The 61,178-nt window shown below is 35.0% G+C and overlaps 5 protein-coding genes and 1 non-coding gene across 12 annotated transcripts; 5 read left to right on the top strand and 1 right to left on the bottom strand.

Annotated features, from left to right (window-relative positions):
* Nucleotides 1-14,460: 14,460 nt before the first annotated feature.
* Nucleotides 14,461-15,374, top strand: LOC147564433 (auxin-responsive protein SAUR32-like). Its single transcript, XM_086665879.1, has one exon. It carries the CDS (start codon nt 14,532-14,534, stop codon nt 15,069-15,071), a length of 540 nt encoding a protein of 179 aa, XP_086522005.1. The 5' UTR covers nt 14,461-14,531; the 3' UTR covers nt 15,072-15,374.
* Nucleotides 15,375-20,665: 5,291 nt separating this feature from the next.
* TRNAT-UGU (transfer RNA threonine (anticodon UGU)) lies at nt 20,666-20,737 on the top strand. Its single transcript has one exon. It is a non-coding gene; the product is annotated as a tRNA-Thr (tRNA).
* A 7,408-nt stretch (nt 20,738-28,145) lies between these two features.
* On the top strand, nt 28,146-29,065 carry LOC147564435 (uncharacterized). The gene has a single exon (XM_086665889.1). The coding sequence runs from the start codon at nt 28,220-28,222 to the stop codon at nt 28,709-28,711; it is 492 nt and encodes a 163-aa protein (XP_086522015.1). The 5' UTR covers nt 28,146-28,219; the 3' UTR covers nt 28,712-29,065.
* Nucleotides 29,066-36,599: 7,534 nt separating this feature from the next.
* On the top strand, nt 36,600-45,986 carry ISA1 (isoamylase 1). Its single transcript, XM_086646263.1, has 18 exons — nt 36,600-38,397; nt 39,111-39,293; nt 39,505-39,597; nt 39,886-40,038; nt 41,361-41,452; nt 41,992-42,133; nt 42,209-42,316; nt 42,574-42,659; nt 42,871-42,942; nt 43,082-43,208; nt 43,289-43,375; nt 43,500-43,592; nt 43,856-44,014; nt 44,236-44,319; nt 44,569-44,649; nt 44,751-44,833; nt 44,934-45,051; nt 45,464-45,986. Exons 1-18 carry the CDS (start codon nt 38,002-38,004, stop codon nt 45,725-45,727), a joined length of 2,421 nt encoding a protein of 806 aa, XP_086502389.1. The 5' UTR covers nt 36,600-38,001; the 3' UTR covers nt 45,728-45,986.
* A 531-nt stretch (nt 45,987-46,517) lies between these two features.
* Nucleotides 46,518-51,589, top strand: LOC147564437 (AIG2-like (avirulence induced gene) family protein). The gene is made up of 5 exons (XM_086646319.1): nt 46,518-47,461; nt 48,795-48,867; nt 50,250-50,342; nt 50,785-50,868; nt 51,231-51,589. The coding sequence occupies exons 1-5, from the start codon at nt 47,331-47,333 to the stop codon at nt 51,369-51,371; spliced, it is 522 nt and encodes a 173-aa protein (XP_086502445.1). The 5' UTR covers nt 46,518-47,330; the 3' UTR covers nt 51,372-51,589.
* An 85-nt stretch (nt 51,590-51,674) lies between these two features.
* Nucleotides 51,675-59,137, bottom strand: LOC147564438 (auxin response factor 19-like). 7 transcript variants are annotated; one of them, XR_015227328.1, is made up of 16 exons: nt 58,320-59,137; nt 57,859-57,938; nt 57,643-57,755; nt 56,658-56,756; nt 56,501-56,557; nt 56,215-56,370; nt 56,039-56,123; nt 55,803-55,893; nt 55,515-55,679; nt 55,185-55,307; nt 54,908-54,983; nt 54,678-54,819; nt 52,721-54,534; nt 52,428-52,618; nt 51,977-52,331; nt 51,675-51,934 (listed from the first exon to the last, which is right to left on the bottom strand). XR_015227328.1 is itself a non-coding variant. In XM_086646285.1 (15 exons), exons 2-15 carry the CDS (start codon nt 57,911-57,913, stop codon nt 52,136-52,138), a joined length of 3,363 nt encoding a protein of 1,120 aa, XP_086502411.1. In that variant the 5' UTR covers nt 57,914-57,938; nt 58,320-59,122; the 3' UTR covers nt 51,675-52,135. The 7 variants fall into 7 exon arrangements, 4 of the variants coding, with proteins under 4 accessions (XP_086502411.1, XP_086502400.1, XP_086502428.1 ...); XR_015227327.1 differs by having other exon boundaries at nt 57,859-58,207; nt 58,320-58,810; XR_015227340.1 differs by having other exon boundaries at nt 55,803-55,888; nt 57,859-59,045.
* Nucleotides 59,138-61,178: the final 2,041 nt, after the last annotated feature.

Below are 61,178 nucleotides of genomic sequence, written 5' to 3' on the forward strand. Positions count from 1 at the left end.
ATACTTTCGAAGAAGAAGTACCTTTAAGGCTAACTTACGGGGAGTCATAGGATGAATAATTTTAATGATACAAAGATAATTTTAAAAGAAAATGTTATAGGTTCTTAGAATTTATTACTTAGCGGATGACATGTTGATTAATTCATCTGGGTAAAGAACGATCTATATCGTAGGCAAACTTTGAAATTTTTTGTCTTTTAGTGAAAGTGAGTCAGCATGTCATCCTCTAAGTAATTGTAGGATCTCTAAATTTTAAGTATTATGAATTTGCCTTGAATTTTAAAAAAGAAACTGAAATGTTTGTCCCACAACTGACATGTGTAGTAAAGCAAGTATTCACGCTAGAATTTCTCCTCCAAAACTAGTCATGTGAATCGATTTTTCATTCGTTTCATTTTAACTTCTGATCATTCATGTCTAATGTAAAATTCTTGATGTGTCCTTATTAAATTCACGATTATATAATAATCGGGGATATGATAAAGTCACGATTAATGTATAATCGAACAAATAAACATAAAATGAATGACACAGTATTTAACGTGGTTCGGTTGGATACTCAAGACCTACATCCTCGGAGAAATAACTTCATTATTAATAATCACCACATACAATTGTATGTGGGGTTGATTTATTACATAACTCGATGATTTAATCCCTAGAACTCTATCCTATTTATAGATAACTAGGGTTTAGGGTTTCCTAGTTTCTCCTAACCAAACTAGGAAATAATATACTCCGTAAAATCTATCTAATATTACCATTAAATAGTTACGAGAGATATTCCGAATATAAGAAACTAAATATTATGGATCTTCACATATCTTCATATATCTTGGAATATTCTGAATTCTTCTTGATCGTCGGATCTTGTTTTCTCGATCCGTCACGTACATACACGTGTTACACGCGTATCTCTTTGCTTGGACACATCTTCATCGTCGGATCTCTTCATCTCGATCCGTCTTATATCACGTATCCTATTAGTCCTTAATTTAATATACATTCATACTACTTTATACTATATAATGTATTTTTGTCCTTTTCTTTTTTTTTTTTGTTAGTTATTGTGTTTCTAATTTTTTTTTTTTTTCGGTGTATATCTATGCTCCCCTTGAGTTCAATTCCTTGACTCGCCCCTGCATAAGAATCAACTAATAAATGGGTATACAAAAATTATTGGTCAAATTGATACATAAACTTGCAAAGTATTTTACAACAGATTAGTTCATAATTTAGCTGCAAGTGTAGATAATTCAAATCTTGGTCCTTCTCATACTACTATCCCATTCATTCATTGAGAGAAAAACTCCTTGTTGTTTAAGTTTCATGAGAGTAGTAGTGTCATGTGAGAAAAAAGAAATGAGGTTGAGTACTAGTACTTCACATCAGCCTCACATAGGGGTGGGATTTTGGCCCGGAAACCCGGAACCCGCCCACGACCGTCCGAGTCCGAAGGGTCCGTGACCGTCCGATGCCCGAATCGGTCCGTACCCGCCCGACCGAAAGATCTTAAGCGGACGGACGCGGGCATAGATCTTTACCCGGTGGTCCGACCGAGTCCGCCCGCTTATATCGTCCGCCCGACCGAACCCGTCCACACCCGTCCGTTTATCCTACCCGTTATACCCGCCCGCCTATATGATTGATTTTAAGCCTTTAGATTTGTAGAGTTAGCTACAACCATTAGATTTCAAGAGTAATAAATAACCCTAGAAATCACTTTTCTTAATTTTGTCTTCGTCGTTCTACTTCTCTAGTCTCTATCTCCTCCAAAATCTCAGTATCTCATCAATAACCCGAGAATCCATAATAAACCGGTCGTAATCCATGAGAAGAAGCATAGAAACCGATCATAATCCATGAGAAATCTCAATGCTTATCTTGCGATTTTGAATTCATTTACTTTTTAGAATTGTAAAGTGGGAGTTTTAGAAAGTTGTATTTAGCGACTAAACATTTTAAATTTCGAATAAAAGTTTCTTTATTTGTTCATTAGTGACCGGTGTCCGCCCGACCGATACCCGGTTTGCCCGACTATGAAAACGGTCACGGACGGGCACTTTGTTGGAGAAAAAACTGAAATGTCCGCCCGTTTTGTCCGGATATCCAAGTGGACACTTAGGACTCGTGTCCGTTCCGCCCGGACCGGTTGAGTTAGTGTCCGTTTCCCGCCCGTCCGGACCGATTCCCACCCCTAGCCTCACATGAGTCATGACTAATCTTGTAACCTAGCTAGTTTCCTAAGTAGTATTAAATATCATTAATTAATTAATGACCTTCCAAATTAACATTATTGTTAATTACTAAAAGATTAAACAATTTACTTAATCAGCAACCTAATTTCAACTGCTACCTGTCTATAAAATCATCATAACTACTGTACGGATGTCGTTTACTTGTCATTTCTATTTTAATTTGCTTAATTTTGATTAACTAACATGATTACATTTAATTGCTAAGTATTAGATAATTCCTACATTTTTAACCTGGATACAATTTTAAAGACTTTCTTCCTGTACTCATAGAGTAACCCTTTTTTTATAACATGGACTAATCTATGGGACCCTGAAAAGGCAAAATTGAAGAAACTAATACACCAACAACTAATATCAACTTAATTTAATCGATTAATTAAATAATTTTCTTAACTTTCTTTAATCTATGTTGGTCAAGTTGATGTTCACATTTCATTTTCTTTCTTCGAGATTGTGCTCCTTATAAGTGGTACAGGCGTTTCCTTCACTCACAAATTCTGTCTCTCAAATTTTTTTTTAAGGAAGGTGCCTTTAAACACTATATGGGTGTTTTTAAACTCCCCTTACACTAGTTCATGAGAATCGAGTAAGGGAAATTTTATAGGACCCCCTCATTTTTGTTAAAAGGTCTCCCTTCAGTGATAATTTAGCAAGTAAAATGATTCATGGGAAGACCTTTTAACAAAATTGGGGAGGCCTTATAAAACTTTCCATCGAGTAATTTAAAACACAAGAAGGTTAAAACAATTTATTCCACATGATTTGAAGTGATTAATTCTAAGTGAATATCCAAAGTTTTATCTGGTATGGAATAAAAAAAAAAAAAAATTAAAATTTGACTGAGGGTTTGGGTCGTGTCGATAATATGGACACTTCCTAAATTATCAAATGCCTAAAATTTAAAGTCTATCACATGTCATGTTCTGCCAAACCCTAATTTCCTATGGCTCCTATAAATCAATTTTTAATCATATGAGATAACATCTTAAAGATACCCAACATTTAGCAAATTAAAAAAAGAAAATAACTAACTCACTTATTTAAATATTTTCTAAACAAAACAAAAGGGAATAAATCCATTAGATCTTAAGTTTTAAAATTAAGTTTATTTGGGGATATTTAAAGCTTATAAACTTCCAAATGATAATTTGTTATTAAATGAAATTCCTCTTAATTCAGTTTTGCTTTTTAATTTCTCAATTCCTTTCCCACTGTCTAACTTTTTCTAGTACAATAAACTAAATTCATATTTTGATTATCAGCTTCAATTAGCCACCTAATTAAACTTTTAATTATTTTTTTATTTTTTTTATTAAGCAAATATCACCAATAATTTTATAACAACCACATCTGATCCTCAATAAATCCATATACATGTAGTTGTTTGGAAAATCAGAAAAATATTATTGGATATGGTTTTTCAATATTATTTCTTATCTGGCAATGGGTAGTAGGGGATCACCTTGTACTTACCATCAACCTCTTCACACCTAGCAACTAATCATAGAGCATTTCAACAAAAAAAAAAAAAAACTAATCATAGAGCTTTTACTCAAATAATTTATTTTAAATAATAGATTCATATATTATATATCTTATAATAATTTTTATACGTAACGATTTCTTTCGGCACAAATGCTAGATTTTGTAAAGAGATTCTTAGGAAAGAGACAAAGTAGTGTCCTTTTTTTGTAAGTTCGAGTGGAAGCTATTATAATTGATAAGAGAAATACACACTTTAGCAGTGTGACCACTATCATTAAGAGGGTAGAAGAGACAAGAGAGAAGGGAGAGGGAGGAGAGAATAAAAAGAAACAGACGGAGAGGGTGGTCAGAGATTGTGACCAAAGAGGTGAAATATATTACGTTTTCCGGAAAAAATTCAACATCTTGAACATAGTTAGGCCTTTTATTGTATAAGTCGATAATTTTAGTTTGAAATATCTATATAATAAAACAGAAGGGAAAACGATGACTGGGACAAACATCATTTTTTAATAAAAGATATTGTCTAGAAGCCCTTCTCAAAATTTAAAATATAGTCCTTCGTAGAAATAAAGTTACCTATTTAAAAAAAATAATCTTTTCCTTCTTAGAAATAAAATAACTAATTTAAGAAATAAAGAAACAAAATAAATTTCAAGGGTTAAAAAAAGAAATTGAAATCTCTCTCTCTCTCTCTCTCTCTCTCTCTCTCTCTCTCTCTCTCTCTCTCTCTCTCTCTCTCTCTCTCTCAATAGAATAATAACTAATTTAAGAGAAAGGAAACAAAAAAGTAATACAAAAAAATAATAACTAATAAAATCTCTCTCTCGATAAAATATAACGATAAATTTCGTAACATTTGATTGATACAAGTGGTTGTGCCCTAGGGCACGGGATATACATTAGTTATCTGTAAATACTAGAGGTCTGGAAGACCCTAAATAACAATGCTTACGAAAAAATGAATATTCTCGACGCCATTTTTATCGTCGCAATGAGTGTGGAGTACCGAATACGTGTGGCTTTTAAGCCTATCACGTGGGCCCTAGTTCTGATATCGTGTTAAGTTTGGGGGCATCCAACTGAAAACCAATTGACAATGAGTGGAGAGGACCTAGACATTATATTCTTGATTGTTAGATTGCCTTTCTCCCATGTGAGACTATCTCACGACTTTCAACTTTTAGCATATCCTGAAAACTCCAATGGAAACCATAAGAAAAATCGGATTACCTATATGAAATATTAAACTCATCTTATTTGGACGGAAGTTACAAAAGGTACAGGAATTGGGCTCATTTTGCATGGTCAGCGCTTTGGGAAAAGCTAAATAGTTTCTAGGGTGTGAAATTTCAAAGGAAATATGCAAAATTTTTTAAAGGGAATATACAAAATTTTGAAAATTTTCTGGAAAAACATATTTTATGGGAAATATTTTTTACCTCTCTCTCTCCCCACCTCACCTCTCTCTCTCTCCCCACCTCACCTCTCTCTCTCCCCACCATCTCTCTGTCTTCTCCGACCAGGTCCCCGGCCAAAAAAAATTTTGGTCGGCGAGCTAATCAGAGAAGACAGAAAGAGTGGTGGGGAGAGAGAGGTGAGGTGGGGAGAGAGAGAAGTAAAAAATATTCCCCATAAAATAAAATTGTCAAACAAAATTGACTAATTTTTTACCAAGTCTTCACACCCTTGAAACTATTTACTTTCGCTAAAGCGTTGGTTTTTTGCATGACTACGACTCCAAGTTATTCAACAAGTCCAATCTCGAACATCAGTCATCTTGTAATCAAAGGAGATAACCAAAGCCTCATGAAGAATCTTGAAGGCAAGAAAGTAGATATCAATTGGCAGTCTAAAAAACACTGCCGGAGAAATTCATAGCCTCCGACAAATGTTCACCTCTGTACATCGTCTGCTTCTTAAACGTAGTTGTAATAAACCAGCAGACATATTAGTCAAGTGGGGTAGAAAGACTCGTGGAGATCGGATAATGGATCTCGGTTCTAGATCCGATTGATCATCTCTAGTATAATCAGTTTATTTCGCATATATATATATATTTTTTAGTTCTTTTAACAAAAAAAAATCTCAAAATGGAACAAAGAGATGACACACTAATTTATGGTTAAAGCTTGAGGGTCAGTAAGTTGAAATATAGTAACAGATATTATTTTTGTTTCGCGTAAAACTCATAACTTTTGGTCAAATAACAATGACACCAACCGACTTTTCATCACTTCGATGTGTTTGCTAATTATAATACAGATTAATAAGAGAAAATCAGACTTTAAACTTTGACTGTTAAGGTAGTTTAAGTCATTGTTTACAGAAAAACAAAGACACTAATATAAGACATTAAAAATCTTGAATAACAGTATGGAAATATAGAGATCCTACCCCCCTGGAGAGAGGGTTGACTCTCACCATTCATAAACCAGTGGACTATTTAGTAAGAAGTAAATAAGGTTGCAATTTTGGCTGGGGCATAAGGATTGATTTTGTGATATGATCAAGGTATTAAATTTCAAAATATTTCGATCGAAATAGTCCAAATATTTTCATTTCCATACTTAGTAAAATTTCTATCGAAACCGAACTTTCATTTCTTGGAAAGAATACATTGCTCTCACATCATTTGTGTGGAGTATTTCATGAAAACATAAAAAGTGATCTTTGGGTGATAGTAGGTCGGAAAAGGGGTGATGGACGGCGGAAGTGGTATCTTGCAACCAAACATATAATGTAGGAAAATGCTAAAATCACAAAAAAAAAAAAAAAAAAAATTGACAAAAGAAGTTACCCAGCTGATGTGGAGGTTGATTTTTGAAAGTTTGATTATATCTGGACCGTTGAGAGATGAATATCACAACCGCCACGTTGTCTTTTTTTTTTAAATTGTTTAGCGTGTGCCTCGAACCCTTGATCTCTAGGTGGAAGATTATACCTATTTCCAGTCCAACCAAGGATTGTTGGCTTCTCCACTCATTGTCAATTGATTTTGAGTTGGATGACCACAAACTTAACATGATATCAGAGCTAGACTCACATGTGATTGATCTGAAGAAAAACACGTGTTAGGCTAAGCACACGCCACACGTGAGGAGGCGTGTGAGAATTATTCCACATAGAGAAAATAGTATCTAGCAACCAAACATATAGTGTTGGAATTTTTCAAAATTTAAATGTTGGGAGGAGCCAACAGTACAACGAATAGGTATGATGCCTTTTGTTGTTTTTTGGATTAATTCAAACTTCCTGTGGGCACATCCCTTGTGAATGGATAACATATCCATTAGATGGTATCTCTTGATGCCATATAAATCAATTGCTCACCATTCCACACAGAATATAATCCAACGTAATACTTTCTCTCTCTATCTCTCTGTTTTGGTTTTCTCTTAATAAACAAAACAGTAAGGTGTATGTTATTGGGTGTGTTAGTTATACAAAATTCTTAAACCAAAACAGTAAGGTGTATGTTATTGGGTGTGTTAGTTATACAAAATTCTTTGGTAAACTCGAAGTCGTTTCTTTGGCATTATCAATTATATTTCAGAGTGTTCTCGATTTTGGTCAAGGCGTGCATACTTTGAACCAAGATAGTTGTTAAGACTTCATCGTATCCTGAAGGCAAAATTCCATACCCGTTGTGTACTCGTGGTTTTACCAGAAGGGGGCGAATTTCTGTCTAAAAGAATCGATATAATCGAGCTTTGAAGTTTAGTGTACAACATCATTTTTCTTTTCTGTTTTCCATTTCAAATTATTAGCAATTTTCCAACAATTTTTAGACAGTAAATTCAATTGGTTTGAAATGGAAGCATCAACGACAATGACTCAATCTTTACGTGTTAGGAATCAAGACTACACACGTCTTGAAAGTTTTAATGGAGAAAATTTTACAAGGTGGCAAGAAAAGTTGCGGTTCTTTCTGACTTCTATTAAATTATTCTATATAATAGAAGGGGTACTTGACAAAATTCCTGATGAGACTCCTGAAGACTCTTCTGAATTACGGGAAAAACGAAGGAAGCGAAAGGAAGACGATTTTCTTTGTCGTGGTCATATTCTGAATGCCTTGTCTACTTCTATCTACAATGCTCATCGTTCAATTGATTCTGCCAAAGCATTATGGGAAGCACTGGACAACAAATACCGCATTGAAGAGGCAAGTAATCAAAAAATTTTAATTGGTAATTTTATGGACTTTAAGATGGTTAACAATAAGTCTGTTATGCTTCAAGTTAATGAATTTTTACTTATCGTTAGCAATCTTAAAAATGCTGGAATTTCTCTTATGGATGCTTTTCTGGTGGGGGTTATCATTTCTAGACTACCCCCATCTTGGAGCGACTATAAGAAAAAACTCAAGCATGACGAAGAAAATTATTCGTTAGATTCTCTACAACGTCACCTTCGTATTGAAGAAGATTCTCGTATTCGAGAATTAAAAGAGACCCAAACTGATTATCAACCTAAGGCTAATGTGGTTGAAGAAGGGAAATCTGAGAAAGATTCTCTAAAGCCTAGGAAGGATAAAAAGTTTAAGAAACAAACTCCAAAGGACAAGAAGAAGGTAATTTGTTACTATTGTAACAAACCCGGCCATTATGCTCGTGATTGTCGCTCAAGAAAGAAAAATCTTAAAGGGCAAGCAAACATGGTCGAAGAAAAATTTATAGCCACAGTTTCTGAAGCCAATACAATAGATGCCGACAGTGGTTGGTGGTACGACACAGGAGCTACTATCCATGTCTGTAATGACCGTAATCTTTTCTAGACTTACGAAGTTGGCAGTGACGGAACCGATATTAAAGGAGCCAATAATATCCGTTCTAAAGTCATGGGATTAGGAACTGTGGAACTCTTCTTTACTTCTGGAAAGACTCTAACTCTTCAAAATGTTCATCATGTGCCCGATGTGACTAAAAATCTTGTATCGGGAGACCGTCTTAATAAAAAGGGGTTTAAGATGGTGTATGAGTCTGATAAATTTGTATTGTCCAAAAGGGGCACGTTTGTTGGTCAAGGGTACTCTTGTAACGGAATGATTAAGTTGAATCTAATAAATAATAATTCTTCGGTTTACATTGTTGATTCCGTTAATTTATGGCATGGTAGATTAGGTCATGTTAATTATGGTTCTCTTAGAAATATGGAAAAATTAGGTTTAATTTCTAATTGTGATTTTAATTCTACTAGTAAATGCCATGTTTGTGTTCAAGCTAAAATATTTCGAAAATCTCATAAATCTATTGTTAGGAATTCTAATTTGCTTGACATCATTCATAGTGATGTGGGTGATTTAAAAAATCACATAACTAGAGGTGGCAATAAATATTATGTAACTTTCATTGACGATTGTTCTAGATATACTTATGTATATCTAATGAAAAGTAAAGATGAGGTCTTTGAAAAATTCATAATATTTAAAGCGGAAGTTGAAAATCAACTTGGTCTTAAGATTAAAATTTTAAGATCTGACAGAAGTGGTGAATACTATCCAAATGAATTTATTAAATTCTGCCAAACACATGGAATTGTTCACCAAGTCACTGCACCTTACACTCCTCAGCAAAATGGTATTGCAGAGAGGAAAAATAGGACTATGATTGAGATGGTCAATGCAATGTTAATTAGTTCTGACTTACCGTTATCTTTATGGGGTGAAGCATTATTATCAGCATGTTATATTTTGAATAGGATTCCCTTAAAGAATAAAAATGTGACTCCCTTTGAACTCTGGTTTAAAAGAAAACCTAATTTTAGTAGATTAAAAGTTTGGGGCTGTCTTGCATATGTTAGGAAACCAGATCCTAAGAGACCAAAATTAGGTGTTAGAGCCTACAAGTGTGCTTTTATAGGTTATTCGCATAATAGTGTGACATATCGATTCTTAAACCTAGACACTCTTGAAATTATAAAATCTGTAGACGTAGAATTTTTTGAGAACTTGACGAGATCTAGTGCTAATAATCATAATTTAGTAGATCCTATAAATTTGTCTAATTCTGAATCTGTAATTAGTGGGAATAATATGGATGAAAATCCAAAATCTCGTGAACCTCCTGAATTAGAACCAAGGAGAGGTAAGAGGGCTAGAACTGAACGTTCATTTGGTCCTGACTTCATCACTTATCTCATAGAAGGTGATAGAAGTGAAGTAACAGACATTACAAAGTTTGATTTGAATATTGATAATGATCCGATTAGCTTTTCTGAAGCTATGAATTCTAGAGATTCTAGTTTCTGGAAAGAAGCTATAAATGATGAAATGAATTCTATCTTATCAAACCAAACTTGGGTATTGTCTGATTTACCTCCTGGGGCTAAACCTATAGGATGTCGATGGATATTCAAGAAGAAGTTAAATCCTGATGGTTCCATAAATAAGTTTAAAGCAAGATTAGTTGCTAAAGGCTTTAAACAGAGGCATGGTATTGATTAATTTGATACTTACGCACCAGTGGCACGTATCTCTTCAATTCGTGTGTTGATTGCCCTTGCCTCAGTTCACCATTTAGTTATTCATCAAATGGATGTGAAAACAGCATTTTTAAATGGTGACTTAGAGGAGGAAGTTTATATGGAACAACCTGAAGGATTTATTTCTCCAGGCCAAGAAAAGAAAGTTTGCAAGTTGGTAAAATCTCTTTATGGTCTGAAGCAAGCGCCTAAGCAGTGGCATGAAAAGTTTGATCATATTGTCCGATCAAATGGGTTTGTCGTTAATGATGCAGATAAATGTATTTACTGTAAAGTAAATAAGTCTAGTTGTGTACTTATCTGTTTGTATGTTGACGATATGCTCATTTTTGGATCTGATCTATCTTCTGTCGAAGAAACAAAGAAATTTTTATCATCAAAGTTTGATATGAAGGATCTTGGGGTGGCTGATGTTATCTTAGGAATTAAAATTCTAAGAAAGGATAATGTATTGGCTTTAAGTCAAACACATTACATCGAGAAAATTCTGAAAAGGTATGATCACTTCGATCATAAACCAGCTCTAACTCCAATTGACCCCAGTATTAAATTACTGAAGAATACTGGTCGTGCCCAAGCTCAACTTGAGTATGCTAGTGTTATAGGTAGTCTTATGTATGTGATGCACTGCACTAGACCTGACATAGCCTACGCTGTCAGTGTACTGTGTCGATTCACGAGTAATCCAGGACCAGAGCATTGGAAAGCTATTTCTAGAGTGCTAAGTTACCTGAAGGGAACCATGGATTATGGTTTACATTTTAAAGGAGACCCCGCTGTATTAGAAGGATATAGTGATGCCAGCTGGAATAGTATTGAGACAAAGTCAAAATCTACCACTGGATGGATTTTCACTTTAGGTGGTGCTGCTATGTCTTGGGGATCCAAGAAGCAAACCATAATTTCTGATTCAACTATGTTGTCAGAATTAATTGCATTAGCAGATGCAAGCAAGGAAGCGGAATGGCTTAGAAATCTGCTAGAAGAAATCCCTATATGGAAGAAGCCATCTCCGTCGGTCATGATAAATTGTGACAATCAGGCGACACTTTATAATGTTGCAAATAAGACCTACAATGGCAAGTCGAGACACGTGAGTCTTAGACATCAATTTGTGAGACAATTACTCAAGACAGGAGTAATTACAGTCGACTATGTAGAAACAAAGAAAAACTTAGCAGACCCATTGACTAAAGGACTTCCTAAAGTAATGGTCTCGGTTAAGAATAAAGAAATGGGACTCAGGTCTGTGAATGAAGGTTGATCGCCTTTAACGGAAACCCAACTTATGTCTTGAAATAGATAGGCAAAGTTCAACGGGTACCAACAAGTTAAAGCTTTCGCGATTATGGAATACTAGCAATTTATATTCTCCCATTTCTGAGCTAGTATTGGTTTTCTGCAAGACAAAGGATGGATGATATATCCTTAATAAGTCCTAATTTTTAAGTGGTGCCTCGCGGAAACACCTCAAGTGGACTTACCTAAGTGAGTGTGGAGATCAGGCCGTCTCCTAAGAAAATAAGACCGTTTTCCGAAGAAGACTCATGAAAGGGATATTGCACATGGCCATTAATGTGCGGAGTATGAACACTTTGATTCACCGAAACAAGTATGTGCGATGGCTCCGGTTTCATCACTAAAGGATTCTTGGTTCAAGATACGTTCACCATAGCATTCTGATAAAGCTTTGAGTTGTTTGCACTAAGTGAAGGTTCAAATCCATAAGATACCTATCATGTATGTACAAGTTTCTACGATAATGCCAAAATTATCTGTTTTGTTTAATTTTGTCTTTTATGTATTGTTTTCGTTGAGTTATCTTGTAATATTTCAATTCTTGAAAATGGTGGGGGAATGTTGGAATTTTTCAAAATTTAAATGTTGGGAGGAGCCAACAGTACAACGAATAGGTATGATGCCTTTTGTTGTTTTTTGGATTAATTCAAACTTCCTGTGGGCACATCCCTTGTGAATGGATAACATATCCATTAGATGGTATCTCTTGATGCCATATAAATCAATTGCTCACCATTCCACACAGAATATAATCCAACGTAATACTTTCTCTCTCTATCTCTCTGTTTTGGTTTTCTCTTAATAAACAAAACAGTAAGGTGTATGTTATTGGGTGTGTTAGTTATACAAAATTCTTAAACCAAAACAGTAAGGTGTATGTTATTGGGTGTGTTAGTTATACAAAATTCTTTGGTAAACTCGAAGTCGTTTCTTTGGCATTATCAATTATATTTCAGAGTGTTCTCGATTTTGGTCAAGGCGTGCATACTTTGAACCAAGATAGTTGTTAAGACTTCATCGTATCCTGAAGGCAAAATTCCATACCCGTTGTGTACTCGTGGTTTTACCAGAAGGGGGCGAATTTCTGTCTAAAAGAATCGATATAATCGAGCTTTGAAGTTTAGTGTACAACATCATTTTTCTTTTCTGTTTTCCATTTCAAATTATTAGCAATTTTCCAACATATAGTGTCTAGATTCTCTCCACTCATTGCCAATTTTGAGTTGGATGACCACAAATTTAGGAGAAGTCATAATATTTCACAACTAACTATGTCTCCAGGTATCGTTTGATGGACAACTAAAACATGAATAATGAACAAGTTTTTCTAGTTCCTAGGTATGCCATTATTACTTTGTAATGGTCAGGATCTCTCCTTAAGGTGTTTGTTCTTTCTATGGCATAGGGATCTATGTGATTATTGTCATCCTTTTTTGTTGAAAGAACGATATACATTTATAGTACCACTCTCACAAGTCCGATTTTTTTGAGTGTAACGCATTTTTTTTTCGGGTGAGAGAACGTAGCTTTTAAACCTATAACGTGTGCATTTAGATTTGATATCATGTTAAATTTGTGGTCATCTAAGTCAAAACCAATTGACACTGAATAGAGATCGATCTAGACGTTATATTCTTGGTCACTTAATTCGTCGTCTTCCATGTGAGACTATTATCGCATATACAAGACGAAAACACCCTCAACTTCTTCATAAGTTAGCACCAAAAACTTAGAAACCATTAAAGTCCACCTTACATGTTTATGTGTTTTTTTTTTGTACTGAGGAGATCCGAGTTCGAATAACATTTCTAAGTAAAGTGATGAGAATTTCATCAAAAAAAAAAGTAAAATGATGAGAAACTTTAAAATAGTGGTAAAAGAAGTCTTTTCTTTTAGGGTTATTTCCCTAATGGCCCCAAACTTTGTGACCAGCTTCCCGCCTGGCCCCCTACTTTACGAGAAATATCCATATGGCCCCTTCCGTTATAACACCGTTACTCTCTCTCCTCTATCTCATTTTCTCTCTCTGCCACATCATCTCACCTCGCCCCATCATCGTCTTCTCCGGCAAGGTCGTCGGCCGGCCAAATTTCCGGCCGGCAACTCCTGCCGGAGAAGATGATGATGTGGCGAGGTGAGATGATGTGGCAGAGAGAGAAAATTAAATAGAGGAGAGAGAGTAACGGTGTTATAACGGAAGGGGGCCATATGGGTATTTCTCGTAAAGTAGGGGGTCAGGCGGGAAGCTGGTCACAAAGTTAGGGGCCATTAGGGAAATAACCCTTTCTTTTAAATGAAAGGAAAACCATTAGCCTTACACTATATTTATAACAAAAGTAGTAAGAAAAGTTAGAAGTTTAAATCAGTACAAATCTAGCATGAAATTAGGGTAAGATAAAATTATAAATAAACCAAACATAATGACTACAAGAAAGTACTTATAACTTAACTTAGAAGTTAGAACCTTATTGCATTAAACAAATGGCAGAAACCAAAGGGAAAGTAACTACTCTGAGGATCTCAGTTCAGTCAACTTGAACTTTAAATACAACAAGAACTTTGAACTTATGATTCATGTAGTAGTTATACCATTCTGATTCATTAAATTAAATAAAAGAAGAGAGAGAAAAAATATATCATGAGAAAACCAAAAATCCCAACTATATACAATCTGGAACATACTCACTTATTAATTTAATGAAAAAACTTAAACAAATTTAAAAACCCTAGCTTTTAATGGGTTGAACTTTTAAGGCAGATAGACTAGCAACTAGCTAGTTGTAAATTAGTTAATTAGTTGAATATTGTAAAGAGAAAAAAAGTACAAATATTATAGACAAAAAAAAAGTTATAAAATATAGAAATTCAGACCCACTTAAGAATCTTTCAACTACTATAAATACCAATACCCATTTGAGATTTACACCAAGACAAGCATTTCAAGAAAGCAAAAAGAAAAAAAGTAAAAAGTTTTCAAAGAATCTTTCAATTCCAACATCATCAATGGATTCCAAGAAGTCTAACAAGATTAGTGAGATAGTTAGACTCCAACAGATCTTAAAAAAATGGAGAAAAATTGCAAATGCACCAAAACCCACCACCTCCACCACTCCCACCACCACCACCAGCCCTAACTCCACCACCACCACCACAAAAAAGTTTCTCAAGAAGACACTATCTTTCAAAGATGTTCCGGCAGCGGGGGCAACCGACGTTGTGCCGAAGGGATTTCTTGCAGTTTGTGTAGGAAAAGAGATGAAAAGGTTTTTAATAAAAACAGAATATTTAGGTCATAGAGCATTTGAGATGTTACTAAGAGAAGCTGAAGAAGAATTTGGATTTCAAAATGAAGGAATATTAAGGATTCCTTGTGAAGTATCTATTTTCGAAAGGATCTTAAAAATGGTGGAAGAGAAAAAAGAAGTTTTCTTTATAAATGAATATGGGTTTAATGGATCAGATCAAAAGGAAATGAATATTGGTTGTTGTTCATCAGAAGCTGAGTTAACTCACTCACTTCACCCTCACCCCATGTGTAGATAGATGATGATCAATTGCCACACTAGTTACCACTTTTTCTTTCTTCTTCTACTTCTATTTTTATTTTCTTTCTTTTTCTTAGTTAATTTCTTTCTTTTTTTTGTGAATTAAGGGTATGTCTTATGAGGGTGACCCACAAAACAAAAATTGTATGAGAGAGAAAAGGAATAAGGTAGGGTTCATAAGAAAGACAGAGAGAGAATTAGAGTGATAGTTTGGAAATTCATAAAATGATCCAAATGTTCTTATTGTATCCTCCATTTCTCATTTTGCAAGTTATTAGAAGATTTTAGTTTTAATTTGTAATGACTTAATTATTATTTCCTTTTTATGTTATCAAGATTTTGTTACTTGAATCTAATACACTAATCTAGACCAAAGCTAACTTAATATAAGTTATCTTCCTCTCAAAATAAAGTCAATTGTTTCAAATTCAAATGAAGCAACAAAAAAAAGTAGATATATAAAACATCGAGTGTAAGGTACAAAACTATATACGCGAGCTTTTAGAGCTAGTAAGTTATTATTTACCTCATTGAATGCATGATTCATTATCGCCCGACTCTAATTTAACCTTGCTTAGAGCAATATATTTCATGTGTGGAGCTATTTTGATTTTTGATATGATTTGGAAGGGAATGTTTTTTAAAGCAGTACCATGAATTTCTACTCTAGCTTCTATAATTTGATAGTCAAAAGAATCACACATGAATTCTTCCTTAAATGGAAGACTATTCTACCTTTGTATCAAGATAATATTGCATATGACGGGAAATCAAGAAATATTTTTTTTTCATAAAATAAGACTTAAGGAGTCTTGATCTCTATAGTTGAGAGATAAATATGTTACTACTGGACCAGAGTAGACATTCTGGTTCGCAAAATTTTCTTTTAGGGTTGGGTCTCCTCCATGCACTTCTTAAAAAAAATGCAAGTAAGTCCTACCTCTATAGCTTAAGGCTACACTAAAACAAAGTAATTTTACATTATAATATCATGTAAAAAAAATAAATTGTTGGGATTTAATAGACATGAAGAACTTGGAATTTGTTTGCATGGTTGAACTTTTATTAGACCAACTGTCAAAATAGATAATGATATACAAGGTAACAAAAACAATTAGATTGTTGTATAATATACATATGGAGTATATGGGAAACCTAAAATTGTAGAGTTCTAAACTTTCTAATTTTAGTGGATAACATTATATATGCAAGTACTATTTATGAGAGAGTATTTTGAGACATAAACCATGCTTTTGCTGTAAGTTTCAAGAACTAATCGACAATATCGATATACATATTAAGAACATTAGATGGTTAACTAATCATATAAAATAAGATTAATTTGAAATTAACATATAAAACAATGTCGTATATTATTTTTAGTCATTCCAAGATCTTGGAAATTATCCAGCTAGAGTCTTTTAGCTGTACTAATCTTCAAGATACGGAATTTGTCCTATCATCAAAACTCTACGGAACTAAATAATTTGCTCAATCTCTTAATTGTTTCGATTAGTATTCTAAGGATTTTTAGAGTCTTGAAGATCGAAAAACGATTAATTTGGACATAAAATAAACTATTTTGTTATTTTACTAACAATTTTTAATTATTAAAATAATGTAATTAGTGATGACAATATAATGAATTTATACATTGTAATATTAATTACACATCTTTCCAATAAAGCATCCAATGTGCTTGCATGTGAGAAACCGAAAAAAAAAAATTATAATATAAAATTTTCGAAAAATATAAGAAAATAAAATAAAATCAGACAATGTCATCTAAACTTTAGCAACCATTTTAGTAAATGGCACATGAAATTTTAATAAAAATTAAGTTATACAGATTCAAATATTGTAATTTCACATGCAAGTCATCTTGGGGTTTAAGAATTATTTTAACATATAATAGTCAAACCTAATTAAACTTACACCTTGTTGGGTTTCCGTCCTCTTTTGTTTACACCTTCATGTTGATGTGGTAACAAAGATTGGTCAAAGTCAAAACAAAGACCCCATTGAGCCTATCGAAGACTACCACATGGCATTTATGTGCTACTTTGTGTTAACTCTAGCAGATCTAGTTAAGCCATGAAAGAAGCTGAAGAAAATGTAATGAAAATTTTAGAATATATACTTTACAATAACTTTCCAAGAAGATAATATTGGAAAAGATTAAAAACACATGAAAGTCAAAAAGTGTCCGTACTAGTGACGATTACAATTGCGTGTTATTTTTGTTCGATTTGATCCAAAATTAGTATTGTTTATTGATTGTTCATAATGTTAAGTTAAATCTGAACTAATATTACATAGTTTATGAAGCTACTACAAGAAACTCATTTTCTTTCATGACTTCGATTTTAAAGAAATTATCGATACTGGCAGCTAGGAAGTAATTAACCGAAATCTCATGGTGGGTCGCAGTGGTGGTAATGGTCACATGCGGGAGGTACGCAAGCGGTCCCGACTTTTTTTAGGTTCGAAGCAAACTTAGTAACCCCGTATTTTTTAGTATAGGAGTATAATTTTCCAACACTCCTATGCTACTTTTTTCCGAGAAAGAACCTATCAATTTTTCAAAAGGAATTTATTAACATGTAAGTATATTCTGAATCCTATCATCTCTCCATTCCAAGCAGCTTATGTCCCAGGGCGCCAAATCTCGGACAACATCATTATGGGCCAGGAGCTTATCCACTCCTATAAACAAATGAAAGGAGCTTCTGGTTACTTTGGACTCAAATTAGACATGTCCAAGGCTTTTGACAGAATCGAATGGCAGTTCCTAATCGATACCATGAGAGCGTTGGGTTTCTCGGAACACTGGCTCAACATGATTTACGCTTGCATCTCCACTTCTTCTACGTCTTTTCTGGTGAATGGTCGCCCGGGCCCCATTTTTCATCCCTCGAGAGGCATCAGACAAGAAGACCCCCTCTTACCCTTCCTCTTCACATTAGCTATGGAAAGTCTCAGCTGTCTCCTGATCTCCGATACCAGTCAGGGCAAGTTCTTGGGATTCCCTACCAATAATCCCGATCTGACTATCTCTCATCTCTTGTTTGCAGACGACTGCATTATCTTCGGGAAAAATTCGATAGATAATATTCATATCCTCAAAAACTTGCTCCACACTTTTTGCTCAGCGTCCGGTCAACTTATAAACTACACTAAATCCAACATCTTCTACTCCAAAAATTCTCACCTTAAATTTAAACGTCTCATCATGCGCACGCTTAAAGTTAATACGCGTCCACCTCGGAGAAATATCTTGGGGCTCAATTTCATCGGATCCCTGAAAACCAAGATATTCAAAGACATCCTCGCCCAAATTAAATCCAAACTTTCCAAATGGAACAACTCTTTCCTTTCTCAAACTGGTCGTTCTGTGGTCGTCTCGGCAATCGCTGCAGCCGTTCCCCGATACCAGATGCAATGTTTCGCTATTCCAAAAGGAATATGCAAAAGCATAGCGACCTTGCAAAAGTCGTTCTGGTGATGAAAGGCCAAATGTATATGCACCAAATCATGGTCATCTATCTGCTGCCCTAAAAAAGTAGGTGGACTGGGCATCCACGTCCCTCAGCTCGATAATACTACCCTCTTAAACAAGCTTGCCTAGAGACTCAACTCTGAACCTCAGACCATTTGGGTCCAATTTTTGAAGGCTAAATACTATCCCCAATCCACCCTCCCTGGCCCAGCCAAAGGTCATAATTCTTGGAACTGGAAAGTGATAAGAAAACATTTCGATCAAATCACTGGTATGATTATATGGGAAGTCCACACAAGTGAGCACATTAACATTTGGTGTGACAACTGGATCCCAGGTCAGTCTGGTCCACCTCCTAATATCTATAACTCAGATTTGGTTAAAGTCTCTCAACTCATTACCCACCAGACCTGGAACGATATTATCCTAACAGCTACCTTTGCAGCTCCCGTGATTAATCTCATTAAAACCATTCCGCTCAATAACCTCAATAGCAACGGCATAGATTAGATGAAATGGGCACTTACTGAATCTGGCCTCTTTACTGTTAAATCAATGTAATATCATCTGAACTGCAACAATCATCCTGAGCCTACTACTGAGATCAATTGGAACTTTATTTGGATTCTCCTACCGTCCCTCACATTAAATTATTTATCTGGAAGATCTATACTAAATCTCTCCCAGTCCGGGAGAGAATAGGTAAGTATATTGGTAATATTCAGGTCTGCCCGAATTGCACTGAAATTGAATCTATCGAACATGCTCTGTTACACTGTCCTTTAGCGAAAAACATATAGTTTCATTTTAATATTAACTCTACTAACATTACTTCATTATCAGAATGGATCTTCTCGTGGCAAGATACGAATCAAACATGTTATACATCGAACAATATACACTTTCTTACTATCCTATGGTGCATATGGAAAACCAGGTGTGACAATTGCTTCCAATACTCCATCACTTCTACGAGCACTGTAATTAACACGATAATGTCATTCCCAAAAAACATTTTACCTAGGGAACGAACAACTCCAATATGTATGGAAAAATGGAAACCTCTTCTTATCCATACTTAAAAATTAATGTAGATGCATCTTTTACTACCATAACGACTAACATTGAAACTAGTCTAATAGTTCACAATACAGAATCAAAATTTATAGTAGTAAAAGTGTCTTCAGCTAGAGCACGTAACAGTGAAGAAAGCGAAGCAATAGTAGTTCTCAATGGTCTCTATTGGGCGTACGAGACCAATCAAAGTTGTATTATACTTGAAAGCGACAACATCAATATTATCAAACACCTGAACAACAAGCCACATCAAATCCAGTAGCAATCAAAGATCCATATTAGCAGAATCCAAGACATGAAGGCTAAGTTTGATAGTGTCAAGTTCATCCACACAAAAAGGCATCTCAATCCACAGGCAGACAAATATAGCGAAGTGGGGTCGGAAGAAGGATCAATCTAAGACATGGAAAAATGTAACTTATTTTCTAGCGTCAATGTATTGTAATAATACTTTTGTTAATCAATGATATGCATCAGTTCATAAAAAAGAAAATGTAAGTTTGCTCAGGTTTTGCATATACAAAAGATTGTGAAATCTCTCTCACACATATTATGCAAGATCTAAATAAATGTTAATTTGCACAAGTTCAAAAATAGTTGCGTGAGTTTGCACCAAGAGTTGAAGCCTGATAAATATTCACATCTATTTTCAACCGAGGCGAACAAAATTTTTGACCTAATTTCTTATATACATTTAACATGCGTACGTATATAATATTAAAATCATAAATATGTAAAGTAAATCCATTTACTTGCATCACGAAATTCTTACATAATCTTTTGAACCGAGATATCTTTCAAACTTAAATTAATCATACTCCATTCTCTACAAAAAGTACTTGAAGGTTCGTATTCTTCATTGATGGAAGTTTTATTCGATTGTCAAATTGGTGCGATTTAGGTTGCAAAAGGTGAAACTTGTAGATACAACTAACCGAAGTTAGGGTTAATTGTGAAGGCAGAGTGGTGTACAAGTAAAACAATGTTACAGGAACCATTCTTCCTTTCCAACAAAAGCCCTTATAGCTCAGTGGTAGAGCGCCAGTCTTGTAAACTGGAGGTCCGTAGTTCGATCCTGCGTGAGGGCAAATTCAAGTGATAATTTTTATTTTAGTATAGAAGTATAATTTTCCACCACTCCTACGCTATTTTTTTCGGAAACTAATCTACCAAATCTCCAAAACGAAATTATTAATATGTAAGGTTGCACAAGTTCTACATATAGCAAAGTCTGTGAAATCTCACACATATTATGCAAGATTTAAGCACATGTTAATTTTCACAAGTTCAAAAATAGTTGCATATGTTTGCACAAAGATCAAATTATTTCAAACAGAAATAAGGTTTCTTGGCCATACCATCAAAGAAGGGACTATTTTCCCTATTGATAGAGCTATTACTTTTGCGGATAAATTTCCAGATGAAATCAAAGAAAAAACTCAATTGCAAAGGTTTTTAGGAAGTCTTAATTATATTTCTGACTTCTACAAGAACTTAGCAATTGATGCTAAGCCTTTATTTGACAGGCTTAAGAAAAATCCTCCTGATTGGACTAATGTTCATACAGAAGCAGTCCAAAAGATAAAATTAAAGATTAAGGAAATCCCTTGTCTTGCCATTGCTAATCCAGAAGCTTTTAAAATTGTTGAAACTGATGCTTCTGAATTAGGCTAAGGAAATCCCTTGTCTTGCCATTGCTAATTAAGACTTCCTAAAAACCTTTGCAATTAAGTTTTTTCTTTGATTTCATCTGGAAATTTATCCGCAAAAGTAATAGCTCTATCAATAGGGAAAATAGTCCCTTCTTTGATGGTATGGCCAAGAAACCTTATTTCTGTTTGAAATAATTTGATCTTTTTTGCTGACACAACTAAACCAGCATGTTTGATAGCATTAATAAATGCTTGAAGATGTTTAAAGTGTTTTTCTATATTTTCAGAAAACACTAGAACATCATCGATATAAACAATACAGAATGACGTATAAGGACTGAAAATGTCATTCATTATATTTTGAAATTCTGAGGGGGCATTCTTAAGCCCAAAAGGCATCACGTTCCACTCATAGTGGCCAAATGGAACTGTGAATGCAGTTTTGTATCTATCCTTTTCATCGATCTGAATTTGCCAAAACCCAGATTTCATATCAAATTTTGACATAACTTTGGCTGAAAATAGCCGATTTAATAAGTCCCTTTTATTTTTTCGCTCAGGATAAGACTAATTTGCTATTGCAAACATTTTTTTTTTGTAGCTTTCTTTTCGTCTGAGTGAAGACCAAACTGATAAGCTTCTGCTACTATCAACCTTATTATCATATATGTCATTGTCATCTTCGAAAGGTTGTTTATAGAAATTTTGTATGTGCAGACTGTTCATTAGAAGCTATGTTGATGGACCCAATGCAAACTGGCTCTAGGATGTACAAACGGCCCACAGTCACCGTTAAGCCACCTCTCGTATCAGAGATATGTTATAAATTGGCTTACCATTTGTACATATTGACTCAATGGTTGGGTATAAAATTTAAATATTTAAAGTCTGGTCAAGCAAATTTTTCAAAGAAAATGGAAGTGCTTATAAGCTTTCTGCTGGGCCCATTAGTTTCCACATGGGCCAGGCTTGATTCATTGTTCAATCCTACTAACTGCCAGATGCCCACCCTTCAAGGATTCTATATCTTTTCTATGAAAGTGATGAATTTACAGTTTTACTGAAAAAGTTCAACAGAAAACTAGACTGACCAAATGATAGGGGGCTAGGGTTCACACCCCAAAATCATTGAAAATGGAGTCTGTCCCCCTCTAAAACATGTCTAGAGACTAATCTAACTATCTTTTTTTTGGTTAAGATAGACTAATCTAACTAAACTCCTCTACAACAAAATTTCCTTTTTTGATTAAAGCCAGAGGACCAATTTTTAGTTTTTCACAAGTCTTCCTCATTTGATCTCCAAGAGGTGCTTGGTGACCTTACACAGTTGTTATTAAACTCAACCAATATTGGTTGCGCATCGTTCTAAAATAATTGAGAGGTTTTAAGTTCGAGTGTTTGAAATTGCAGATAACCTAAAGCGTTTTTTCAAATATTTTGCAAGTGTAAATGAAGTAAAGTTTGATTTCCATGGCCTTCCGATTTCCATGGCCTTCCAGGGTCTTTAATAGCCTCAACATCTATGTTTTGCACGTAGTAGAAGAATTGTTTGGTTTACCTGACAATATGTTTTATAGAGATGTAACTGATGATTCAAGAGGAAAGAGAATCACAAACTCACCGACCCCAGAATTTTGTTCCTCCTTGAGGAGAAATAATATCTTCTTGGGGTGCGAGGGTGTGTATTCGTCTGACCAAATTTTTTTTTTTCTGTTGTGCCGATTCAGAAAGCATTCAATACAATAAAATAAAACATGATGTAATTAGTTGTTGTTTGATTTATGTATATGATATATTGGTTCTTTATGATTAATAAGTGCGCCCACAAAAAAGAAGTCTAGCATTTCCGTCTCTGAAAGAAATAACTTACCACTAAATTAACCCACGTTAACTTACAAAATGATCAATTCCCACGTTCACTCTTGGCAAAATATAGGGGTTAAATTGGCTAGTTAATGAGAAATTGGGGGTTTAATTTTAATTAAAATTCCCAAGAGTAACCAACTCGGACTTCCTCATACATAACTGATAACTCACAAGATAACTTGAAATTCCTGGAAAATAGTAATTCAGAGATTCTCCTGCTGTGGAAAATATTCTTTAAACAATCTCTAAATTTTAAACCATGAAGAATAAATCAAGATATATTTATTTTTTAGGAAAATACTTCTTAATTGATTAATTCTAATATTATAACTTTCTTTTCAATTTCTCACTGTGACTTCTTTTTCACTTTTTGGTTTTTACCCTGACTTTAAGTAAACGATACTTGTGTAGAGAGGAATCAAGAGAATTTTTACAAAAATAATACTGTGAATGGTTTAGAAAGTGACAAATAATTAGGCAAAATCATGATTACAAATCTTTGATTAAAGTCTAAACCACATCATCAAAATAATTGAGCTAGTTAGATTACCTAAACCCCCTGCCTTTTTTCATACTGATCCAGTAAGCTATTTAGCTTTATTTTCCAAATGGAATTGAATTCAATTACCCTATCAATAATAGATTATTGAGTAAGCATGCAGCATATTTAGACATATCCTGAATTCTATAAAAATACAATTTTTTATTTTGGGAAATCATATCAATCTTGTTAAACACAATGTTGCTAAAGGTAATCTCACTAATAACATATTTTGGTAAGAGACAATGGCCATTTGAGTTTAACCTAAAGGCACACTTGGTGCCGTTAGGTCGTCGTTGACCGGCAATCTCCAGTCAGTGACCTAAATTCTCTTTTTTTTTTCTTTCTTCTTCCTTCATTTTCTTCAACACGAAAAAAGATTTAATGCCTGATTGAAAGCAATAAGATTTCAATGCTGATTGGTTATGTTTAAGTTCTCACTTACTTATTCTATGGTAATCATATGGGTTAGTTCCATTTTGCTCCCACCAACTCAAAGTTTTGGCCCAAAAATGTGCGACAGTTTGTTGGCCTCCAAGAACCCAAAAAATATTTTTTTTTACAGAAATACCCTTGGGACGAAAATGAAATCAACCTCAGAAAATGTCAAACATTAAGTCCACATCATCTCATTTTCTTTCCACTTCATCTCATCTCTTTTCCACTTAATCTCTCCCTCTCACCACACTTTACCAAGAAGGCCGCTAGTCGGCAACATTTTAGGCGACCCTATACAAATTTTTTTTTTATTTCATCTTCTTCTATTTTCTGCTTCCTTTTCTTAATTCTTTTTCATCATCTTGTTCTTTCTTCTCTCTCGTCTTCTTCTTCTACTTTTTGTTGTTCTTCTCTCTATTCTTTCTCTTCATTCCTATTTCGTCAGAGTAAGGGGGTGGATCAATGGTTTGAAATCTTTGATCCAGATAAAAAATCCCTTCATTTGAAAATTTAGACGAAGAAGAAGGAGAGATGAGGTGGAAATAGTTGTTTTAAAATATTTTATAGGTTTAGTTCTATTTTGGCCTTTAGGGTTTTTTTCAGAAAAAATAAAATTTTTGTCCTTGTGGGCCAAATCGAACTGCTGGACACTTATAGAGTCAAAACAGTGAGTTAGTCACAAATTGGAGTCAAAATAGATTAATCCTACTCATACTGTGATTATGTTATTTCAGTTTCACTTAGTATAATATTCTTAATTGCCAATCACAATGTAGTTAATAAAAAATTTGTAACAACTTTAAACATAATAATAAAATTTGTTGTAAATTTTATTAATCCGATCTTCATTTCTTATCCAAAAAAAAAAATCTTATAAAAACAACTGGGTTTTCACGTGAAGCGTAACCTCCTAATTAGTGGTAAAAATGGTTTAATAGCAAATCAAAAAGAAAACAAATAAATCCCTATTACCCAACGGGTGACCGCTCTTTTTATTCGCTATGAACAACCATAATATTTAAATAGGTTCCAATTCTGGCTAGTGAGATACTTGTAGCAGAGTCAACCCGTTAACACTCCTAATTAGTATCAATAGGGAGTATTAATTATGTTTAATCAACTAGATTTAGTTTAGTTTGTATGTTTTAAGATTAATGATCGTAAGATTAGACGTTCAACCCAATTTGTTTCCATTCTTGTTATTTATAAAATAAGAAAGTCTAAGTGATTATTTTTTTTTATGAAAGTAAGTTTTGTCTAATTTTATCAATCAGAATTAATCAAAGAAATGGTTGACCTATCAGTATCCAACTGACTTACAATGCATTGAGGAACAACCACCATTTCACTTGGAGTATTAAGATTGTTCTGACGACGTGAATGAGCTAATAAATGTGCAACTTTATTCACATTTCGTGGACAAAAAGAGAAGTACCACTTGGTCAGATTTCTCATGCTAGTCTTTATGTCAATGATCGTTGATCGAATCATCCACGGGATATCATCTTCAGAGCTCGAGGAAGCTTTCACAACGTTCACTGAATCTCCTTCTATAATGCAATAGTATTGATGCAAATCAGTTGCAATTTCCATAGCTAGTAGTGAGGCCTTTGCCTCTACTTCTAGTGTCGACGTTGTCGATGTTGAATGAACCAAAGCCATTATGAACTCACCTTTGGAGTTCCTGCAAACTGCTGCTATATCTGCTCTTCCATTTATATACCCAGCGTCGAAGTTGATCTTTAGCTCGTCAAAACCAGGAAGATTCCAACTTGTCCTTTCTCTTGGTGAGCTATTATCTGGTATACTTTGTACTTCGAAATCATCATTTAACTTCATTGCAGCATTTATAATTTGTCAACTTTCATGGGGTTGTTCTCCAAAGATCAATTTGTTCCGAACTTTCCAGAAGTACCATAGTACACAAATACGTAATGCAATTACCTTGTCATTCTCTTCACTGCCAACTAATTACATAAAATATCATAAAGTTTTCTTTCTCGCTCCAGCCTCAACTCTAATCCTCAACTCTAATGGTAAGCAAATCCGTGTTTCACGTGGCATATGACAAATTAGATTAATCCTAATCATACTGTGATTATGTTATTTGAGTTTCACTTAGTATAATATTCTTAATTGTCAATCACAATGTAGTCAATAAAAAAAATTGTTATAACTTTAAACATAATAATAAAATTTGTTGTAAATTTTATTAATCTGATCTCCATTTCTTATTAAAAAAAAATCTTATAAAAATAACTGGGTTTTCACGTGAAGCATAACCTCCTAATTAGTGGTAAAGATGGTTTAATAACAAATAAAAAAGAAAACAAATAACTGTCTATTACGCAACGGGTGGCCGCTCTTTTTATTCGCTAGGAACAACCGTAATACTTAAATAGGTTCCAATTCTGGATAGTGAGATACTTGTTGCAGAGTCAATCCGTTAACACTCCTAATTAGTATCAATAGCGAGTATTAATTATGTTTAATCAACTAGATTTAGTTTAGTTTGTATATTTTAAGATTAATGATCGTAAGATTAGAAGTTCAACCCCAATTGTTTCCATTCTTGTTATTTATAAAATAAGAAAGTCTACGTGATTACTTTTTTTTATGAAAGTAAGCTTTGTCTAATTTTATTAATCAGGATTAATCAAAGAACTGTTGGACCTATCAGCATCTAACTGACTTACAATGCATTGAGGAACAACCACCATTTCACTTGGAGTATTAAGATTGTTCTGACGACAATGAGCTAATAAATGTGCAACTTTATTCACATTTCGTGGACAAAAAGAGAAGTAACACTCGGTCAGATTTCTCATGCTAGTCTTTATGCCAATGACCGTTGATCGAATCCTCCACGGGATATCATCTTCAGAGCTCGAGGAAGCTTTCACAACGTTCACTGAATCCCCTTCTATAATGCACCTTTATTGATGCAAATCAGTTGCAATTTCCATAGCTAGTAGTGCGGCCTTTGCCTCTACTTCTAGTGTCGATGTTGAATGAACCAAAGCCATTACGAACTCACCTTTGGAGTTCCTGCAAACTACCGCTATATCTGCTCTTCCATCTATATACCCAGCATCGAAGTTGATCTTTAGCTCGTTAAGACCAGGAAGAGTCCAACTTGTCCTTTCTCTTGGTGAGCTATTATCTGATATACTTTGTACTTCGAAATCATCATTTAACTCCATTGCAGCATTTATAATTTGTCGACTTCCATAGGGTTGTTCTCCAAAGATCAATTTGTTCCGAACTTTCCATAAGTACCAATAGTACACAAATACGTAATGCAAGTACCTTGTCATTCTCTTCCTTGCCAACTAATTACATAAAATATCATAAAGTTTTCTTTCTCGTTCCAGCCTCAACTCTAATGGTAAGCAAATCGGTGTTTCTCGTACCATATGACACTTTCCGAATATAAGATCTATCACCTCAACTCTAATTGGTCGCAAAAATCTTATATCCCCATAACCATTTTAAATGACCCAAAACATCCTTTCTTTTGCTTGTGTACTCGCGATGACATCATATATACCAAGATTATAATAACTGATATATCCTTCCAACAAATAGATATACTATATCCAAAGGATTTTATCCAATCTCAAACAAAATATAGAGGATTTACCCTCATATCTTTATTTACACCTTTAGATCTCAAATTTAGGCTTATAAAAGCGAAGACAAGTAGAGTTCAAACTCACAAAAATTCTCCAAATCCAACTATCACAAGTGAAATAGGTTTATCTTCCTTGTGATAATGTAAACTTTTCGAAAAGATCTAAACAAGAAGAGGGTATTTCTGCAATTTTCTAAATACCAAAAACCTAAAAGTTTTATTTGTTTTCTTTGAAAAAAAGAAAATAATTAATTCTTTAGTTTTTAGAAAAAAAAAAAACAGTTATTCTTTCTTTATTAATCTTTCCGCTATAATATTTCCCCCTTAATTATCTCTATCTTTTCTCTCTCTCTCTCTCTCTCCGTTAAGAGTCCTTTTTCCAACCGCTCTCACTTCACTTTCTCTCTCTAGACTCCCTTGCTCTTTTCCTCTCTCTCTAATGGCTAATAAGATCCGAAAGATCGTTAAACTCAAACAAGTGATGAAGAAATGGAAGATTATCAGTTCTGGAAAACGATCTGATTCTGATTCTGATTCAGAAACAGATTCACATTCTGGGTCATCTTCTTCTTCATCTTATGGTAGTGGTTCAAATCGTCGGATTCCATCTGGGTCTCTGGCTGTTTATGTTGGATTAGAAAGAAAGAGATTTGTTATCCCAACTCGGTTTCTTAATTTACCGATTTTTGTTTCTCTATTGAAAAAAGCTGAAGAGGAATTTGGGTATCAATCTAATGGTGGATTAGTTTTGCCTTGTGAAGTTGGTTTCTTTAAAAAAGTTTTGAAACTTCTTGATAAAGATGAAAATAGAGTTAAAAAATTAGGGTTTGAGGAGATGGTGAATATGTTTGCTGAGGTGGATTTGGATTCTTCTTGCAGAGATGGTAATTATCATGGGTTCACTCCTCTGTTGCAGAAAACTAGGGCTTGATTTCAGAAAAAAGGGGGCAAAAAAAGGTTGAAACTTTAAGATTTATTTCAAGATGGTGATATTGGGGTTTCAACATAATTAGGGTTTGTAAAAAGTTAACAGTAAGTGAAGATTGATGGGTTGCTTTTTTTTTCTTTTTTTTTCCATCCATCATCCCAAACTGTAATGGAAATGGGTTGAATGTGATGTTGTTTTTCTTTCTTTTTAGTTTTTTAGGGTTTTCTTTTGGGGACATCAATCTGTTAGTGTCAATGTGGGGTGGTAGAAAATTTGACTGTTTATGTTAAGATGATGATCAAAAATTGTGAAATTAAATGAAAATCTTAATATTACAGTTATTTCTTTTTTTATAAATTTATTACTAGTAATCTTAAAGATTTTGTTATTATTTTATTTTCAGTTTCTCTTGGGACTAGTGTTCAGTATAAATACACATGTCAATGGATCATGGCATGATGGGTGTCGTCCAAGTGTATATGCTCTTGAATTTAATGTGCTTCTCATTTAATTCACTTCATTAATATTTGATTCTTTTCTATGACCTCCATGGAAGTTTTGAGGGGATTTGGAGAATACTGTTTTGTGGGTATTAGGTTTGGAGTGGGAAAATAAGTAATGTAAATTGGGTCAATAATAATATTTGACTTCCAATCGGTTAAGGAGAAAATATAAGACTTCATTCCCACCTCCGACCACTGCCTTTTTCTCCTCATCCTTCTCTTTTCTCCCCCTTTTCTTTCTCTATCTCTAAGTTTTAGTGAAGGGGAATGTTTCTTTCGCCGGAAAAGACAATCTAATTTGGTTTAACTCCACGAAATATCCTCTCTCGTTCGGGTTTAACTCTAAACAATATAATTTCTAGTTTGAGATTAAAGCCAAACTAGAATACGATGTGGTTTACGAAAACCAAATTGTCTTTTGACCTCAAAAGGGGGCCCTTCCTTTTGCTGAAAGAGTGAGAGAGAGGTGAAGGTGGTGTTGTTGGGCAGATGTAGAGATGGTGATGAAGATGAAGTTTTATTTCCTTCAAGTAATTGGAGCCAAACTTAATTGACTAAGTCTCGTATTCCCTTTTTCTCCAAGACGGATTTTTCCACCCAATTTTGTATTATTTGCAATTAACATTTCACGAAAACTATTACCAGTCACCAACTCATAGGTGGATCAGCCACACCCGATTCATGGAGCAACCGATTGACCCATAAAGAAACCTAGCACGATAACTATTACATTGTGCATTCGAATGGGATTATTGGATTTTACATGAAATGCTCTGATTGGAATATAATATTTTTGGTTATTTGTTAATATTTGGTTAACTTTTTTGCTTAATGTTCGAATAAATTTTATTTGTAAATAATTAATTACGGTAATAGAAATTTGAACTTCAAAATTTTTGGAGAAAAATTTCTGCTATATTTGATTTTTTTTCGTGTAGTGTTGGTTTAGCAATTTTTGACAATATTCAATTAATTTTATTTAGTAATTTTATCTAATAATTTTTTTAGAGTTGTATATAGAATTGAGAAGAAATTCGTTTACTTGATTTTTGGTGTTGGTTAGCAATTTAGGACACTATTTTAGTTATTTTTGTCCCTCAGTTGTCCTTAGCAAAATTGAAGTTGCCTATAGTAGCATCCAAAAAGAATTCACCAAATCTAACCCAGTATAGAATCTAATTAAGGTCGCTTAAGAAGGATTACCACTTGAACTAGCATTGATATTTTTTTTTGGAAACAAATTTTACTTTCATTCGTAGCAAATTAGTCCTTGAACACATAACCCGAAATGGGCGAAGAGTATAATACAAAGACGTACAATAAGGATCGTTAACCGAAAGAAGTGAGAGTCTGCTAAGACACAATATGTCAGTCAGTAGGGTTGAAACATCATTCGCTAAATTATAACTAGCATTGATTTATTAAGGCTAATTTGGCTTTTAGTTTATCTATTGGATCACTCAGAGATATTTATGAGTGTGTCCTACAATTTTGTAAAATAAAATACTAAGCCTAATTTAGCTATTAATAATGGTAAATTCTCTTCATATACAAAATTCTCCTCTTTCTCACTCCATACTTGATGGTTTGCTGTTGTTGTTCCTTTTTGTCTGATTCTTTCTTTTCTTTTTTCCGATTTGGTCTGATTCTTTCCAATGGTGCAAAGTTTTCCTTACAACTGTTAGGTTCACTTTAGTTGTCCTCACTTTTTCTTTTATTTTTCTCCTTCAATAATACATATTTTTTGTTATAATATTTTGATTTATATGAAACATAATTAAACATTATTTTAAATAATATTTCGGTAGAATACAATAAATTTTTTCCTACAAATTTTTTATGATATATTACATTTCATTAAAATTTCATTAGAATTATAATTACAACATAACACATTATATATAACGGGATAGAATGAGCACAAACAACTATAAAAGATAATCTTAGGCAGACCATGAAAGGTAATTCTAAAGACAACTTGAAAATACTAATTAATAATTTATTTACACGTAAAATTTTTATGGAACAATTTGAAGGTAAATGGAAATAAAAAAATAAAAAATAGAAAAGGAATAAAACTTTAACCTTTGAATTTTAGAGGAGATAGACAAACCTGGGCTAAAAGCAAATATCCAAATAATTAAAATGTATTAAAAAATGATTCATTTCAGTTTGGCCCTAATTTCATGGTCCCCAAGACTAAGACTTTAACATTTGATTTCTTTCATTTTTCTGGCTATCTCCAATCCCCGGTAACAAATTCTTTTTTTTTTGTTGAAAGACCACGGTAACAAAGGTTAGGAAATGATACACAGACCATGTGTATTCATCTTTCTCTTTCCTCCTTCCTTCTACCACTGCCACGACCATCATTTTCATCTCTGTTGCTCTTATTTTCTCGACGATACCTCTTCAGTTTGTTATTAGTAAAATAACTAAACACTAAAATATACTTAGGAAAAATGGGAATCACAAATCCACAACCCCTGTGGATTTGTAATACCTCTTTAAGGCGAAATCTTATTCCTCCCGCATTTCTGCAAGCTGAACAGAAATTTAAACAAAAATTTGGAAAGTGATTTTCAAGAATCACGTTCCGTTCTCGTGAGCCAAACATGCCCAAGAGTCATTACATTTACATGATATTGATACATCATGAATATAATATGAGTACATCATAAACTGAATTAGCACTACAACCGCCATTACTAAGACTTCTTGGACACTAAAGGGCTTATAAAGACCAACCATCTTGGGGAGTCTGAAAGCCCATCTAATCCCACCTAAATTTACTATATTTATTGCCTTAATTAAATGAGATAAATCATGGTGATGAACTACTTTAATTAAGATTCGATGCAGAACCACCATTAGCTTACAAGGGGGTGTCCAGCCGCTCCGTCAAAGGGTGATGGACTGTATAACTGTTATTAAAATAGAGAAGAAGTGACTTTTACCCCTTCTGGATCGTTGTACGGTATCCTCCCTGTGTTCTCTCTCTAAGACGTTGACAGTTTTCCTTCAGTTATTTCACTTGCTATATTTTTTTTACATAGATTCCAAGAGCCATTACGTTCGTTACATGACATGGATAGGGATGAGACCAGGATTTTAGATGTAGGAGGACCACTTAAAGTTAGTAAAAAATTTGAGAAACGAACTGCAAATACTATTTTCTACTTAAGATACATCAACTACTTGAAAACAAAAATCTAAATGCATAGTTAATTTTCCTATTTAGAAGGTTTAAGTAGTTCAGAAAATAAAATGAAGCAATAACCGATCATGAAATCAAGTAAACAAGAAATTTATAATAAAAAATAAATAATCACATTGAAGACAAGACATTTACAGGGTTCGATTCGTTAAACCTACATTACGGCAAACAACGAAACAATGATTTCAACTATAATAAGAATAACAAGCAAGATATTCGTGAGAATGAATAAGATATCTGTAGAATTTCAATTTATATAGCCACAGAAATCCTAATCACACCGATCCATTGTCTCACCGACTCTTTCCTATTAATTCGGAAATATACGTGAATACCCTCTACATTTATACCCCCAAATCATAGACTCTTTCCTATTAATTCGGAAATATACGTGAATACCCTCTACATTTATACCCCCAAATCATTTAGAATTTTAGAAAATCACAATTTTGACAATTAGAATTTTAGATAATTACAAAATGATTGTCTCTAATGTCTTAGAATACTCAACCTAGTTATGTTAGAATCATGTTTTAATATCTATTCAAGTATAATGTATAGGACCAGACTTGTTTTTGAGACCTTAAGTTGGAATGATATGTGATACTTGATTTTTTTTTTTGTGTTAAACTAGATTGCATTAATTAAAGCAAAAAATTATTACAATATCTATTAGCTAAAATACATGGAACGTTCCTCCACACTTTATTTCTATTATTTTTCCTTGCCCATCTAGCTAGTAAGTCAGTATTAGAGTTCAACTCTCTCCTGGTATGATTGAATTTGATCATTTGGAATTCCTTCTTATATTTCTTGATTTTCTTTATGTGGGTGAGAGATTGCCATTGAACTGCATGCTTGATGTTGTTCAGATGCTGGAATATGTGATACTTGATTGATATTAAATTGGAAAGAAAGATTAACTCAAGTATTGTTACCTAGTTATTGGATTCCTAAAGTAAGACTAGCTTTCCGCGTTTCTTCCTAAAATAAGAGAACTACCAATATGTCCTTTTCTATCTTTCCGTCTACGAGTTGTTAGAGTCTTTTTTCTCTTCTACGTGTAAAACATCAGGGTAATTAGGAAGAATAAATTCCCAGACAATTGACAAAGGAGAAGAGACGCGACGCATCACACACAAAAGGGTAAATTAGGAAGAGAAAATAACCGGGTAACCGTACATGTAGACAGAAATAGAACGCCTATATATTTCTCATATTTTAGGGGGCCTATCAGGAAATAACCCAGTTTTAGTGTTCTTAAAAGAAAGTGGGCCCTTTTCTTAAATTGAATTTTTCATGTGAGGAATAGAAAGTGGGTAGTTTTGTTGGATTGTGATTCGTACGTAAAAGTACTAAATTTACGGATCTCCAACAGAATCTAAAATCTTTATGAAGACTTTTCTTAAGATTATTTTACTCAAGTTGTTGGGAGGATTGTTTTTCACTTTTCCCATAATACCTGTCGGGTAAAACCACTATTGGTTTCTGAAAACCTGGACCTTTTGAGGAGAAACACAGGTTGGTTTAGAAAGAGAGAGGAACTAAAGCGTGCGTCTAACGGAGAGAAGCGTGAACTCAAAATCTGGCCTACTACAACAGGCTTCTATCAAATTAAGGGCTAATTCTTGTTTGTTCCCCCCTAACTATTTTCCAAATTTAAACTTGACTTTCTTGATTCTGTTAACTGTTAGAGTTAATTTTTCTTTTCAATTAATCCTTTTTAGTAGTTTATATTTTTAGCGTCTGATTGGTAGGCGTCTCAACTGCGAAGTACCGGTTCAAAAACTGCTTTTTAGTGCCTCCCGTTCTTCTTTTCTTCTTCGTTAGTCTTCTTTCTCTATCTACTATTGTGTTTCTCCGCTTTCTTCTTCATTCCTGGTCTTCATTTTCATTCTTTGATCAACAAGAATTTTTTTGCTCTTCCAAGATTAAAGAAACCATCACTTTCCTGCTTAGAAACTTATGGTGGGGTGCACCAAATAGTTAATTTATTTTTTCAAAGTTGTTGAGTCAAATATTGGTCATCTTTAACCAAGTCAAGAAGTTAACAGTTTGACTGAAGTATACACGTGACACTGATCACTATAATCATCAGGGGCGGACCGGACGAAATCCTAACATGGGAGGTCGAGTTTTCTAGGCACCTTGAGCCTTGCTCTCGTTTAGACATAAGCCAAGAAGAGGAATCAGATCAGTCCAAGAGCGGTGCTCTGGGTCTTGGAGCAGTAAAGGAGGTCGGCTGAAATCAACCCCGAACCTTGAGTCCCATTTTGTCTTGACGCACGGGGCAGGTGGATTCGAGCTAAGATTTACCTAACCTAAACCTTGACCTGATCTGAAGTCTGGGGGCAAAAAGATCTTCTAGAACATGCCCAATCTATTTGAGCTCTAGAAAAAACATAACACAAAGTTAATTGTTAGAGAATCAGTCAGTGTCATACCTGCTCATAAGATATTATCATCCTAACGATCGTCGACACATGCCTCTCCTCTAGGTCGGTGCCTTACCACCACATCATCTCAACCGATCAACAAGTCTATATAAGCATATCAGATTTGGCCTAACGAGGGATCAAAGAAAATTCAATTCTCCACTTAGACTTTGAATTCATTTTCCTAAAACTACAAAAATTCCCTACTAATTTTAGGGGTCAAAATGGTTTATGAGGTTTCGTAGACTCTATCTGTTTCATCAAATCCCGCAAGGAAAGTCCATCATCATCAAGAAGATAACTAAAAACCACTTTACGACATCTTCAAAAGTAGAATCAATATATATAGAATGAAGTCCTGCTGGCCAAGTATTTCCCTCACAAAGATATCACTCAAGCATGCAGAATCTAATTTGTTAAATATATAGATTGGTAAATAGGGAACGCGAAACATTTTGAAGCATTTTTGGACCACAGGAATCTAATTTGTTACACCGCCTTCTAACGCTTTAGGGTTGTGAGACAGTGAGAGTGTTTCTACCTCATAACTTCTAATGGAACTTGGAAGACAGATCTCTTAAATACTTTATTTTCCCATAACTACCTAGCCTTTGGGAACGAGCTAGATGATTCAACTAGTAGCCATTACAGAAAGCATGTGGGAAATCATTTGAAACCTGAGCTTAAATCTTATAGTAATATTATTTCTATGGAAATTGACCTAAAACATTGGCTCAGTTAGGCACAAAGTTGCATCATATATAACTCTGAGTTACTTGGCAATGCCATTTGTGTTTAAACTATATTGAAACAAGGTGAATGCTCTTTCACTGGAACACTAATTAATATTTTATGTGCCTGCATCTCACAAAATTTAATTGATATCTCTTGTGTCCCTAAACACATGACTTATATACCTGAACAACTTGAAAAGAGAATTTGTCAATACTTGCTTGCCTAAGTGGTTGATAGTTTTGACATAAACTTCAAAATCATGGAGGTTCCAGGTTCCATTCCCAGAAATGGAATCCACGTTATTGAATTTGGGTTAGTACAAAAGGTATAAATAAATAGTATGTTGGTGAGTTTTAGGCTCCTTTGATTAGTGGTTTAGGCGGTTAGCGTGTCTGTCGCATCTTGATGATGTATCAATATCATGTAATGACTAACGTAGATCGTAGTCCATTTCCGAAAAAAGAAAATTGAAAAGAGAATACATGCACAATGATAAATATACAAAGAGTCAGAGGTCTCCGTTCTTCCTCACACAAAAACTACAGTATTTACTTTAGTTTTACTTTAGGTTGTAATTCCGTAAACCGCATTGGGCCTCCTTTGGAAACTAGGGCCGACTGATTCTATGGGATGCTTCAAGTTTTAGGGATTGGGTCTTTATCTGGAGTCTGGAGATGCTCTTAATAAATTAATTTGTCATAATAGTTCTTTTGAAACAATATTTTCGGTTTATTGGAGCTAATCTAACCCCTGTACAAATATAGTTAGTAATCAGATCATTAATGGATGAGTCCAACACGAAGGAGTATTTCAGGTAGAGCTATATTCGAATTTGAGTCGGATCTATATTTACTGATCACTTTCTACTAATAGAACAAGACCTGAAATTTGGAATAGTTATTGAGAGGTCTAGCAATAACGTTATACTAGCCCGAACACTGTGATCATAATACCTTCACAATGACAGATTATGTTTGGTGTCTATCGCATCTTGATGATGTATCAATGCCATGTAATGACTAACGTAGATCGTAGTCCATTTGAAGAAAAAGAAAATTGAAAAGAAAATACATGCCGAAAGCGATAAATATACAAAGAGCTAGGTCTCTGTTCTTCCTCACACAAAACTATAAAGATTGAGAGAGAACGTTTCTTGAAGAAGAAAATTGAGTGAGAACGTTTCTTGAAGAAGAATGACTCTTTATGGAAAGAGATTACTAAGCACTATAAAGATTTAGAGAGAGAAAGAAAAATACTCCTAGATGGCAGTTTTTGCAAATAAGAGATTGAATAGAGGACCGTTTTGAAAGATTACAAGAATAGATATAAATGCATTTAAATTTCCAAAATACCATATAGATCCACGTCAATCTGGATGCTTTTTCCAGATTTTTAGTTGTAAACATAGCATTTCTCTTAATTTAGTTTTATTGTAGGTTATAATTCCGTAAGCCGCTTTGGGCCTCCTTTGGAAACTAGGGCCGACGGATTCCGTGCGACACTTCAAGTGTTAGAGATTGGGTCTTTATTTGGAGATGCTCTTATTAAATATAAATTGTCATAATAGTCCCTTTGAAACAATATTTGAGCTAATCTAACCCGTACAAATATAGTTAGTGATCAAATCATTAATGGATGAGTCCAACTCGAAGGAGTATTTCAGGTAGAACTATATTCGAGTTTGAGTCGGATATAAATTTACTGATCGCTTTCTACTAATAGAGCAAGAACTGAAATTTGGAATAGTTATTGAGAGGTCTAGCAATAACGTTACACTAGCCCGAACACTGTGATCATAATACCTTCACAAACACTTAGATTATGTTTGGTAGCTCGGGAAACACCCAATTGGAACACTTGGAAAATGTGAAGGCGCCCCATCTTTTTGCTCTTAACACTCCCTGTGGGCGTTTGACTGAGTAATCCGAGGCCCACAGATTACGAAAATCTAAGGTCTCTCGGACTAAGACTAATCCATGTTGGTCAAGCACAACATGGATTAGGACCAGAGCGAGAGCCCTGAGACTACCCCAATCCTTAGGGCACGAAGAGAGAAGGAGGGCCAAGAATAGAATGATGGGGTGCCTATAGACGCACAGGAATCTTTAAAAGGCCCACAGTATCACAAAAATATCGCCTATTATTCCACCCTTCACTCTTTTTTATACTTGTTCCATCTCCAACTCCAAAGCCACAAATATTTTCAGATAAAAAATAAAAACCAGAACTTTACTCTCTTTGATAATGACCCTAAAATTCTCCTCGGAAACCCTAAAATTCTCAATGTGCTTATTCTTTTGATCTCATCTATCATAACTTTCAGTCTCATTTTGATCTCATCTATCATAACTTTCAGTCTCATTATCTTTACTTGTACTACCAATACCCTAAATTTATCTAACAATGGAGTTAGTACAAAATGCTGCTTCATGTTTGTTTAGGTTTAGTGATTATACTCCTGGGAGAAGAAAATTGATGACTAATTCTCACTCTTGTTGTTCAAAGTTTGATGATCAGAGTCAAAGTAGTAGTAGTAGTATTTTCAAGAGGGAGAGTGAAAAAGGGATGATCAGAAGGGTAAAAAGGTCAATTTTAGTTAAGGTAAGTGATGGTGGAACGGCAGAAGTGGTGGAGACGGCGGTGGTTGAGAAACCTAAATTAAAGAGGTTTGAAGTATTTAGTGGAAGTGCAATGCCCTTCGGTGCCACCGCTCAAAATGGTGGTGTTAATTTTGCTGTTTATTCTGGTGGTGCTGTTTCTGTTACTCTTTGCCTTATTAGTCTCTCAGATTTACAGGAGGTAAAAAAAAAAAAAAAAAAATTCTAAAATTTTATACTTGAGTAGTAATCAATCATTTATGGGTGTTTTTATCAAATAGAACAATTTGAAATCACCACCCAAATTTATATCTAAGCCATTGATCATGAACCCAGGAGAAAATTGAAGTCAATGAACACCAAAATCAGGTATTAGTTAGTCTGGTACAAGTGACATTTATAAAATTTACATAATTCTTACCGGTAGATAGAAAGAGAAAGGGTGTTTGAAATGTTTTAGCACAATCTTGTTGAAGTGGGTTTCATGACAGATGTTAATTGATCGAACTAACATAAGTAAAATGTCTCGTTCAGAATGCGTTTGCATCTATATTAAATGCAAAGAGACGCGTTTGAAGATATCTTTAATAGTTTAATAATTTTTTAATACTATAGTTTAAAATAATTTCATTGAATGTGGGTTCTTGTTTGATTATTTTACGTGTTTTCTCGCAATTTGACATTGTAATGTATCATGTGGTTTGCTTTCCTCAAGCATGAGTATCTCCTCATGCATTATTTCTAACTACATTGGTATACTTGCTTAATATTGGTGTTTTTATGTCCATTCTGAATCTTTTAATTTTTGGTGATCCCGAGTCATGCAACGAAGCAATACATGCTTGGTTATGTAGTTCTTAGTTTTCTTATATGCAATGTCAGCGCAACTTAACCTACTTGATTTGTCGGGTTTAGAATAAAGTGACAGAAGAGATCCGGCTTGATCCATTGGCTAATAAGACGGGCGATGTGTGGCATGCATTTCTAGAGGGTAATTTTGAAGATATGCTATATGGCTACAGATTCGATGGGAAGTTTGCTCCTGAAGAAGGACACTACTATGATTTTTCTCGGATTGTGGTGGATCCTTATGCCAAGGTTTTGTTATTTTGACTATCAAGTTTAAGTTTGTTTAAAAATTAAAAATTTATGATTTAGTCATTTAGTGAGTGGATATTGAAGTGTTTGGCTCTTTCCCGTCTGGTCAAATTGATTATTCGCTCTATCATGCTTTTTATTTCTTGGTTATGCTTTTCTTCGAGCCTCTTCTATATAGCAGTTTATCTTATTCTCCTATTTATCTATTTAGGCTGTTATAAGCAGATCGGAGTATGGTGCATTGGGACCCGACGGTAACTGCTGGCCTCAAATAGGTGGAATGGTCCCTTCGCCTGTTTTTGAGGTATGTAATTAGATTGTGGATTTTCAAGCTTCTAATGGCATTTCATGTCTTCTTGGTAATTTATATTTGTTATGTGTTTTCATCTGCTAAAAATGACTGGAACTAGATTCTCGTGTTCTGGTGTTTTTCTTTTCACACAGTTAATTGTTACAAATGGTTTTGTATCATGAGTTAAAGTGCCCTCTTTCATGTATGTTGCCGTTTCACTATTTTGAAGGTGGATAAGTTTCTATGTAACATATTCTTTGCTGTAAATTTTGTCTCTGACTGACAATTTGATGTTTTCAGTTCGACTGGGAAGGAGATTTGCCTGTGAAACATCCTCAAAAAGACCTTGTAATATATGAAATGCATGTTCGTGGGTTTACAAGGCATGATTCAAGCAATACCAACTACCCAGGCACATATCTTGGCGTGGTAGAGAAACTGGATTATCTGAAGGTATGATGTTCTTTTTTTTGCTTATCTATGATTAAGTCATTGTGTCGAAGCATCTCTATCCATTTGATAGTTTGGCTACTTGGAATCAAATATAAAGGTCTTGTCACATCTCTTTCTTAGGCTTCATTTGGTTAAGCGTATAGCTTATTTCAAGAGCTTTTTTTTAGCACTTTTAATGAAAGCGCTTTATAATAAGCTATTTAAGTTGTTTAATACAACATTACAAAAGCGCTTTTAAATTTCCAAAAGTTATAACGAAACATTTGGTAAAAATAAGCAAGAAGATATTTTGTCAAATTATTACATACTTTATGTTTTATTTTAATGAAATGGTGTATTGAATTCTATGATAGCACAATGATAAACTAGGAAATATTTTACCAATGGTATATCTTACGAAACTCTGTACTACAATGGGACATTACCCAACCTAGACAAAATTGGAAATATTTAATACTCGTACAAAAAATAAACATATTAATCACCATTGTTAGTTTCCTCAATTATTGGGGTACCCATATTTGTAGTTAGTTAAAGACAACTTCCTACAATTTGTAAGTTTCTCGTGTATATATATGTCATAAATTGAGTTTCTCATGTATATATATGTCATAAATTGATGACACCATAAATAGATAACCCAATGTCCTAAAATTGAAAGAGATTTGAGTTGTCCAATCCATTGTATTTGAAATGTGTGACTAGACGTGTGATTGCTCAAATGAAATCACAATAATGATTACAAGTATAGGCAGTGTGTAAATAAGTAGGCATTATTTAATTGATGCTACCCTGGGTATGAAAGAAAACCATCTCCACGTGTCATGTTGGATGAGGTAAAAGGTCGTGAATCACTCCGAAAAATGTTGCATGAAAGCTTTCAAAAAACGCAGAAAGCAGAAGCCACATATTGTGGCTTCTGCATTTTTGCTAAAAAGCTCTGTTTGGGCTTGTGAGAAGCCACAACTTATATTTGCCAAACGTGATATGTGTATAAGTTCTTTAAAATTAGCTAAAATCTGGATTTTTATTGATTAAGCTAAACCAAATGTGGCCTTAAGCTGATGGATTTTAATGTGCAAGGTTTTAAGAATACTTAAATTCAGTTTTGTTATTATTGTTCCATTTTAAACTACTTTTCTAAAAATGGGTTTCCCATCAACTATCCATTTCTTGAAGAATTTGACCACTATTAGATGTGTTTGAGATATCATGTCCAACCTTGGTGCATTTATAACGAGATAAGGTGATGAAAACATCGATAATCATCTAATTGCTTGTCTTGTCATCACTTACTCTGGGCAGTTCCATACATAATGCAGGAGCTTGGAGTAAACTGTATAGAGCTTATGCCTTGTCAAGAGTATAACGAGTTGGAGTATTTCAGCTACAATTCCGTCCTGGGTAATTATAAGTATGCAAAAAGTAAATGTTTAGATCATGGTCTTGCTTATATTTGCTTCTTTTATACTGAATTCTTATGTTAAGTTGGAGCTCCCTTTGGTCATGCACTTATGCATTATATTCACCTTTCAGAAAAAAAAAAGTTAGTTGATAAGTGTTCTTCCATTACGTTGTAAAGAATGCTATCTTCATTAATTATTTTTCTCAATGAAGTCGGAATGTTTTGCATTGCAAGAGATGGGTGAAAACTTGTTTTTGCAGGTCTCTCTAGACTGATTACTGTATTTTGTCACTCTAATATGAGAAAACTTTTGTACCTTTATAGAGTATCAACTTCATGCTCTCTAGTGTTTGTCATTATAACACTTTTAGTTTTGAATCTACCTGTGAAATCATCATCAATCATAGTTTTTGCATTTGATTAGAACAGGAGGAATTTAATGTTGCAAATACCTTTTCCTATTTTGTCTCCAAACCATCATTTATCTCTTTCCTGATAAATAACAAAAACTCTTATCACCTGACACCTAGTCAACTTCTTTCCGTTAGGCTAAACTTTTGGGGATATTCAACTGTCAACTACTTTTCACCAATGCTACGCTACTCGGCTGCTGGCATAAGCAATTGTGGACGAGATGCTATAAATGAAGTCAAAGTTCTTGTGAGAGAAGCTCATAAACGGGGAATCGAGGTGATAAACTGGTTTGGAACATAAATTTATTTCTATTTTGGGTGTGATATGTCTTACCAATAAGTTGTCTTCCAGGTGATCATGGATGTTGTTTTCAATCACACGGCTGAAGGCAATGAGAATGGTCCTATTTTATCTTTCAGAGGTGTCGATAATAGTGTTTATTATATGCTTGCACCTAAGGTACATACCCCATATGCCTTAATTCATTCTGATTTCTTCAGCTTAGGAACTAGAAAACCTTGTGAATGTGAGGTAACTCCTTAAAAATATTTGTAACTGAAGAAGAATTTCCTCGAGGCTCGGGCATGACAAGTTCTTTGGAGAAGTATATTTTCTCCGTCTACACTTCTACGCGCATTAGTTAGCGATGAGATTAGATATCCTCTTTTTTATGGTTCAGTGATTCGATTAAGTTCAACGATCTGACTTTTGTACAGGGAGAGTTCTATAACTATTCTGGTTGTGGCAACACCTTCAACTGCAATCATCCTGTGGTTCGCCAGTTTATAGTGGATTGCTTAAGGTAAATTTACTGTAATTACCATTACTGGGCTTCTCCGTTTCCGCTGCTATTCCTTAACATATAAATAATCTTGCTACTACTGGTAAATGTTTGTGTTCAAATTGATGGATGACCCAGATTATTTAGTTCTTTCTTGGGTAACGTGTATTGATATTTTTCTGCAGATGGAAAACATTAATATCGTCTTTGTTGTATTTTACTTGTGCAACAGATATTGGGTAATCGAAATGCATATTGATGGCTTCCGCTTCGATCTTGCTTCCATTATGACCAGGAGTAGCAGGTTCCCTTATATTCCTGTCTTCAATGTCTTCATGACGATTCTTTTTCAATGTCGAACTATCCTGATCTCTCTCTCTCTCTCTCTCTCTCTCTCTCTCTCTCTCTCTCTCTCTCTCTCCTTTTTCTTTCTTTTGTTGAAGTTTGTGGGATGCAGTTAATGTATTCGGAAGTCCAATAGAAGGTGATCTTATAACAACTGGTACCTCCCTCAGCAGTCCTCCATTAATTGATATGATCAGTAACGACCCAATCCTTCGTGGAGTCAAGGTACATGCTCGAAGTCTGTTGCTCTAAAGTTATGCATGATCTCGAAATGTGACCAAACTTATTCCCTTTTCTTCTACTAGCTTATTGCCGAAGCATGGGATACGGGTGGTCTTTACCAAGTTGGCATTTTTCCTCATTGGGGTATTTGGTCAGAATGGAACGGGAAGGTCAGTCTCCAAACCTTCATTTCGTATTTCTGTATAATGATGGTTTGATAAATTTAACAGATTTCTATTGTTTCTCAATTGTAAGCGTTTAGTTTTGTTTTAATTGGTAATTTCTCCTTTTTAGTACCGTGACATAGTGAGACAATTTATCAAGGGCACTGATGGATTATCAGGCGCTTTTGCCGAATGTCTGTGTGGAAGCCCAAATCTGTATCAGGTAATTACTTTTTCTTAGTCAGTAGAACTCTTGTATTCTACTATTCTCCTCTAACATCTACCCTTCTCTTCCTTCACTTTTATATTTCATGTCTCTTGAGTTCCTCATTCTTGCTCTGAACTTCAATGAAAAGTTATATGTTATCTCACACATTAGGACTTCAGAATTTGAGAATCAAAATATTTGATAATTATCCTTCTAAAAAAAGAATTGTTTAATTGTTACTGGTATGGTCAGTATTCCTCATTTAGATAATGAATCAGACAGGAGGAAGGAAACCGTGGAATAGTATCAATTTCATATGTGCACATGATGGATTTACTTTGGGTGATCTAGTAACTTACAACAACAAGCATAATTTGGCAAATGGGGAAGACAATAACGACGGAGAGAATCATAATAACAGCTGGAACTGTGGGCAGGTAAATCTTGGAACAAGTTTATTGTATGATATTGTTGGGTCTTCTGATGAATCCGTAAACTACGATATGCCAAGTTTCTTAAATCATTGTTCCCTGCAGAAAAAAAAGTATTTGTGAATTTCGTTTGATGCCAAATGGAAGCTCATCTCTTGTTGAGTACTGTTAATAAAGAAAATAAAAAAACGACAAATATAAATCTTTTTGTTTATTCATATATGCAGGAAGGAGAATTTGTAAGCCTTCCTGTGAAAAGATTAAGGAAGAGGCAAATGCGGAATTTCTTCTTATGTCTTATGGTTTCTCAAGTAAGTATTTGGTTATAATCCTATGTGTTCAGGACTTCAGGTATCTGGAGTTCAGAACTTTTCAAATGCTTTCACTTGGACACATCCACTAGAATCAAATACACAATAGAAGTTATTGACCTTCGAATTGGTTTCTTCCTTTTGGTTCTAGCTCTTGTAGTTACAAATTTATAATAATATTTTTTACGATGTTGCAGCATTTCTTTTTCAAGTTTTTCGTGTTTCTGACATTGATCTATGTGTGATTAGGGTGTTCCGATGATTTACATGGGTGACGAATATGGTCACACAAAAGGAGGCAATAACAATACATATTGCCATGATAACTATGTAAGCTTTGGAATCCTTCTATTCGAATTGTTCTTTTCTACTTAACTAATCCATCTTAGAATGCTTGTTTGCTTACTGACTACTTTGGATGGTGATCACAGATTAACTATTTCCGCTGGGATAAGATGGAGGAGTCATCATCTGATTTCTTCAGATTTTGTCGCTCCATGACAAAATTCCGCCAGTAAAGACCACCTTCCCATTCTAGTCTATCTCTTGTATTTTCACTATTAGGTTCGCTTTCAATGGCTTCGTCATTGCGATCTATATGTTTATGTCTGCAGTGAATGCGAATCGCTTGGATTAAATGACTTCCCGACCGCAGAACGACTGCAATGGCATGGACACACCCCTGGTGAGCCAAACTGGTCCGAAACGAGCCGATTTGTTGCTTTTTCATTGGTATGTTCTGCCTTTTCATATCTTTTGTTGTGCTTGACCTATTTTTATCTGTCTTTTCTCCGCTTGCTTACAGACAATTTTGGGTCGCTATTGGGAGAGTCCAAAATTTTCATTTTTCAATTTTTATTCTTGAAGGTGTTCGGTAAAAGATAAAATGGGTGTTGTAGAGGAAGGTTTAACCTTTGGTTAATCAGTATCCCTAGTGATTTAACTAAGGTGGTTCGCGTATATACTGGATTATATAATTATGCATCTTCGCTTGTTTTTTTGTTGAGAATAGTCCCATATAGGCTAAAGACAACTAGTGAACCAAGAAAAAGTATATTGATACCAATTGTTTTGGGTCAGATTATCACGAACATATTGTTTGATTAGATTGGTATTGTTACTGATTCTCATTCTCAAATTACAGATTGATTCGGTGAAACGAGAGATTTACATAGCCTTCAACACAAGCCATCAACCTGTAATGGTGACACTGCCTGAACGACCCGGTTATAAATGGACTCCTCTAGTGGACACTAGCAAACCAGCTCCTTATGATTTCCTTTCGGATGATCTTGTGGATAAACAAACAGCTATCAAACAATACTCCCAATTCCTCGATTCCAATTTGTATCCCATGCTTAGCTATTCATCTATCGTAATGCTACTTTCTCCGGATGACAACGTTTAGATCAGATAGTACTTTTCCGAGCCAAGAATATTTGTTGACGGATTCGAGAAGCATTTTAATGAGCCACAATCAAGACTCTGTCGCTCTCTCCCTCTCTCTCTCTCTCTATCTATCTATATATATATACATACATATAGTGTAATTATATCTTGATTCTGTATAGAGGTGGACGATTTTAAAATACTGCTTGTTTATCTGTTCATTCTAGTGTTTAAAATACAATTAGAGATATCAGGAAATACGAGTTTGTTTTTCTTAATTTTGCTCAGCAGTATTCTAACCAATGAATCTGTAAATCGATTGGTTCGGATGATCTGTCCAACCATTGACTACATTAAGTTTTTCATAATAGTAGATTATGCAGTGTAACGTGCCTTCTTTTGCATGATTAAGAGCATGTCTTTCGAACATACCCGTAGGATTACTTCAGTCTTGAAATTGTTCTTGAAGTTTGGTTTTTGCCTATCATTGCAAGCTTCCCCTAAATATAGTGTGAAAAAAACCTACCATTGTCTTTTTCTATTAAACAAATATACAAGGGCAGTATGTGACATGAATACTTCATGATTGAGATGACGCCCATGAGCAAGCAATGTGAAATGTTGAAAACTTCCCTACACGCCAAAAGAAATAACGCTAAACATGCCATGGGAATGTCAAAATAGTGCCAAATGGGAAAAAGGGTGACCTAGTACTAAAGAGTGTCTGGGTCCTCTTGACTCGGCGACCTAGTAACCAAGAGTATCTTGTCTAGGTCTTCTTGACTCGGCGACCTAGTAACCAAGACCATAAGCCAAAAACACTTAGCAGGGCACAACTTTAAGTATCTTCCTATATAGCAGAGAAAAAAATACAGGTGATGTGCTTAAGACACCGTTGTGGTTTAGACACTTCATGTATGTTTCCGGAGCTCTATCTCTTAATTGTCGTTGACTTTTCCGAATTTTTCTCTTCGTCAAGGGAGGTAAAGTTCTTGTTTCATCACCGTAATCTATCGGTTCATCATAATTTGGGATTGAGTAGACTTTTGTTCGCTCAAATTCATTCAATGATAAGAGACACATTTCTTATTTTGTCACCGTTACATCGCAATCTATTTGCTCGGAACGCTCACCATCCTCAAACTCTTGACACTGCTAGTTATTTGCGAAATTTGTGTTATTTTTTTTTGCTGAGTATGTAATATATTTTGAATCAAATAGTCATTTTATATTCTCCCTAACTAGATAGCCCAACAGTCCACCACCTTTTGGTGCAGCGCTTGGACACCCCTCTTAAACTCATGAGGTCGTTGGATCGAATCTCGGTGGAAACAGTTTGGCATCAAGATTTATCTAATGTAATTTTAGTAATGTAAAAAGTAAATAATATAATAAATTTATCGGACCTTCCATTATAGTTTAAATTATGTGGTAGTCTATTTCTAAAAAGAAAAGCACCGCACTAGTAGCCCATTATAGTTTAAATTATGTGGTAGTCTATTTCTAAAAAGAAAAGCACCGCACTAGTAGCCCCTTTTAACGGTGCACTTACAGCAGCAGCTGTGTGTGATTTGTTCTTCTTCTTCCTCCTCCGAGGGTTGTGGGAGAAAGTGAATTGGAAGATGATGTCATCAGTAGTATCTCAGAGTGGAATTCACAAGGTATTTGTGTATGGAAGCCTGATGGCGGATGAAGTAGTTGCTAAGCTATTGAATCGTATCCCTCTATCTTCTCCTGCCACCCTCCCCAACTTGTATTCCTCTCTCTCTCTCTCTTATAGATTTCTCAATTAGATTTGTTAGTGATTCATTTGTTCATACTAGTTCTACTATTTAATTACATTAAACTTTTGTTAAATTTCTGATTTTTCAATTATAAATGCCTTTTCCCCTTTAAATTTGTTCTTCCTTGTCAGCTGTCATCAAATTGTTACTGATTATTTCATTTTAGCTGCCAATATTAATTGAATTGGTTACAACTAGGGTTTCTTTAGGATCATATCATTTCTTGAATTTTCTAGATATGTTGTTAATCTGTTTCTTGGGTTGGTTTCAGAATTTTATGGGTACCTCTAGTTTTCCCTTAGATTCCCATTTATGGATTCCCTTTTATTAGTGATAAAATCATTTTCTTATGGGAACAAAAAAAAAACTTGCTAAGCCAAGTTTTCTTATGTCAAAAAGGATTCATCAACTTTTCTTTGGGAATGAAATTTTGGTTTGGGTAGAAATTTTGGTAGACATGGAAATTGAAATATTTTGGTCATTTGGTCCGAAATGTTTTACGAATTTATTTTCTTGACTAGGCATTGTTAAGAGAAACTTAGGTAAATTTTGGGTTCGATAGAAATATTTTGAAACTTGATTCCTTGGTAGTATGTAAGATTTCCCTAGGTTTGCACAGGTATGTACATGTTTGCGCAGGGAGACCAAATCTAAAAAATATTGACATGTCTTTTTTAACCATGACGCAAGATATTTGGGTCTGTGACACAATCTCCTGTTTTCCGATAGCCTACATATTTACATAATAAAAATATGAATTTGTGTGGTTATTTAGTCTGACGATGACTTATACTGTGTTGGGGTCGTTGATTAGTCTGTCACATGGTATCCATGCCGTAGCTCGTACATCATGTGCTATCTTGTTCAATATGTGTTATGCTAGGCTATTACCTCTTCGACACACTATTTCAGGTTCCCGGAAGTTTTCAAGTATTTTCTTACACAAGATATATTTTTAAGATGCATATACGATAGATATATTAAAAGAATTCTTGTAATTAGGTAGTCAACTAGTTAGTTATTCATGTAAGCTTAATATGGCCAAAGGACTCAAAGCTTGAGCTTTGGAATCATATAAATATTTCTCTCCAAGCCTAAGCATCCCTGACCGGCTAACCCTGATTCAATTTGCCTGATTGACAGCCCTTGTAACTTGTAAGATGAGACCGTAGGATATTGGTTAGTCTATTTGTATGGGTTCTGACTATTTGAGTTTTAGTAAAACACTTGGGTTGTGTTCTTTCACATATTTTTCCCCTTGTGGAGCAACCATCTCAGTACCTGCTGCCTTCTTGTATGCAGTAAAAGGTTTAGCGTAAAAGGGCGTGTTTATCCTGCAATTCTACCAGTGGAGAAGGAAGAAGTCACTGGGAGGGTATGTTAGGAATTCATTTTTCGTACACTAGAACGTATATTAAAGTTAACCTGATCCCGTACATGGAGACTTATCTTCTATAATTTCTTAAGAAGTATTGTTTGGCAGTTCACTTATATTATCAGTTGATATTATGAATTCTACCTTTTTTGTTTGGGTATCAGATTCCATTTTTATAGAGAGGTGCATGAGAACAGGGCCCAAACCTTTAATACCGAAGATCAAGGAATGAAACTTCCCGAAATTTCACCGAAATTTAGCGAAACGTTTCCTAAAATGAGATTAGGTGCACGAAATAACACTTACAACTATTTCCTGCATAGTTTCCACCGACATGATCGAAATTTCCACTGAAGTTGTGGGAAATATCGAAATTTCCACCGACATGATGGAAATTTCGACCGACATAGTAGAAGTCTAGCAAAAAAATCAGAGAAACTAATACTAGAAAAATATCCATTTCTTCGTCTTTTTCACCTTCATTTCTCTTAGATCTTTTTTGATTTTTATGGTATCTTTTCCATGGTTTTTAAATCTATTTGAATGATTTACGACTTGACTTAACTGCCTAAATTGATTTTATCTTATTAACACCTCTAATATAACTGTGTAATTGACGATACCTTCTCAAACTAACATAGTTTGTTAATTATTATTAGTAAGAATGTTATCTTTTGGGTGTTATAGCCAAAAAATTATTCAATTTACCCCCGGAAGTAACTGTGTAATTGTTAATACTCCCTCAAACTAATAGATAATGTTAAACATCATTTTTATGCTTCATTATGGTTTAATAATCTTGTTATACACAATTGCATCATATTTCTATCATTTCTGTAGATTTGTAAGATTTCCACACTGACCGAAACATTTCTACGAAACGTTTCCACTTTTGGACCGACCGAAATTTCCACCGAAACCGAAATTTCATTCCTTGCCGAAGATAGAAACAACAATACATCCTTCCTAGTTATACTCGAACATATTTTCTATGATACTCTGCCAATGAGCCAGAAATAATCTTCACATACCCAACGAAGTGGTTGAGCTTAGAGTAAGTGGTTAGCAGCATGATCAGTCTCCTCCATGTAAAGTATGGTTAAGTTCAAAAAGTCCCTCAATTAACCGAAGAATGCTTCTCCATCATGGGGTGGACTCCCTAGGTGGTTTACTTTCATTTGCTTTGAAATAGAAACAAACTACCAAAGAAGCCGTGCCAAGTAAACCAATTGTATTTTTAGTGCTAGGGCCCATTCCTTCAAGCTTGTATATGGTAATGAGCAGGTATCTATTGTGCGTCCCTCTATATGATTTCGGCTTCAACAAAGGTATATCTGGATATTATCACTTACTTTGTTTCGTGGTGGATTTTGTTGGTGCAGGTCCTATTGGGTATCTCGGATTCGGAGTTGGATACTTTGGATGTGTTTGAGGATGTTGAATATGAAAGGAGCAGTATTAATGTCTCTTTATTAGTAAGTAATCTCAAAAATCATTTCTACTAAGTACAAATTGAACCTTGACGTTAAGACATCCATCATTTATCTTGGGATGATATTTCAGAAAACAAAAAGACGGTGGTCTTTGGTTTATCTTCTTAGGCCATTAAAACCTCTTCCCATCCCAACTTCCAAATCGGATTTATTCTGACAAGCAAGGATCTCTCTTTCGTTACAGGTTCCTTGATCCTGTGTTTCAGGCTCAAGAGTTATGTTTTTTACTGTTCAAATTTTTGATAGAATCACCTGGATTTTTTTTTGTGAGAATCACTTATTTCAAACTCACTATGATAAACGAAAACTTTAAGACTTGAAACTAAGAAAAGTAATATTTTCTATGCTTGAGGACCATTTTTTGGCTTACTAACTTGCTGCCTTTTCATTTGATAATGAAGCTAGGAAATTGTGTTGTTTGCAGAGTACTAATGAGAAGATACAAGCATGGACTTATGTTTGGGCCAACAAAACTGATCCAAATTTGTACGGGGACTGGGATTTCCGGGTAATTTTCTCTATTTAACAACGTCTAGGATTTCAGTTTTCTTTCCTTTTGTTAGTTAAGTAGTACACATTCCCAAAGTTTGTTAGCTGACTTCGCCATATTCTGCAGTACCCGAAACGAGCTGATTGTTAGGATATAATCGGAATTAATAGTACTGTACAGTCTGTACTCTTAAGGCTATAGTCGGAAACCCGGAAATTGGGTTTTTTTCTCCTTTGCACAAGTACGAAGAAAGGTTCATATTTTCTTTATCGTTATTTGGGGAAGGCATATAATGCATCTGGATCATAAAGGCACAGATTGAGTTTGGATCTTGCACCTTTCTTACCATATTGTGTATGATTTGTTGTGTCCTAAATTAGGTATGGGAGGAAGAACACAAGAATGATTTTCTGGTGATGACTGCTGGTTTCATGGAAGAGTTAGAAGGATCCGAATCAAAGCATAGAGTGGAGACCTATGAATCATTCTATCAGCATTTCGATGATGAGAAGAAACCTTGATATTTCTATCCACATTGGGTACAAAAGCATCCTGATACCTAATCTGTAGAATTTATTCTCTTGGGCATGCAATTATCTCTCATCTTTATATTGAAGGTGTTATAACTTGTAAGAACAAATATACAAAAATAACACTAGACTAGGTGGTTCACTGGTAAAAACCTAATTTGTGGTGATGATTAGAAAAGTTTGACAAATAAATCTTTTCCAAACCCTAAGTTATCTCCTCCCTTTCACTCCAACGAAAAGACCAAAAACCATTTCATCGTCAACTTCCTTTTTGGATAGAAGCATACTAAAGTATTAGAAGTTTGAAAGTATGAACTTGCTATTAGAGAAACAGGTAAGAATCTACACATTTTTTACATAAAAAAAAATCCATAAAAGTTTCTACTTTTTCTTGCTTTTTCTGCAATTGACCAAAGAATGACCACTTGTAGAGCAAGATCCTACCATCACTGAGGAGTTCTCGAGGCGGGTTTTTTTTCCTTTAACCTTATACCCTTCTCTCTACAACCCGCACCAGCTTGCCCATACGACATACAATTGATCAACCGTGAAACCTGAAGAATTTATATAGATTCGGAGCAATATAATGAGTTCACGGAATCCTAGAATTTGTTTCAACTTCCTAAAACTGATCGAATCTCCTTGTTGAACCTGCTGGAGCGTGAAAAATAGAATGTGTATTCGGCGATCTAAAAACAAGATCGCTTGATTTTGAACTGTATCTGTTTCTACATTTCCTTTTGGAAATTTGATTTTCATTGCTCGTATGACCCAGCAGAAGGGTTCCCAGAGTTCTGCTCATACCGACCAGTCCTCCATGGGTTCCCTCCGTCTGAACTACTTCCTGCCTGGTTTGAAAGAACACTGTTACCAAGATCTCCATCCAAACTCATCTGCTGGACTTCTTGAGGGGACAATATCTTAATGCAACGGACACAGTTCACAAACTCCCTGCAAATGTTCCGACATAGTTACAAATCGAGAATCATGACTGCGAAAAATTGGGATAAACTACAGCAACGAAGTAATAGTGTAGCTTGAACTTACTCCCAAGGATCATCACCCACTAAAAGGACATCATTCTCATGATCAACATAGACAAGTTTCCAGCCAATTCTTTGCCTATCTTCGAGCTGTCCTTCAATGCCAAATCTACGTGCAAGGTCTTGTTTGAGCTCATCATAGCCCGAATAACGGGCAATATCAATAGATCTACCAACGGCTCCACGCTTATGGACCTTTACACATTACAAACAAGTTCAGGATTCAAGATATTTGTTTAATTCTAGAAAAATATGAAGTTCTATAGGTATATATGTTTTGTAGATCGGAGATCGAACCTTGGTGAACGTCCGCATTCTAGGAAGTTGAGGTGCTGTGGCCCATGGACCTTTACTCAAAAAGCCACCTTCGGTGATGGTAGAATCAATTGAGTTGAATCCCATGTCTGGAATGCCAAATGATTGTGAAACTATCGAGGACGATGGTTCCTGCTGAAGATCTTTGGAGTTGTCATAGTTGGTAATCAAGTTTTCTGAAGAGAGATGATTTTGGAAGTCCTTTGCTGGCTCCACCCCTTTTGCTAATAAAGCATCAGGTGCCATTGATATTCCCTGTGGGCCATCAATGTTATTAGCTCCAAACACAACGTTGTTACTCGGGTCAATCTTAACACCTACATCTTGACTTGTACTTCTGAACAACATAGATTGTGGATTGAAAGATGACAAATTGAAGTTCTTCTGTAGCGACCCATCATTCTGAGAAGCACCAATTGAAGTTGCCGAAGAAGATGCTTCCAAGTAATCCAACTGTGTCAATGGATTTAGGTATGTTTGCGATCCAACAAACCCTTGATTCTGATTATTCGATGCAGGTAATGAAGGTTTGATATCAGGCTTCTGATTCCATTCATTGACCAAGTTCGAGTTAGTTGTTATGGCTTCTAAAGTACCAGGACTCGAGAGAGTTGCAGTTAAATGACCTACTTCATCTGACATCAGTGTGCTGTTGCGGTGCGTCATATAGTTAATGATGGGTTGAACTACACCATGGCAATTTGTGGAAGGTGAGGTGGAACAAGATGGTACATCTTCTGTCAAACAGGATTGTAGCCCACAACCAGGTGGGGCCAATAAAGCACTACTAGTTGTTGGGAGCAGATTGGTTGTTGACTCTGGAGGAAGTACCAAGCCAGGTAACTCGGTGAGCGTGTTTCCTTGTTTCTGATGATTTGATTGTGGTTGATACTGCTGGGAAAGCGATGAATACCTAAAACCTTGTTGGCTATTATTCTTCCTCATTTGCTGTTGGATAATCTGTTGCTGAGAAAGTGAGTTCATGTTAGATAAACCTAGAGGCATTTCTGCCAGGTGCCTCTGCTGCTCTTGGAGTTGGGTAAGTTGAGGAGGTTTCGATAAGATAGACTGCTGCTCTAAGAGTGTCTCTCGCTGCTGCTGTAGCTTTTGTAATAATTGGAACTGAATTTGATGTTCTGACATCTGTAGTTGTTGGTTTACTTGGTTGGGGAGCTGATCTGAATCTTGATTATGCTGTTGGTTAACATGACTAGAACCTAATTGTTGTTCCTGCTGCTGCTTACTTTGAATAAAGATATTCTGAGCTTGATTGTGCTGGGCCAGTAATTGCTGCTGCTGGACTTCATGATTCTGTTGGAATTGAGGTTTTAACAACTGGGCCTGCATTTGATTTACAGAAATTGTTTGATTAACCAAATTCTGTCTTTGCTGCTGAGTGATGTCCTCGAGTGCTTGTTGTGGTCTCATAATTGACCCCAATTGGTTGAATGAAGACTCTGGCTTTGGAAGCTGGTCAAGCTGTTGAATTTGTTGAGGTGGTCTCTGAGAATTGAACTGCAAGTTCTGCTGCGAGATCTGAGAACCGGGAAAGGCCAACTGATGGGAAAGATCACCAGCAACTAGGTTCTGAAGAACATTATTGCTTAGCGAACGCATATAATCAGGTTGCATTGTTGAATTACCAAAAGAAGGGTTTTGCTGAATGCTCATCCACTGAGCCAAGCTGAAACCAGGAATTGCGGAATTTTGGGCGTGAGGGTCCTTCATGTAAATATCATCACCAATCCACGGCATTGTTCTTTTGAAGAGATTATCCAGATCAGAGGACTCGTCATCTGCAAAAGCAATAATAAATCAGCTGTTCATTCCAAATGAACAAACCAGACAGTTATGTTTCTAGAGAGTGCCTATTTGAGATTTAGAAATGTAGTCGACATTTAATCATATAGTTGATACTGTAAACTGATGCAACACGAACCTGGCATTCCTGGTTGTCTTGGTCGCTTTGGTCTAAAAAATGGTGTCGGGCAAATAAAAAACGGAGCTGCCATGACAGGTTCAATTTCCCAGAGAGAGACACGGTTACGCTTTTCTCCAGCTGTAGACTCGTCCCACCCGACCTATTCAAGAATTTAAGTGATGATTACAAGAATCAAAACTACAGTGACTTATTCGGTAGACCTCTAAACAAGGACCACAAACTTCTACCTGCAGATTACGCCATTGTGAGTTTTTCCACCTCACGGGATCTAGATTACTGATTCCTGTAATTGTACCCATGTACCTGTCGAACAAATAGATCTGGTCATCCAACCAATAAGGTCATCCTACCGGACGAACAACCAAGCAGATGTCGAATACCGATATCCTTAATGGTGTCCACTGCTACATAGATTTTTAAAAGATCTTTGTACTTCACCATTATTTTGGTCACGGCAACCAGCATTGAAGTCTCAAATATATAAAATGAAATGCAATAAAGTACCTTCTTGTTCCCGAGTCTTCAGTTTCAAACATCATCCGAAAACGCATGCCTAGGGATACTTGGTTGCTGTAGACTGCCTTGTAGTACTTTGCTAAAGGAACAACAAATTCAGACGGACTAGTCCTGCAAAACAAAATTCTGAGTCAAACAGACCGTTCGAAATTGAGTAATGCAATACATGAGTGACCAAACAATTTAAATATGTCCACTACGTTAGCAACTTAGCATAACTTCTGTTAAACATGGAAATATGTTTCAGAAATTCAAATATAATTTTTAAATTTTTTTCTTGCAGTTTCATAAAATAATAATTTAGACAAGTGAGTTAACCTCGGGTTGTAATACACAGTGAAGGGGCTGTTGTTTGCAGCTGCATGAGCTGCCGCAGCCAGGATGCCAATATGCATACTATCACTTGACAACACTGATGATGATATATTGGTGGGCTGCTTGTTAGCTCGTCTGATACCCAAAAGAAGCTGTTGCTTTTCATCTCTGCTCAGAACAACAAAAATCCAAAGAGCCATTTCTTGGACTTTACTAATTGCTGATATACAACATTAAATGAAGCACTGTGATTGGAGAGATAAAGGGTAAATGTGAAGCTCTCATCAATACCTAATAAATAATACAGAGTCACCGGCGTAGAGTCTCTTCCCACTCACGAATAAGCTCCAACCTGTAGTAAGTAAATGCCGTTTTGGCTGACCTAAGCAAGGATGACAATGAAAACTGATTATGAGTTACTAAGGCATGGAATGAGCACATAAATATTTAAGTTAACTGAATGTCAACATGTGTCTAAGAGCAAGAGTGTATGGTACAAAATTCGATGGGTAAAATGAATGGCTAACCTCGGTATATATGGCGGAAAGTCCATGGAGTATCATGCAAATCTCTAGCTGTCAGTTCTTGAGCAGGTGGTTGCATTGAGAAATCCTAGATATAAAACCCAGAAAAAAATTATTAACTGGCAGGAAGTGGAACGAATAACATAGAAAAACAGGTTGGTGCAGAGAGTATTTATTACAAGGGGAGGGAAAGTCTTTTCAGCTGCACGCCGCGGTACAGAGAAACCTCCATGTGTACTTGTGTCACTTGCAGTCAAAGTTTTGCAGAAAAAATCAGTTTGCGGCTTATTTGGTTTGAGAGCAAGATCTGATGCTAGTAATGCTTCCTTGTCGAACTGCATAATAAAGAATTCCCGTAAGATGGAGACACCAGTTCAAACAACAGAAACTTGTTGTAAAAATGTGATTCTTGAGCTACTGATCTACTTTCATACGAAGCAACAAGTTCAAACGACAGGTACTTACTGTAGAAACCGGTTTAAGTGTCATTTGAGCATATACTTCATCTGTCTCTGCGTCAGCCTAAAGGAGCCCATACAAGGAGATTAAAGATCAACCAAAAGTAACTTGCCAAATTACAAGCTAGAGCAGGATATAAGATAAATGAAAGTCGGGTACGTACATGCAATGTGACATTGAGGAGTAGGCATATTAACTTCGAGGGTAGATTTGGGTAGTTTGGGATGTGAGCATCAACATCTTTCTGCATAGATGCAGCAACCTGGAAATGAAATCAACAGAAACATTATCAATACATGGCTAAATATGAGAGAACTTCCAAGAATATGGAACCATAAGTTTCATTAGTCATTACTCTGCCCTTTCTGTACGCAAAGCAAAAAAAAAATGACTAACCAGTTCCTCAAACTGTCAAACATCATCTTAGAAGGCTCTTATGATTCACTTGTCCTTGACAAACAACAAAATTTTGACATTCATTCCTAGAAGATTTGAATGAAGTGATGATATAAATAGTGGAATGGGGTCAAAAAGAGAAGAATGACCTCAACCCACTATCCCACAATTTCTGAGTACTGATCAACATTAAGAATGTCAGGCTGTTAAATGTAGACACCATAACACACAAGTCAACTAAATTTATGTGCTATTATCAACCAATTAAACAAACAGGATGTTGAGATGTTCGCTAGTGGAGCTAATAATTTAGCCAAGTTTGTCGTTAGTTCAAAAATTCATTTAGATCTATAACTCTTAGGATTTAAGCACATAATCGATCTATGTTCGCTTATTAATGAACGTTTTTTGCTCATCTATAACAACTGAAAGGAATCCAATCTTAGAATTTAAGCCCATATCAGAACTAAGAACAAGTTTAACAACTTTATACTCTTAATTTCTGAGGCAGACGTCGTCACCACCAACGGCAGGGTGGAGAAAAATTTGTGATCCCACCCACCACCACCACCAGATCCACCACCACTATAGAAACCATAAATTCAACTTCTACGTGTAATTTTATTTATCTTCAGAATTTTATTTTTTTCAGAATGCCTCTTAAAATTGGGCAAATCTTCTTTTTGTGTTCAAGGTAATTAAAAAAAATTGTTTCAAAGAGGTGAATGATAGAAAAGTGTAATTTCTTTTACCTGTTCGCTATGACCTTGAGGGAAGTAAACCACGAGACTTCCGACCGGCGGCAAGTCGACTAGGGGTCCTGCGCAGGCATGCCATAGCTCGGAGTTGATGTTCTTTCTCTCTCCTGAAACAACAACAACAACAACAAAAGTATCAAACAATCTGAGTAAGATGATGATGATGATGATGATGAAGAAGAAATTACAGAAATTCAAAATCTAAGTGACCTTCGGAAGGATTTGTACTCGCCGATGCAACTGCACCGTTCACCGGTGTCTTCATTAAACAGATTCCGACGACTTTTCACCTGAAATGCCTAGAAATCATGTATGAAACTTCATCAAATCATTTTTACCAGCCAAGATTCAGCCGGATCTCTGTCTGATTCCGTTTTCTCTATGACGGTAGCTATTTTACAGCAAGAGTAGAGAGAGAAGATCCTTCTTCCTTTCTCGATTTCAACTCAAATCACCTTACTAGCTTAGCCTAACTGAAGCTCAAGCTATTAGAAATCGATCAACCTCTCCTTCCGATTTCTCAATCTTCTTCAAAAACAGATGAGTGAAAACTTGATTTCTGTCAAATGCCTCATTTTTTAGCTCACAGTGAACAGGAAGAACAGATGAGAAGTTGATTTCCTACTAAATCAACTCAACTTCAGTCAAACAGTGGAGGAGAAATGAATTACCTCATGTATGAAGTTGTCGGAGTTCTGAGAATTTCGATGAGTTAGTCGGGAGGATGACCGGAGAAATAAGAGTTGGTAAATTTTGTGGTGGCGGTGGTGGTGGTGAAGGAAGGAAATAGAAAGAGCGACGGTGGTGGTGGTGGTGGTGGTGGGAGGGGGGAGTTGATCCGGAAAAGTGACCGACAAGAGAGAGACCGAGAGAAGAAGGAAAATGAGTGTTTGTTAAGTTCTTCACAGACCAAATACAGAGTTATGCCCCCAAACTCGCCCTACATTCTCAATCAGACATCTTTCTCTCTCTCTCTCTCTACTTTTTTTTACTTTTATAAATTATTTTGACCTTTCTTCTTCCTCCTCCTCTTTCACAGCAAAGTTAGACAACAAAAACAAAATCCAATGCTATTTTCACCTCAAAAGCAGGATCACTTTCAATCCCAACACACACACTCTCTCTCTCTCTCCCTCTATATTTCTCCCTTTCACTCTTTATCAACTCATCTTCACTATCTGGACTGGACCAAATAGTTCCATTGACGAAAGATCTTTGTCAAAAATTAGTCAACTTAACTGGACTCGACATTTTTTTGATCTACTTGAGCGATCTCAAAAGAAAATATCTTTTTTCATATTCTGTCTTGCTCATGTTCCTTACGAACCGCCTACAATTGTTGACTGTCGGTTGTGGCCATCTCTTTCTCTATTGCTCTCTTTATCTCGGTATCCTTCGGCGAGGGATGGGGGAAGAGAGAAGATAGCAAAGAGCATGAGAGAAAGAGAGTGGTAGTTAATGGTGGTCGAATCGTAACTCCTTAAGCGGCAAAAATTCTTTAAAAGAATTATGTTTATTAAATACGGAAGTGAAAGTGATAGTGTAATAGTCCTAAATTGTTTGAAAAATGAGATGTTGTATAATTGGTAAGCATATTGTACAACAAATATGAGGTACTTCAATTTGTTGTCTATTTTTCAACTCATTATTATTCCTAACTATTAATATCAAATAACAACTAGTATTAGTTACGGATAATCAATTAAATTTAATTTAGTTGGTATATTGAAGAGCTAGTGTTATGAGGTTAGAAATTCGACACTAGTTAGCTTCATTCTTTGTTGTTGTCTGAAATAATGATTTGTAAGTGAGTGGTGTTTATCCCTTTCATGGAAAGAACGTAGTTAAATGTATATGGTTGTAGCTTATAAGTACTTGGGAGCATAGAATACACAACTTAATGGCAGCAGCGTGTTTGAGGCGCACCAGTCACCCCTCAAATCACAAAATTTTATCAAAGGGTAGAGGGGTCCCTAAGTTTCTTCTCTCAACTCATTATTATCTCGAACTATTAGTAACTACAACTATTAGTTATAGATAGTCAATTAGTTTTAAGTTAGTTCGTAAGCTTAAAACTAGTTATGAAATTCAATACTTGTTGTTTGACATATTTTGTGGAATGAGCATAGTGTAATATGTGTGAATCTTGCTTAAGATTACTTAGGAGCAAAAAGGAACACTGTTTAATTCATCTTAAAATAAAACTTCCTAACTTAGCTCACTTTGAATTTTTGTTAAATGCATTACTCAAAAAAAGAATTTTAGGCATTCACATTGGCGGAAAAAGTGCACCAAATCATTTTCACATCAATGTTCCAAAATTCTCAGCTACGCCTCCGTAACATGGTCACTTATCAAATCCAATTTTTTTTAAAAAATTATCTAGTAAAAATGGTTTTGGAGTGTTATTAACTATATTATGTGTAACAAATAATTTACGTTTTACATTATAAGATAAAATACACTTAATAAATTTATCCACCACATCGCCAAATTCTTTGTCACTCTTGTATTGGTGATGGTAGTGGTTATGGTGAAGATGAGAGAACATGGAAATTGTGTTTCGCAATAAGATTGAGAAATTTTGAAATGGATGATCATCTTGGAAATTTTGGTCCCTATAATTTGAGAAATTACACACTTCTTTCAAAATTACTCCCACAACTATACTTTATGTCCGAGAAGCAGATACCCTAATTATTTGTTTTACTGTTGTCATATTTTTTTCTCCATACATTCAAGGTGATGTACGTCTTTGAAGGTGTTGTGTGTCTGAGATTTTTCTTTTCAAAATATTCTCACTCTTTTTTCACTTGTTCAAACTGAAATTTTTCTTGAGAGAAATCTTAATACTTAATTAAATCTAATTATTTTTTAAAAAAATTTCTTCTTTAAACATGAATTTCGCATCTTTTTATTTGGCATATGAATCCATAGTACAATTCATAGATATGGGATTTTAACATTTCATTGTGCACGCATTATCAGCCACCATTTACCCCTACTTATTACTTAATTGACTCTAACAAGCCACAACATTGTGAAATGTATTAAAGAACTCACCTTTTTTCAAATAAGAATAGTCATCTTTCAACAAAAAAAAAAAAAAATAAGAATAGTCTAAATAGAATGTTTCTTTGCCTTACCAAATGCTGAAATTCTATGAGTCAGAAATAAGAATTCTCTTAATAGTCTCAAAATATATTAAAGAACTATAATTAAAATATTTTAATTAGTTTAAGAATTATAAAAGAATATTCTATGTTATTTTTTTAGAATCAAGTAAGGTGTCCATGTGGGTAATAGGTTGTTGATAAGCCAACACTACTTGACACCACCATGAACGTGCATTATAATCATTTAACTTTTGATAATTTTATAGATAAGTGATTATGGTCCAAGAAATTTTAACAAAAATTATAAAATAATTTAATCCATTATTTCTTTAGCTCTAAACACTAATAATAGGTGATTTATTTCTTCATTTCATTTGGCTTCAAAGGACTAGTTCACTTGTTGTTTCACAAAAT

Source organism: Eschscholzia californica, unplaced genomic scaffold (genome assembly GCF_041429995.1).
Source record: "Eschscholzia californica isolate CP2 unplaced genomic scaffold, dmEscCali1.0.p SCAF_1, whole genome shotgun sequence".
In the NCBI taxonomy this organism is placed as follows: Eukaryota; Viridiplantae; Streptophyta; class Magnoliopsida; order Ranunculales; family Papaveraceae; genus Eschscholzia; species Eschscholzia californica.

Excerpts from the sequence above, each read along its gene's own strand:
- LOC147564438 (XM_086646285.1), bottom strand. The coding sequence starts at position 57,913 with ATGAAGACACCGGTGAACGGTGCAGTTGCATCGGCGAGTACAAATCCT. Across the intron at positions 57,756-57,858 it reads GAGTACAAATCCTTCCGAAG|GAGAGAGAAAGAACATCAAC; the intron begins GTCACTTAGATT and ends TTGTTGTTTCAG. Across the intron at positions 56,371-56,500 it reads CACTTAAACCGGTTTCTACA|TTCGACAAGGAAGCATTACT; the intron begins GTAAGTACCTGT and ends TTTATTATGCAG.
- ISA1 (XM_086646263.1), top strand. The coding sequence starts at position 38,002 with ATGGAGTTAGTACAAAATGCTGCTTCATGTTTGTTTAGGTTTAGTGAT. Across the intron at positions 41,453-41,991 it reads TCCGTCCTGGGTAATTATAA|GCTAAACTTTTGGGGATATT; the intron begins GTATGCAAAAAG and ends TCTTTCCGTTAG. Across the intron at positions 43,376-43,499 it reads GGTCAGAATGGAACGGGAAG|TACCGTGACATAGTGAGACA; the intron begins GTCAGTCTCCAA and ends TCTCCTTTTTAG.
- LOC147564435 (XM_086665889.1), top strand. The coding sequence starts at position 28,220 with ATGGCTAATAAGATCCGAAAGATCGTTAAACTCAAACAAGTGATGAAG.
- LOC147564437 (XM_086646319.1), top strand. The coding sequence starts at position 47,331 with ATGATGTCATCAGTAGTATCTCAGAGTGGAATTCACAAGGTATTTGTG. Across the intron at positions 50,343-50,784 it reads GTATTAATGTCTCTTTATTA|AGTACTAATGAGAAGATACA; the intron begins GTAAGTAATCTC and ends TGTTGTTTGCAG. Across the intron at positions 50,869-51,230 it reads ACGGGGACTGGGATTTCCGG|GTATGGGAGGAAGAACACAA; the intron begins GTAATTTTCTCT and ends GTCCTAAATTAG.
- LOC147564433 (XM_086665879.1), top strand. The coding sequence starts at position 14,532 with ATGGATTCCAAGAAGTCTAACAAGATTAGTGAGATAGTTAGACTCCAA.